The 72089-nt window shown below is 43.6% G+C and overlaps 1 protein-coding gene across 1 annotated transcript; it reads left to right on the forward strand.

The window, feature by feature from the left end:
- The first annotated feature begins 45750 nt into the window (after window positions 1-45750).
- On the forward strand, window positions 45751-50016 carry slitrk2 (SLIT and NTRK-like family, member 2). Its single transcript, XM_061788437.1, has 2 exons — window positions 45751-46271; window positions 46445-50016. Exon 2 carries the CDS (start codon window positions 46505-46507, stop codon window positions 49151-49153), a length of 2649 nt encoding a protein of 882 aa, XP_061644421.1. The 5' UTR covers window positions 45751-46271; window positions 46445-46504; the 3' UTR covers window positions 49154-50016.
- The last annotated feature ends 22073 nt before the right edge of the window (window positions 50017-72089 follow it).

Below are 72089 nucleotides of genomic sequence, written 5' to 3' on the forward strand. Positions count from 1 at the left end.
GTCCACGAGAATAATGAGGGGTGAGTCTGGGTGTTTTTTTTCAATTTCGTTGACTTGTTCGGCGAGCGTTAGCAATGCGGCGTTCGTGTTAGCTTGAGGCGTTATATAGACTCCAGCCAGTATGAATGAAGCGAACTCACGTGGCGAGTAGAATGGTTTACACTTTAAGAATAGCGACTCCAAATGCGGGCTGCAGTGTGTGCTGAGCACCGTGACGTCCGTACACCATTTTTCGTTGATATAGAGGCTTATCCCGCCGCCCTTTGTTTTCCCCGATGATTCCATGTCGCGGTCCGCTCGATGAATGTGGAAGCCGGGAAGCATTACGGCGCCATCGGGTACAGCGTCGCAAAGCCAGGTCTCCGTGAAGCACATGACCGCGGAACGTCCGAAGTCTTTACTGGTCTTTAACAGAAGATGAAGCTCCTCCATTTTGTTGTGAAGGGAGCGTACATTCGCGAGGTGGATCGACGGGAACGCCAATCCGTGTCCTCTTGCGGAGTTTCACCTGAATGGCGGCTCGCTTCCCTCTGTGGCGCCGCTTCCGTCTCCATGCGCCGAAAACCGCGGACGCCGCTCCGGTGAGTAACTCGGGGAAAAAACTGAGCGGATATTCAAAAGTTGGTGACAGAAAGTCCGGAGTAGCCTCCTTGATGGTTAGCAGGTCTCCCCTTGTGTAAGTGAGTCGTGTAAGGTCTCCAAAGACGGACGAAAAACACAAAAACAAAGATAATACTAGAGAGCGCGTTACCGAGGCGACCACACTGGTAGGCGCCATCTTCGAAGTGTAACGCTCTGTACGCCACCCGTCATTTGATTCACACTGGCCAACAGTCAGGGTGTTGGGGGGGAGACCGGCCCCCACACTATGCCCATATCAGAAACCGTCACTGCCCTGTGCTCACATTCCATTGATGGGAGTGAGGCATGGTCCATAAGCCCATGGATCATAACACAATGAATGAGCTATTCGACAGGCCATTGCTGATCTTAAGATACTAATATAATTTTCATCCATCCATCCATTTTCTGAGCCGCTTATCCTCACAAGGGTCTGCTGGAGCCTATCCCAGCTATCATCGAGCAGGAGGCGGGGTACACCCTGAACTGGTGGCCAGCCAATTGCAGGGCACATACAAACAAACAACCATTCGCACTCACATTCACACCTACGGGCAATTTAGAGTGTCCAATTAATGCATGTTTTGGGGATATGAGAGGAAACCGGAGTGCCCGGAGAAAACCCACGCAGGCACGGGGAGAACATGCAAACTCCACACAGGCGGGGTCGGGGATTGAACCCCGCTCCGCTCCTCAGAACTGTGAGGCCGACGCTCTAACCAGTCGTCCACCGTGCCGCCTAATATAATATTATACAATATTAATTGATTTATCAAATATTTGATTCCATTAAATTTATTCTCATACTATAAGTCTGTGTAAGAATTTCAGGACCTCTTGCAACAGAATTCTAAAGATCTGCCGCTATTTTAGTTACAGTATTTATATCCCCCCTTTGCCAAATATGTTTTTACCTGATGAGGAATAAAGAATTGCTTGACGCAGATGACAACAACAGTTTTAGGAAGTAACAAGGACACAGTATTTATCACCCTTTGTGGCAGAGCACAAATCCTTCACTTTTCCTCCTGACAGGAGTGTGTCTGTATTGGAGCCATATCATAAATTTATATTTCCCATTCTACATATTGAGATTGAGTGTTGTTGAGGCTTAAAATGTTTAATCCAGATAAAAAAAAAATACATGACTCAATGGTTCAGTTCAAGGTACTATCAGGGTTTTGTTTGCAGTATACGGCAAGTGCTTGAGGCACTTGATTATGAGCAGATCCATCATTCTGACAACTCTCCATTACTGCATGTCCATAAGATCCTGTATGGATATTTTTGTTGCTATATATGTATGTATGTATGTATGTATGTATGTATGTATGTATGTATGTATGTATGTATGTAATTATGTATGTGTGCATGTATGCATGTATGTAATAGGTTGTACTGTATATGTCTCAGTTGGGGGACATGGCCCCAGAAAGTCAGTACAGTAAGTTGTCCTTGATATGACTCACCACCTCCACTCATTTGACCGATCATGGCCGTGGTCCTGACTGATAGTGGTGCCGGTGGCTAACAAGTTAACGTTTCTTTTGTGTTACCAAACTTTAGGATCATGTCAACATGACCATCTACTCATTTTCCGTACTGCTTATCCTCACTAGGGTCACGGGCGTGCAGGAGCCTATCCCAGCTGACTCTGGGGCAGGGTACACCCTGACCTGTTCGCAAGCCAATCGCAGGGCACTTATAGACAACCATTCGCTCTCACATTCACACCTATGGACAATTTAGCGTCTTCAATTAACCTACCATGCATGTTTTTGGAATGCAGGAGGAAACCAGAGTACCCATACAAAATCCATGCAGGTACGGGGAGAACATGCAAAATCCACACAGGAGAGGCCGTATTTGAACCCGAGACCTCAGAACTGTGAGGCAGATGTGCTAACCAGTTCGTCACCGTGCCGCCAAGAGATCCATCCATCCATCCATTTTCTGTAATGCTTATCCTCACTAGGGTCACAAGCGTGCTGGACCCTATCCCAGCTGACTCTGGGCGAGAGGCAGGGTACACCCTAAACTGGTCGCCAGCCAATCGCAGGGCACATATTTCAATTCAGTATACTTGAACTAAGCCAAGTTGAAAAGTCAAAATCTGGCTGATGTTAGATTTAAAAAAAAAAATACAATCACTTTTCATTTGTTGATTACCAATAGAAAAAGGAAAAAAGAAATGATAACTGAATTGCCTCGTCAACGGTATCACGGCATTAGTGATAAAAAAAAATGTTGCTTCAACAGTTGGTTATACATCTCAAACAATGATACACATTTTAAAGTGGTTTTGTAAAAAAACAACCTGTGTTGTCAAACATGAATTACAAAACATCAAAATAAGTTATATAAACAGTGGAACCTCGATTTAACGGACTAATATCACTAATATGGGCGGGATGCTTGATGCACTTTTTCTGTGGCCATATGCACCCATATTACTGTACAGTACAAAATTATTGTTTTGAACTTTTTTTCATGACCTAAAACACCCAGTACAATACAATGTTTATGTAAATGAATACAAAACAACTTTTAAATGTATAAAAACTTTTGCATTTTATCCAAATTTACCAAGCTGGTGTGCTTGGTCATGGTGACAATCATTTGTTCTCGTATTGTGTTGCTTTCATGGGCCACGGGGAATTAGTATGCTTACTATTTCCAAATCCGTTAAGATTAGATACCATCAGTGAACAGCTTGACAAAAACCTTACTGTAGCAAATATAGCATGTTCCACAGTTCCAGAGATGTGTATCGCCAAGTAGTGTACGCCTATTAACGTTAACAGCCACTGTACCACGGCTGCGCTCTCTCTGCGCATGCTCTGTCTTGATGTAAATGTGAGGTAACATCGTTTACCAGAGCACGATGCGACAATAGAGAGAACTCCTGTCATCATGGCTGCCACGTTCAATGCATTGCCTGGAAATGTCGTCACATTTAATATGGCCGCCGCATAGGCACTGGCATGTCTGTTGGTTGGATATAGTCATATTGTATATCTATGAACCGGAAATACGTGTATCCCAGTCTCTGGCTATATTGCACCACAGCGCCAGTAAACAATTCTGGAACTAACATACTTTTTCAAGAGCGGTTTAAGTGACAACTGGAAACTATTTTTGGACACGTACTGTCCTGACGGTCTATTACTTACAATACCTGTTAAATCGGGGTCTGTTAAATCGAGGTTCCTCTGTATTACTGATCTAATGTATTTTTCAGACAGCAGCTTTATAAATCATGGACATACAGATTTGTTGTGTTTTACCTTTTAAAGGTGGCATTGCTGCAAGATGCCGACATTGCAGTATATTGCTCTTTGTGCTAGGATCATGGATAGACTATGTTCTCCAATTTTCCCAAATTCTCGAGTGAGCACAATTTCGTCCAAGTTCCTGAAGCTTTGGAGTTCCCTTCATATCTTATATCTTATCGGCCAGCATGGCAGGTTGAGTACCGGCAGCAGAATAAATCTGTCCCATCCATCAAATATTGATTTCATAGCCAGCGTTAAGGGGGAGTCTTGAATTATAGGCTGCCACATTGATCTGTGACCAAGCATCTTTGAGGCCTCATACGTCTCTTTCGTCTTGTGAAAAAGCCTCACAGCATGGTGCCATTGTGTGTTTTGATACAAACCACTAATAACTGCACTGTATTTTGGGTGGTTGCTTTTCATCTCTAATTTTCATATCCAAAGCAATCAGCCTTTGTTACCATTCTTTAATTTTCTTGTTGAACCAAATCCCATGGGACAATATATCAGTCCCTAAATGCTTCCCCTGTGACACTCAGCTAGAGCTCTGTTAATTGCTATTGAGGACATAATCGTTGGAAAGGAGTCTGTCTGAGCCATTCAATGATCTGAACTGCTGTTTTGCATGCCAAAGTGCTCTCTGATTTTGAACCTAGTCTTAGTAATGTCTGTGTGTTCCATAAAGTTAATGATTTGATCAGAACATTGAACCAGGGCTAACTGAACAGCCTGTAATTCTCTAATGCATTAAATATAAATGGTCCATTGTTATTATATTCAGAATTGCTTGAAGAAAACAACGTTCAAATGGTGACAAACCTTTATGCCATTTTGCAAGTAAAATGAATTGATGTCAAATGGGATCACAAATTGTCATTTGCATTTTTCCTGCTTCATGTGGTATTGTGCACATCATTGCTGAATAAGAATAACTATATATATATATATATATATATATATATATATATATATATATGCATAGTTTACATAGTTTGGATTGATCCAAAAGGGCTCAAGATGCCTCTATTTTCACTGGAGGGTGTGGTCATAATGACATTATGACAATTAGGTATTTTATATTCTGTAAGACTAGAGCAGTGTTTCCCAACCTTTAGTGACCAAAAGCATATATAGAATACATTGGAGATCATGTGTGGTGTCCCACAGGGGTCAGTGCTGGGACCAATGTGATTTAACATTACCATAAATGATATTTGCAATGTATCAAAATCCTTGAAATATATCTTCTTTACATGAATAAAATCTCACAGTGCAGCACCCAACAAAAACACTGAAATAATGATGAACTCTCCTTAATTTACTCACAATGTTACTTACTCAGTGTTAAGCATTTAAGTGTTGTGCCTTTCACGAGACATCACTGGCACAGATAGATGAACAAAGCGATATCTGTAATTATCCATCTATCCATTTTCTGAACTGCTTATCCTCACCAGGGTCGCGGGCGTGCTGGAGCCTATCCCAGCTATCCTCGGGCAAGAGGCAGGGTACTCCCTGAACTGGTCGCCAGCCAATGGCAGGGCAAATATAAATAAACGACCATTCACACTCACAGTCACACCTACGGGCAATTTAGAGTACTCAATTAGCCTACCATGCATGTTTTGGGGATGTGGGAGGAAACTGGAGTACCTGGAGAAAACCCACGCAGGCACAGGGAGAACATGCAAACTCAACACAGGCAAGGCTGGATTTGATCCCTGGTCCTCAGAACTGTAAGGCAGACATGCCAACCAGTCGCCCACCGTGCCGCCTAGCTGTAATGAATATTTTTTAAAAATCAGACATATGAAGTGAAATTAGATAATTTCCCATGGCACCCTTGATGGGAATCACTGGACTAGAGGGTCTAGCAATTTAGCCAGTTACATCTAAGACAGAAAAACAGAAGTAATCCAGGATTCCTAAATTTATTTTAACGGCACAATATGTGGATCGCCACTGTTTCATGGAGGTCGTCGACTTAAAATTTTGCTTACAGTGTCTGTCCCACAATACAGAGAGACTCATAAATGCTTAATGCTTTAAATATGATGGCTCAATGACACAGCTCTCGAAGGATAAAACACAACCTGCAGCATCGGTAATCTCAGCTGAGCCTTTCATCACATTCACACTCAAGCACCTCCTGAGCTGCTTCACTCTAATAACTCCCACATCCCTAGGCAATCTGTGTGGAATGTGTTTGACAGCAGTGTGCGCATGTGTTAGTGTGTGTACCTGAGAGATTTGATGTAAACACTGAAGGAAATGTAGATTGCCTTTAAGAACCACTCATGACCATTAATAAAATGTAATCTCCCGTCAGAAAGATATAATTATTATCAATACACACACACACACACGGACTCACACTCGCGCACACACGCACGCACGCACACACTTCTTAGTGTAGTAGGGTCCTGTAATACACTGGCCACTAGAGATGATAAATTGGGAGACACATGCTTGCCACCAAATATGTCAGTGGCTGTAGCAATGGAATTTAGAGGTGGAGTTGACTTGGTTGATGGATAGTGGCTCAGATGCTGTTTATGTGTGTGTGCGTGCATATGTGCCTGTGTGTGTATGTGCCCATGTGTGTGTCAGCTCTACATATGGCTTCTTCGGGATATTCCTATAGTGAGGTGATGTATAGTCAAGGGGGTGGCCAATCTGAAAAGTGCTGAGGTTCACAGCGTGGTGTTTGAGAGAGCCATATACCACAAGAAGAAGCAGGCAACATGAGTGATGGAAAAAAATCTTTGGTAAGATCAATCTACTGTATTTACTGTCTCTCGCCCTCTCTCTTTCTCTCTCACCCATGTGCGCACAGACACACACTAACTGAAATAATCAGCCTTCATACCTCACAGTGGGGCCCATTTTCGTAAATGGACTACATCCTGTGCGGCGTGCGGTGCAACTTGGAACCACAGGCAGGTTAGACTGGTGTTAGTAATTTCGTAGAGCGCAGCCCGACAGATCTGAGGGTGGGCGGCATGTGCCACTGTGGGAGTGTTTACAGCCGACTTAATTCGCCCCCAATCAAAGCAGCTCCTCTCATTCCCTTTAAATGTGGCGCAACTGAGAGTCTCAACTGAGACATCTCTGTGAGGAAGAGGACAACGTATAATCGCAGCGATTCATGCGTGAGTGGAGGATTGCCATTTTGCTGACCATGATGCGGCAATAGACACTGTGCACAGGGATACAGAATGAGCTGGTGATAACCATCCATCCATCCATGTTCTTCATCGCTTATCCTCACTAGGGTCGCGGGCGTGCTGGAACCTATCCCAACTATCTTCGGGCGTTGAGACGAGGTACACCCTGAAATAGTCGCCAGCCAATCGCAGGGCATGGTGATAACCAGTGGCGACCTAAATATTTCAGCAGAGCTTAGTATCTGCTTGCCTGTGTCCTGATTGAATTTCCCTATAGACCAGCAGTCTATCTTACGTCAGTATTTAGACGTGGTCTGAGCAGTCATAAGTTAAGACGACTTTCTGCCACCAAATTGTCACTCGGCCAGGCACATCTTTAAGGCTGCCGCACACCGAACGACGGGGCCGAACTGTTTTCATGAGTGGTCGATCAGTCGGCAACTAGTTTTCCCGCGATTCAAAATTTGAATCACAGATGCACACCGTCACAACGTCGCAGCTTACAGCCAAACAAAATGCACGCAAGCTTTCACTCATGCTAAAAATACATTTCTGGGTTTTTACGCAAGCAAGACACCCAACGACCGCTACAGCGCCCAAGTCAAATAATTTGTGTATATAATGCATCGGATATTGTATTTTACATCAATACTTAACTACAATATAGTCATAATGTCTCATGTGGCTCTGGATGCAAAAGCAAGGCTTGTTACCAAACTGTACACAAACACTGCATACCTCACTGGGTATGTTCAGATAATTGGAGTCAGCGAAACTGCTTCAAAGTACCCGTATTTTGGCTACCTCCATAGAGACTTAGTATAAAAGTGTTAATTTCATTAAAAATACACCTTGGTTTACGCCCAGAAAAGGCCCCTGTGACAGGACTTCTGTTTGACCCAATTTTGTATCCGCTTTGTCCATATTTGGCTAAGACCGGCCTCTGATTGGTTGCCTCTGTGGAGAAGACCCACTTCTGAGAGCACAGGTTTGTTATAATCAGAGAGGGGTACAGAGAGATCTTGATGGCAGTGTTCCATCTCGTCGGACACAAAATGGCTGCCGAGGGATTTTACTCCTGAGCAGCACTGGACAAAATAAGAAGCGGCATATTTGATAGAGAAAAGTAAAAGACGTGGATATGATGTGGCTGCAGTAACTCAAATAAGGACAAACGGGCTATTTTACTTTGCATAAAAAGGAACCTTACTGATCAATTACAACTCGCACATTTGCCAAGTTAGCAAGTTGCTTTGTAATGTAGTGAACATGACCAGAGTGCCGCTGTTTAACTCACAAGCCACAGCGAGAATATCATAAAATAAATTCACATATACCATCCTAGCCTGACATACAATGCAGCTAATGCACACACTCATAACAATATGGAACAAATGCAAGTAGAGCAATGTTTAGCTTGATTTTCTACAGTTAAAAAAAGCACCGTGAACAATTCTATGAAGCAGCAGGAAGCACCATAATGGTTCGCGCTGCCTACAATGCCAAGACAGTCACAGTGATGAATAGTGCCTAATGATTTAGCCAGCTAATTGCCCGTCTTGCACACGGCCGCATGGGTTGACTTTCATGTCACTAAATAAGGCAGACCCGCCTTTCATCGCCTTGCTCTTGTGTAGAGTGTTGATGGTGACCTCAAGTGAACAAATAGAATACATGAACCTCTAAAGAATCACATATTAACATTTATTTGCACATATGAAACTTCTAAATTTATATAAATAATACAGTCAATAGTTGCTCGATACTTCACAGATGTTTCTATTGCAGGGGTTTTCTTGAACATAACCCCTGTGCTAAATGAGGAATTACTGTATAGGTGCCATCCCTGACAAAAGCACTCTCCTTTCTGGCCCATATCAACAATGCATACCTCCACCTATTAAATGTTAATTGCATCCACCCCATGACATCCCCTAATCACTTAATTTCTGTAAAGTCTCACTCATAAGTCGCTCTAAAGCCCATGTCATAACCAACGCTCCCGCTACTCAGCGCATTAGCCTGTTCGTACAGCAGCTCCACTGGTTCTCCTTTACATTGAAAATCATGTTCCTCACATGAAAATAAGCCATCCATAACCTCATTCCACAATATAGCTGTACTCTCCCACACTCGCGAATCCTCTGCCTCCACTCCCGTCTCCCCATGATGGAGAGCAGAGTCCACTGTCTTTCAACAATTATATCATTTACTATTTTCAACTGTTGAGATGAGGATATTCCAATTAAATGTATTTGTTTATAGTATTTTAAATTGGATTGTCTGATGTTCATTGACTAATTTGATTGAACTTTTGTTTTACTTTGTTTTTATTGTTATTCCTTTGCTATTATACTATTTTTATAATGCCTGTGAGTGCCCAGAAAGGTGCCTAAAAGGAAAAATTATTATTATTGTTATTATCACTATTATTCATGCATTAATTTTCCATGCCGCTTATCCTCACTAGGGTCCTGGGTGTGTCTGGAGCCTGGCCCAGCTGACTCTGAGCCAATCGCAGGGCACATATAAACAAACAACCATTCACACTCACATTCACACCTATGGGCAATTTAAAGTCTTCCATCAACCAACCACGCATGTTTTTGGGATGTGGGAAGAAACCGGAGTACCAGGAGAAAACCCATGCAGGCACGGTGAGAACATGCCTACTCCACACACAGGCAAGGCTGGATTTGAACCCAGGTCTTCAGAACTGCAATTGTGCTAACCACCGTCCACAGTGCTGCCTTATTATTATTATTATTATTATTATTATTATTATTATTACTATCCACCCATCCATCAATCCATTCTCAATACCCCTTATCCCTATCCAGAGTCGAGGAATGCTGGAGCCTATCCTAGCTGACTTTGGGACAAGACCCTGAACTGGTAGCCAGTCAGTCGTAGGGACAACCGCTCACACTCACATTCACTGAGAGGGAACTGAACCCACGCTGCCTGCACCAAAGTCAGGAAAATGCGCTATTATTATTATTCATTCATTCATCTTCCGTACCGCTTATCCTCACTTGGGTCGCGGTCGTGCTGGAGCCTATCCCAGCTGACTCTGGGCGAGAGGCGGGGTACACCCTGAACTGCTCGCCAGCCAATCGCAGGGCGCATATAAACAAACAACCATTGACACTCAGTCGCCAATTGACCTACCAAGCATGTTTTTGGGATGTGGGAGGAAACTGCAGAACCCCGAGAAAATCCACGCAAACACGGGGAGAATGTGCAAACTCCACACAGGAGAGGCCGGATTTGAACCTGGGTCCTCAGAACTGTGAGGCAGATGTGCTAACCAGTCGTCCAACATTCCACCCTATTATTATTATTTTTATATTTTTATTACTATTATGATTATGATTGTTATTATTATTATTATTATTATTGCAGCAAAAACGTCACTTGGTCTTTAGGTCTGAATAATGTTACAGTTGCATTATTGCCAATGTTTTTGAATAATAATAATAATAATAAAACAAAACACCCTTCAACAGTATACAGGTATTAGATTATAAAGGCATAAAACAAGGACATTTTTAACAAGTTACTTTTTTGGTTCTATATTATCTGCTAATGTTGCGAGGGACTATCCTATCTGCTTCTTTTAGACTTAAGTTACATGGTTTATATACCATCAATGTGGTATTTATTTCCAAATATCGAGTCCATGATTGGATTTGAGCATATCTGATTACATGTAATAATTTCCCATCTTGGCCACATGGGTATTAGATGTTTAGTTGACTTTTTGATTTAAAGGGCATAAATACAGCTTTAATAGCCATGACATAAGGAGGTAAAATAGTTTGCGTGTATTTTGAATCTTTTTGTATACCAACCTTCTGCTTTTGTTTTGATACTAGTGCTCATGGGAAAGAAAATCAATAAGTCTGTTTTATATCCAAATTGAAGCAAGTAAATAGTCTGTGACTCTGGAATATAAATTTTAGGAGCAGTGCATTTTTCATCTACATTTAATTTATTTTTCCATTTAACAAAACTTAGTGAAAACAAGGCACAATCCCATCCAAATCCCTTTTATCTCTGTGGGATAAAAAAAAAACCAACATTAAATAATGCAATGCAAATTTTGTAATCCTGACCAACCCCCTGCTTCTTTCACTTTTCATTCTGCCGGTCACTTTCTTAACCTCTGTTTTGATGATTTTGCCTTCCCCCTTGTAAATAAATATTTCGTCCTAACATTTATTAATCTGGCACAAGAAGCACAGAACAACTAGAAATTAATGACAAATCAGGAAAGTTATTTTACCCTCACCTATGAGCTGTGGGTCGTGACCGAAAGAACAAGATCCCGGATACAAGCGGCCGAAATTAGTTTCCTCCGCAGGGTGTCCGGGCTCTCCCTTAGAGATAAGGTGAGAAGCTCAGTCATCCGGGATGGGCTCAGAGTAGAGCCGCTGCACCTCCGCATTGAGAGAAGCCAGATGAGGTGGCTCGGGCATCTGTTTTGGATGCCTCCTGGACGCCTCCCTGGTGAGGTGTTCCGGGCACGTGCCACTGGGAGGAGACCGCAGTGACAACCCAGGATACGCTGGAGAGACTACGTATCTCGGCTTGCCTGGGAACGCCTTGGGATCCCCTCGGAAGAGCTAGAGGAAGTGGCTGGGGAGAGGAAAGTCTGGGCTTCCCTGCTGAGGCTGCTGCCCCTGCGACCCGACCTCGGATAAGCGGAGGACAATGGATGGATGGATGGATAGTTATGGCAAAGTAAATTAAAGTTGAAGCGAGGACAAGTCCAGCGCAACATGGGTGTGTGGAAATGGAAAAGAGGGATGATCGTGCAGAAGCATACTGTGTCCGCCAAACACATACTGTATGTTAAGTTCATTAAAGACTCTAAAGTGTCCTTAGGTGTGAACAGTTGTTTGTCTATAGGTGCCCTGCGACTGGCTGGCAACCAGACCAGTACCCAATCTCTCACCCTTAGTCTGCTGGGATAGGCTCCAGCAGACCCTAGTGAGGAGAAGCAGTATAGAAAATGCATGGATGTAGAGTTAGTGATATTATTAGGCAGTATCTAAATTTGCACATTCCTATTTTATATTTGTGTCTATGCTCATTTAAACATAATTAAATCAGAACTATTTAACAAGTCCTATAACTAACTATACTAATATATATATATATATATATCCATCCATCCATCCATTTTCTGAGCCGCTTCTCCTCACTTGGGTCGCGGGCGTGCTGGAGCCCATCCCAGCTATCATCGGGCAGGAGGCGGGGTACACCCTTAACTGGTTGCCAGCCAATCGCAGGACACATACAAACAAACAACCTTTCGCACTCACATTCACACCTACGGCCAATTTAGAGTTTTCAATTAATTAATAAGGTTAATTGAAGACTCTAAATTGCCCGTAGGTGTGATATATATATATATATATACACACACACACAAGGTCACAACTCTATTATGACAAAAATACAACACATCTGGCGCCGGCTTCACTTTTTCTGTTAGTTCTTTTTGTCTCATTACCTTTGTTATTACAGTGGAGTAAGGGTATGGATGTTAACACTTAATGCAATTTGGAAGCATCTTGAAGGCGAGACCGTCCCATTTAACAAAGGTTGACACATGCTTTGGAAGCCCCACAGAAGGTGCTGCCTGTATTTCAACCACAATGTCCTTTGCAGGATGCAGACCTTGAATTGGGTGACAGCAAATACAACAACTCAGTGGGAAGCACACATTGATAGCCTTTCTAAATTGGAAGACTTTTGAGCCTGAACTAATCAACCTTCTTACTGACTCACACAGATATTGACTTTGTTTTAATGTTCCTAAATGTGTCCCTCAATGTTTTTCCAGCCCATTTTGTCACATTCCATTTCATCTTCACATCTGTTCCTTTCCTGACGCAACAGCAGCTCAATGTCCCGTACTCTGTTCTCATTTTTAAGTCCTCTTCTCCTTTCAAGGGCCACGCAGCATGCTGGCTATTCTCTCCTGTTGAGTGTCAGGTGACGTGTCAGGCATCCTCTCCGCTTCTTGCTGAGCGCCTGTGGCTGAGACATCCTCTCTGATTTAGTTGAGGATATCCAATTCCAAATAATGATGAAATTTCAAGAACTGATCAAAATTTGTAAGTTCTCCAAATGAAAAACAAAGCAGTGGTTTAAAATACAAAACAAAATTTTAAAAAAAGTTTTGTGGGAAGAACTTGTCCCTGATGTGTAATAATTCCCATTCTTTTCGTGCATTCCATTTGCACAGTTTATGATCGTCATTAAGCCAGATGTGTATAATATCAGCTTCAATATTGCCTCAGTGGGAGTGGTGACGAGCTGACATTTTAAGATGAGCACATGGGCCTCTGATTCTGCATTTTGATGACAGCAAAACTATAACTGTACAACTTGTGCAATTTACGCATGGAGACTATTTGTACTACTTAGTATTCTCACTTAGTAGGGATGTCACAATATTCTCGCTACCACATTATCGAGGTATTAAAAGTGGTTCGATATTGTCAGGGTCTTGTCTCGGTATAAAATAATGAGCCGTTGCGCGTAAGATTTAGTTGGCCACGTGACTGGCCTACATGACTGAAATGTGGCATTAAATGCGGAAGTAATATCTTCAAAGCTGGGGCTGCACCGGCTGTTACCGGGTCACATGAATTATTAAAAAAAAGGGGTGATAACTAATGTGAATTCCAGGACATCATTGTCACTTCGAACACACCACGCCTGTCTGAGTGTTGCTTTGCAACCGATCGGGCAAGATCGTCAGCACTTTGGCTGATATAATTAGTAAATATTCTTCAAAAAAGAGGCTTCAAGCTGTACATTGCCACTACCAAACCAAACATTAAAACATTTTGTTTTTTTATTTTAACATAAATTAAGAAATCTAGACTATGAAGAGTACAATAAGGCCAAATAAACACATTTTCTTCACATAGAAAAACCTCCTCCAGGAAAATATTAAGTACAATATTTTTCTGTCGTTATTGGCCATTTCTGAATTTGAAGTTAGTTCATTCTGTGTTGTGACATAGTCCCTAACATCGCTTCTTCGCTTAATTACATTTAACATTAACATCCATGAAACTAATTAGATAATGGTAGGCTCATTTCCTAATTAATACAAGATGTACTAGCGGATTAACTCTTGTCGCTGGTGTTACGTGTGCTTCGCGGTTCCGCTGGGACCACAACCAGGGCCACGACCCGCAGCATCTCAAGGCGAAAATACAGAAGACCAGTGCAACAAATATGACACTGGCTGATCTGATGAGAAAAAGTTGCTCAAACGTATGAGTAGCAAGAGAGGATGTCTGCTCCAGAGGTGGGTAGAGTAGCCAAACATTGCCCTCAAGTAAGAGTACTGTTACTTGACAATCATGTGACTCAAGTAAAAGTAAAAAGTAGTCTTCCAAAAAATTACTTGAGTAAGAGTAAAAAGTGCACAATGAAATAATTACTGTATTTTCACGACCATAAGCTGTATTAAAAGGCGCACTCAGTTACGGGGTTTATTTCTGTATTTAGCACATACATAAGCACATACACATACATCCATCCATCCATTTTCTGAGCCGCTTCTCCTCACTAGGGTCGCGGGCGTGCTGGAGCCTATCCCAGCTGTCATCGGGCAGGAGGCGGGGTACACCCTGAACTGGTTGCCAGCCAATCGCAGGGCACATAGAAACTAACAACCATTCGCACTCACAGTCATGCCTACGGGCAATTTAGAGTCTCCAATTAATGTTTTTGGGATGTGGGAGGAAACCGGAGTGCCCGGAGAAAACCCACGCAGGCACGGGGAGAACATGCAAACTCCACACAGGCGGGGACGGGGATTGAACCCCGCACCTCAGAACTGTGAGGCTGACGCTCTAACCAGTCGGCCACCGTGCCGCCCATACACATACATACATAACGTATTATTGGGGGCAGGCATGGTAAAACATACGGTAGCATGCATGCACGCTAAAACAATGTTTATAAAAAGGCAGCGGGAACAAAGCTGAGTTCGGTTGTACTTTATTGAGGTATTTAACAATGTACTCACGTTATTTTTTGATCAATCCTCATCCAAAAAAATCCATCAAAGTCCACATCTTCTGTATCCGAAATGAACAGCTGGACAAGTTCTCAATCAAACACACCAGGTTTGAGTCAGTCTCGTTGCCGTGCAAAAGCTCGAACCAGCATCCACAATCCATTCACAAATTGTGGCGTAACTCGCCCGGCGCTGCCTCCTAGTCTTAGTTAAGATGTGTTCGCCATCTGTCGTCCATGGCTGACCAGAAAAAACACTTCTGCCGCTTCTGCTGTTAAGAAGTAACGGTACTTTTACTCTGTAACAATTATTTACTTTTATATATCAATTATTGCTTATTTATCAACTATTTCGTGCGCGAGACTACAACTTCGACTTCCGCAATGGCCGCTGTTTGCGCCAATCCAATTTAAGCACTAGTGACGTTTAAGTCTAGTTCACCAATCAAGCGACACAAGAAAGTCACATGACCTCACACAACATTTTCTATTGGGCTTCCCGGGCATAGGTATTAGCATAATTTGTCGTGTATAATGCGCACCCCCAAAGTTGACCTCAAAATTCTGTAAAAACCTTCAACCTCTGTATAATGCATTTTTACAATGCATGATTTTGCTTCTACCCATATGATCAAAGCATGAGCTATTTTTTTCAAAGAATTATTCTGAAGTTAAGGACTTTATTTGAACATGTAATACTTTTTTATTTACTTGCTTTTATTTTGAAATTCACAGCCTTGCTTCTATGTAGTAAATGAGAAAACACACAGTTGTGCTCATATGTTTGATTACCCAGGCAGAATTTGTAAGATGGGTACAATTCTTTAAAGAAAACATGAAGGGTTCGGCGAAACACTTAATTTTATATTAATGGGATTCAAATTAAACTGTGAAGCCTTTCAGAAAAGCATTATCATTAAACAAAACATAACCATAAAGAAATGAATGATGGTTGTTGTTCAGTCATATTTACAAAAAATAAGAATATTTCACTAATTCTGCCAGGGTATGACCACGTAACGTATGACCACAACTGTACATACTGGATATGCAGTCATACGTACCCCTGTCATATTGGAATGAAAGTGTAGGCTACACCTTTTTCATAACCTCTAGGTGGCGGCATATTAAAATGAAAGTGTACACCTTTCTCATAACCTCTAGGTGGCGGTGACATTGGAATGAAAGTGTACAGCTTTTTCATAACCTCTAGATAGTGGCATATATTTATAAAATGTGAAAGCTTTTACATTTCCCCCCTATACCTATGTATAATGCGCACTATTGATTTTTTTGGGGGGGGAAATGCGCATTATACACGAGAAATTACGGTAACACTAGATACAGCAGCCCAGCTAATCGACGTGCATACGTGGTGGCTATGTTGGGAAGGTCGTCGTTACAATGAAGGCACTGGCGCACGACTGTGTTTACATTTCAAACGACAAAAACCACAGGTTTCATGTATTGTCGTATTTGTCTGGCACTGTCTGCCCACACGTGGATATTTCAGCTCACTTATAACACCTTGCAGTAAATTGCAGATGTTTTGTTGTAGTTTTGACTGTGCATGTACACACGCAGACACACAGCAACATCCGAATTTGCACATTCACATTTTATTTTGTCATTTTTTATTGATGTTCATGCTGTGGTTAAAAAATAATCAGAAGTTATTCACTGTTTACTCAGTACTTGAGTACCGTATTTTCACGACCATAAGGCGCATTTAAAAGTCTTAAATTTTCTCCAAAATGGACGGGGCGCCTTATAATGTGGGGAAAGCCACAATGATTATAGCCACAATTTTGTTGTTGGATGATAGGGGTTATGCGAAACTAACTTCTGCATTCCGTAAAACAGCATCTGGTACAGGTGACCGACGGACCCCTACGGCAGGAGACGAGGACACAATTTGTGTAAAAACTTTTGTTTTACACAAGATGTCTTCAAGTGCTACCGAAGATGACCATATCTGATGTTTAGGCTTCCTTAGTGTAAGCACAAGCACACACACACACACACACACACGCACACACACATATATAAATTGTGTGTGGAACAATTTATTTTGGCAGCCATTTGATTCATATTACAATTTGTGGTTGCTGATTCTATTCAAGTAGGATATTGGTTCATCTAGTACGATCTGAAATGATGCAGTGCTTGGAAATGGATTCAGTAACTTTGTAGCCAAAAATTCAACCAGTGTGCCTGTGAAAAACCAGCATATTAGACCGTACCGGTGAAAATTCCTAAATTCCCTTTGTTGCTTGTAAAGAAAGCTCTAGCATGCCCGCGACCCTAGTGAGGAGCAGCGGCTCAGAAAATGGATGGATGGATGTAATAACAATGGTAAATGCATTCACATTTTATTTGAATAAACTAAAGTGCATGTGATGTGATGTAATGGGAGATGTGGTTTGCTTTTCAGACTAGCCCACTCAGTAGCGCCAGAGAAAAACTACACTTATTGATACTCCCATAATAGTAAGACAGGAAACTTAATTTAGTAATGCTTAAGATCTTTATCATTAAAGGTGCTAAAACACACACACACACACACACACACGTGACGTGACCCGGATAGACCAACTCAACCTGGGGAGTTGAAAGAAATTACTGGCTGCACGCTTACACAACACTGCATACACTTTTGTTTGATACATCCCATTACAGATACAGACCCAGATATCCTTATAAACATAATTGCATTACACTTGGTCGCACCGACACAACAAACGCACAACTTATCAACATAGGGTACGTTGGGAAGTTCTTCGGTAACTCAGAGCGTTGTTAGTGTGTGTGTGCGTGTGTGGGTGTGTGATAAATTCAATCAATCATAATCTCAGATGGGCGGCACGGTGGCCGACTGGTTAGAGCGTCAGCCTCACAGTTCTGAGGTGCGGGGTTCAATCCTCGTCCCCGCCTGTGTGGAGTTTGCATGTTCTCCCCGTGCCTGCGTGGGTTTTCTCCGGGCACTCCGGTTTCCTCCCACATCCCAAAAACATGCATTAATTGGAGACTCTAAATTGCCCGTAGGTGTGACTGTGAGTGCGAATGGTTGTTAGTTTCTATGTGCCCTGCGATTGGCTGGCAACCAGTTCAGGGTGTACCCCGCCTCCTGCCCGATGACAGCTGGGATAGGCTCCAGCACGCCCGCGACCCTAGTGAGGAGAAGCGGCTCAGAAAATGGATGGATGGATGGATAATCTCAGATGTTTTTCATTTAACAAGGTGTGAATGCTTTTTTAGTGTTATGATTTGTGAAAAAACATTTTGTTACCACTCCACCATATGTTGCGACTGGAGCAAGATTGTATGACTTGACTTGTGACTTGCTTAAAGCAAGTAATGACTTGACTCGCCTTGCTTGAAATTTAGTGGCGACTTAACGTTTTTCCCAGAGTGACTTGGGACTTGCTTGAGACTTGAAGGTTATGACTTGAGACTTGCATGTGACTTGAACATATGTGACTTACTCCCACCTCTGGATATTGCCACGTGGGCTCAGGAACATTGAAGAAACCCATTGTCAGTTAACACAGTCCGTTGCTACATCTACAAATGCAAGTTAAAACTCGACCATGTAAAATTAAAGCCATATATCAACAACACCCAAGAAACGCCACTGGCTTCGCTGGGCCAGAGGTCATCTGAGATGGACTAACGCAAAGTGTGCTGTGACTGATGAGCCCACATTTCAAATTGAAATCATCTGGATGTCGTGTCCTCCGGGCCAAAGAGGAAAAGGATTGGACATCCGGATTGTTATCAGCACCAAGTTCAAATGCCAGCATCTGTGATGGTATGGGGGTGGGTTACTGCCATCAAAGCAACGTCTTTTTCAGGCACGTTCCTGCTTATTTCAGCAAGACAATGCCAAGCCACATTCTCCACGGTTGACAACAGCATGGCTGGGTAGTAAAAGAATGCATGTAATAGACTGGCTTGCCAGCAGTCCAGACCTGTCTCCCATTGAAAATGTGTGGCACATTATCAAGTCCAAAATACGACAATGGAGACCCCAACTGTTGAGCAACTGAAGTTTTAACAATATCAAGAAAGAATGGGAAAGAAGTCCACCTACAAAGCTTCAACAGCGTCCTCAGTTTCCAAATGTGAGATTTGTTAAAAGGAAAGGTGATCCAACACAATGGTAAACATGCCCCTGTCCCAGCTTTTTTGGAACATGTTACAGGCATAATTTAAAATGAGTGCATACTAGCAGTTTGAACATTAAATGTACTGTCTTTGTAGTGTATTCAATTGAATATAGGTTGAAAAGGATTTGCAAATTATTGTAATCTGGTTTTATTAAAATTTTACAGAACGTCCCAACTTCATTGGAATTGGGGTTTGTATATCACGATAACGATATACCACGATATAGTAGGTTTGTACTTTTTCTATGAAAAATTATACAACATACTATGGCTGCTTACTTTTTCTCACTTTATTCAGTGACACTAAACAGACCTGTCACAAATGAGAAATTGATCCAGTAGTGCTGCATACTAATCAAGTATCCAACAGTATTTGGATACAATATATTTTTGCTTGGTTAAAGATAAATTATGAATACACAAAGAAATTGAGACATTTCACTCAATAATTAACAACCATCCATCCATTTTCTGAGCCGCTTATCCTCACAAGGGTCACGGGAGTGCTGGAGCCTATCCCAGCTATCATCGGGCAGAAGGCGGGGTACACCCTGAATCTGGTTGCCAGCCAATCGCAGGGCATAATGAACAACCACTTGATTTCTGTTTAGATAACAGTTTTTAGTCTTTTTTCTTGTCTACAAACATTTCCAGTGAAGCAATTTAAAACAAAAAATAAAAATAAATAAAACACAAATATCAATAGATTTCAGGTTAAACTTCTCATTTCTTGTGAGTGTCAAAAATGAGGCATTAAGAATAAAGAAGGAATAATTTTGTCATCTTGTTCGACAGGCACCACTTTATCCAACTGTGCTCTCTCAGTTGGAACACGATGGGTCACCAGGTAAAACTGTTACGTCGATAAGAGATGAAGACACAAAGAAGAATGTGGCCTCATGTCGAATGGATGCTATTGTAGCTGTTTGCTGATCTTTAAATAAAGCTGATTTAAAAAAAAAATAAAGAAATACTAGACTGATTCCTGAGAATACCACATTGACTAAAACAGACTGTAAGAAACAGGATTCATCCATCCATCCATTTTCTTCCACTTATCTGTGGTTGGGTCGCGGGGGCAATAGCTTTAGCAGGGATGCCCAGACTTCCCTCTCACAGCCACTTCATCCAGCTCTTTAAGGGGGATTCCGAGGTGTTCCCAGGCCAGCCAGGATATGTAGTCTCTCCAGTGTGTCCTGGGTCTTCCCCGGGGTCTCCTCCCAGTGGGACATGCCCAGAACACCTCACCTGGGAGGCATCCAGGCCACCACATCTGTCTCCTCTCAAAGTGGAGGAGCAGCGGCTCTACTCTGAGCCCACAGCTCGTGACCATATGTGAGGGTAGGAACATAGATCGACCGGAAAATTGAAAGCTTCGCCTTTCGGCTTAGCTCCTTCTTCACCACAGTGGACCGATACAAAGTCCGCATCACTGCAGACGCTGCAACGATCCTCCTGTTTATCTCCCGTTCCATTCTTCCCTCACTCGTGAACAAGACCCCAAGATACTTGAACCCCTCCCCTTTGGGCAGGATCTCATCCCCTACCTGGAGAGGGCACTCCACCCTTTTCCGACTGAGGACCATGGTTTCAGATTTGGAGGTGCTGATTTTCATCCCAGCTGCTTCACACTCACCTGGAAACCACTCCAGTGAGAGTTGGAGATCACGGCTCGATGAAGCCAACAGAACCATATCATCTGGAAACAGCAGAGAAGCAATACTGAGACCACCAAACCGGACCCCCTCTAGGCCTCGGCTGCACCAAGAAATTCTGTCCATAAAGGTTATGAACAGAATCTGTGACAAAGGGCAGCCTTGCTTGAGTCCAACCCTCACCGGAAACGAGTCTGACTTACTGCGAGCAATGCGGACCAAACTCTGACACTGGTCGTACAGGGACCAAACAGCCCGTATCAGGGGGTTCGGTAACCCGTACTCCCGAAGCACTCCCCACAGGACTGCCCAAGGGACATGGTTGAACTCCTTCTCCAAGTCCACAAAACACATGGAGACTGGCTGGGCGAACTCCCATTCACCCTCATGGACCTTGCCGAGGTTGTAGAGCTGGTCCACTGTTCCATGGCCAGGACCAAAACCACACTGTTCCTCCTGAATCTGATATTCGACTTCCTGATGGACCTTCCTCTCCAGCACCCCTGAATAGACCTTATCAGGGAGGCTGAGGAGTGTGATACCCTGTAGTTGGAATAGATCCTCCGCCACCCCAGTTTGCCAATCCAGAGGCACTGTCCCAGATGTCCATGCGATGTTTCATAGGTGTGTCAACCAGGACAGCCCCACAACATCCAGAGCCTTTAGGAACTGCGGGCGAAGCTCATGCACCCATAGGCCCTGCCACCGAGGAGCTTTTTAACCACCTCGGTGACCTCAACCGCTGAGATAGGAGAGCCCATCTCAGAGACTGCTGACTGACTCCAGACTCGTGGGAAGACGTGTCGGTGGAATTGAGGAGGTCTTCGAAGTATTCTCCCCACCGAATCACAACGTCCCGAGTCGAGGTCAGCAGTCCCCCATCCCCACTATACACAGTGCTGATGGTGCACTGCTTCCCCCTCCGGAGACACCGGATGGTGTCAGACCTGGAGGTGGGGATTGACGGGGAGCGCCTGGTGACCGGGCCTGCACCCATGGCGCAGCCTGAAAGGGTAACTTCCCATGGGCTCACAACCTATGGGAGGGGCCATAGGGGTCGGGTGCAGTGTAAGATGGGCGGTGGCTGAAGGCAGGATTCTAAAGGAAAATGTGCTTGTTGAATCACTGTGTACTTTTTCAAGAAACTTCAGACTCCATATGTTACATTTAAAATACATTGAATAGACTACTGGCTCCAGCACTCCCGCAACCCTTGTGAGGATAAGCAGCTCAGAAAATGGATGGATGGATAGACTACTGGAATAGAGCTCACTGATATCTGACAGAAGAATAAAATAATCGAATTGTTAATCCAATCATTCAAAGTATTTTTATCATTATTTGTACATCCACGAAAAGACAGAACAAAATAGAATTTACAGTAAAGAGCACAGAAAATACAATCTTAGACCATGCCTACATTTCACACGGGTTGGAAGCATTGATCCCTGTTTTGTTATTTTTGGGGTTGATCCATTGAGTAGGTAAAGTAGGACCAAGAACAACACACAAAAACTGTAGTCAAAGAAATGAGCACTGAACTTGAATCATTTATATTTCCATCCGGCACGGTGTCGACTGTTTAGAGCGTCAGACTCACAGTTCTGAGGACCGGTGTTCAATCCCTGGCCCCGCCTGTGTGGAGTTTGCATTTCTCCCCGTGCCTGCGTGGGTTTTCTCCGGGCACTCCGGTTTCCTCCCTCATCCCAAGAACATGCATTAATTGGAGATTCTAAATTGTCCGTAGGTGTGAATGTGAGTGCGAATGGTTGTTTGTTTGTATGTGCCCTGCGATTGGCTGGCAACCAGTTCAGGGTGTACCCCGCTTCCTACCCGAGGGGAAACTGTCCATTTGTTTTGGAGTCGTGCATTTTTGGGTCCTATCCTCTGTTCCGTTCATGACAGAACGAACTGGCCAGAACATGGACCCAGCAGACTCAGACCCGGTGCGCAAAGCCCTTCAAGCGCAGGGTCAACGCCTCGCGAAGCAGGATGAGCAGATTGCCGCCCTCCACCTTCATCTAGAGCAGGGGTGGCCAAATAGTCAGAGACTAAGAGCCACTTTTTTTTCTGTGTTACTGCAAAGAGCCACATACACGGGTACACATGAACATCATCTTTTAATCATGTATGCACGCATACACAGACCTCTGCTCAGCCAGATCTAATGAAAATAACCACACCAACATGATAATATCAGTAATTTTCAACAGTTAACATTGTGTGCACTGTCTCACACACACAAACTCTCAGTTCAAGCAAGTCCACAAACAATAATAGAATAATTTTCAATAACATCTTTCTCTTACTATGCTGCTTAGTGAGACTTCTGGCATTCCTTATCTTGAACAATCCTCTTCAAATCTGGCTTGTATTCTGTTGTTGCCACTCTAAGCAATTATTTCAAATGAGTGTCAGTCAGAACAGATCGATGCTTTGATTTCACATGTTTCAGGGTAGAAAACACAGACTCGCAGACGTACGTTGACCCAAACATGGACAGTATCTTAAGCGCAGCTCGTTTGATGTTGGGGTATTTTTCAATTGGCACACTTTTCCAGAACTCAACGGTCCCTTCCCTTAAAACAGCTTTCAGTTGATCCTCCTCACAAAGGTCGATCATCTCCAACTCAGCCGCAGCCTCATCTGTGACGAGCGGGGCTTTCAAACAGTCTGGCTTCCAAGCCAGCTGATATGATGCAAGCGTTACGGTCTCCGAGTGTTTTGTAATTTTTTTGAAAAACTGCACCTGCTTTTCTGCCTTGCTTTTCAAAGCGACCAACTTGTTCTTGCGAAGTTCAGTCCCTTTTGGAAATTCCTGTTCGATGTTAGGGTGGAGTGAGCTGAAGTGACGCTGAAGATTTGAAGCTTTGAAATGCGCTAATGCTGCGTGACATATAAGGCAGATCGGCTTGCCATTACGTTTAACAAAAAAAAAATAAACTCTCCCACTCTGGCAAAAACGTCCTGTGTTCTTCTTCATATTTTCGTTTCGCTGTGCTTTTTTTCCCTGCCATTTCAAGAGGTAACTTGACGGAAATTGTTTACAACACAAATGATGTCACACCAAAGATTCTCTCGTCGCTCGTTTGACGTCACTCAAACAGGCTTACATGGTCAGTGTGCCATCTAGCTGTAGGAGGAGTGAATGACAGCGCCAGCCAAGCATTTTTGACGCATGTCATGTGACAGCTCCTGAAGAGCCGCATGAAACTAGTTAAAGAGCCGCATGAGGCTTGCGAGCCGCGGGTTGGCCAGGGCAGATCTAGAGGGACTGTCAAGGAATCAGGACAATATGATGAGACAGGTGGCCTCGCAGTTTGAACTTCTTTTGAATTTTTTTCAAGAGAAGGAACCAGTTGGCACCACACCCAGTACTGCCACGGTATTTCCATGTGAAGTAGTCACCATGCAGCCACCTGCCACCTCCGCTGCTGTCTACCCACAGCTCTCTCGACCGGAGAGGTTCTCTGGAGAATCTGGGAACATTAAGCCATTCATCATGCAGTGCGAACTCCACTTTGAACTGCAGGCAGCCGCCTTCCCCACCGAGCGGGCAAAGATCGCATTCGTCATTTCCCACCTGACTGGTCGTGCGGAGGCGTGGGCTACTGCTGAATGGAGCCGCAATTCCGCCGCGTGTCATTCATGGGCTTTTTTCGTCAAGACTATGGAGCAAATTTTTCAATTTTCCACTCCTGATCGTGAGGCAGCTCGCTCCCTTGTCACCTTACAACAAGGCAAGCGCCGGGTGTCAGATTACGCGATTGAGTTTCGCATTCTAGCAGCTGAGAGTCATTGGAATAATCGGGCGCTACTCGATGCCTTTTTTCAAGGACTATCCCCCGCCGTCAAGGATCATTTAGTCCCGCTAGACCTGCCGACCGACTTGGACACTCTCATTGCTCTCGCCGTAAAGATCGACAAGAGGCTTTTGGATCGCGAGCTAGATGGAGATCGGCGGAGGACTGCGTCAACGCGCACTTGGAGGACGAGCCTCGGTGACCAGCCAAACCAAGGCAGATCCCCTGGTTCCGGTCTCAAACCACTGGCTAGTGTCCCCACGCATGAACCCATGTAACTGGGCAGGTTCCGTCTCTCCCCTGAGGAACGTCAACGCCGGCTGAGGAAAGGGCGGTGCTTCTACTGCGGTCAGTTGGGTCATTCCGTGAGCAACTGTCATGTCAAAGGTGCCGGTGCCGGTAGCCAGGGCACGGGAGAGCTGAGTCTGAATTTCATTAAGGAAGACCCTACACGGGTTCTTCCTAAAGTGACACTATGCTCTCCTGATCAAGAAATTCATACACCTGTATTAATTGACTCTGGTTCTGATGCAAACTTACTTAACTCCATCCTTGTTAGACGTATGCACCTTAGAACCTTTGGAATAAAACGCCACCGCAACACCTATGCTGCAGACGTCACTTTTATGGGCAAGATCACTCACCGCACCCAAACACTCACATTGACATTCCCTGATTCTCACTCGGAACGCATTAGTTTTCATGTTTTTGACGCCATGAATCATGACCGTATCTTAGGGAACCCATGGTTGAAATTACATAACGCCCACATTGACTGGTCCTCTGGGCAGGTTATGTCATGGGGCAGCGATTGCGCCCGGAACTGTTTCAAGCCGCCATGTGATGTTCAGGGTCATGTTTCTAAGGACAATCCACAGACCCCATCTGGGGATCCTGATTTATCTCAAGTGCCCACCTGTTATCAGGATATTAAAGATGTTTTTTCCAAGTCCAAGGCCAAATCCCTTCCACCCCACAGACCTTATGACTGTGCTATTGACTTGCTGCCTGGAACCACACCCCCCACGAGGGAGGTTGTTCTCGAGGGGGATGAATGGAAAACAGCATTCAACACACCAACGGGACATTATGAATATTTGGTAATGCCTTTTGGGCTTACTAACGCTCCAGCTGTTTTCCAGAACCTTGTCAACGATGTCCTGCGCGACATGTTGAATGTTTATGTTTTTGTTTATTTAGATGACATTCTGATATTCTCCCCGGATGAGGAGACTCACATTATTCATGTCCGCTCTGTTTTGCAGCAGTTACTGCAGAATCAACTCTATGTCAAGGCTGAGAAATGTGAGTTCCACCAGGCGTCCGTTTCTTTTCTGGGTTTCGTCCTGGCTCAAGGTGAAGTCAAGATGGACCCTTGCAAAGTCGATGCCATTATTAATTGGCCTACTCCCACGTCACGCAAAGATGTACAAAGGTTCTTAGGGTTCGCAAACTTCTACAGGAAATTCATCAGGAATTTCAGTTCTATAGCCTCTCCTTTGCATGATCTTACCTCGCCACACAAACCTTTTTTGTATGGAACCCGCTTTGTCATGCAGCTTTTCAAAAACTTAAGTCGAGCTTTACCTCCGCTCCCATCCTTACTTTGCCAGATCTCAAACAGCAGTTTGTGGTAGAAGTCGATGCGTCTGATGCCGGAATAGGAGCAGTGCTCTCCCAGAAATCTCTCAAGGATGAGAAGTTACATCCTTGTGCGTTTCTCTCCAAAAAATTGACCCCAGCTGAAAAAAAATTATGACATTGGTGACCGTGAACTGTTGGCAGTCAAGGTGGCTTTGATGGAGTGGAGGCACTGGCTAGAGGGGGCACAGACTCCGTTTTTAGTATGGACAGATCACAAGAACCTTGAATATATTAAAACTGCCAAAAGATTAAATGCGAGGCAGGCTAGATGGGCTCTGTTCGTCTCTAGATTTAATTTTACGTTATCATACCGACCGGGTTCTAAAAATGGTAAGCCAGATGCTTTGTCACGCATTTTCTCCGAGGAGAGTTCTTTGTCCGACCCTAAGACTATTTTGCCTAAGTCATGCTTCATTTCCGCTTTTGTTTGGGACATTGAGACTGCGGTTGAAGGGGGTCTGAAAGACACTCCTAGCCCTGAAGATTGCCCCGAGAACAGGCTTTATGTGGTTCCGACCTTAAGGGGAAAAGTCATCCACTGGGCTCACACGAACCGAACTGTGTCACCCAGGCATTGCCAAGACGCTATCAGCGGTCGAACAGCGCTTTTGGTGGCCTAATGTTAGGAGGGATGTTAGCGATTACGTCAATGCTTGCCAGGTATGTGCTGCTAACAAGGCCACTCATCAACGTCCTTCTGGGGAGTTGCGACCCCTGCCAATACCACAACGTCCTTGGTCAGACATTTCCGTAGACTTTGTTAGAGGATTACCGGCCTCTAAAGGCAATACCACCATTCTTACAGTTGTTGACAGGTTCTCTAAGATGGCGCACTTCATTGCACTTCCAAAACTCCCCTCAGCTAAAGACACTGCCGAGCTAATGATTAATCAGGTTTTTAAGTTCCATGGTTTCCCCAAGAATGTGGTGTCTGATAGGGGTCCCCAATTCATTTCGCAATTTTGGAAGGAGTTTTGTAATCTCATAGGTGCTACCGTCAGTCTGTCATCCGGGTTTCATCCTGAAACCAACGGCCAAACCGAGACGCTGAACCAGGACCTGGAGACGGGGCTCCGATGTCTCGCTTCACAGGAGCCGCGATCCTGGTCTCAGAAACTGGTTTGGGTCGAATTCTCCCACAATTCCCTCCCCTCTGCATCCACTGGTCTATCGCCTTTTCACGTTGTGCATGGTTACCAACCATCTCTGTTTCCTGCCATAGCCCCAGAATCCACAGTTCCAGCGGCATTAACCTTGGTGTGACGCTGCAGGAGGACCTGGGAGCGAGCCCGCCAGATGCTGCTGCGCCAGGGACGGTCCTACAAAGCCGCTGCTACAAAGTGGGTCAGCGAGTTTGGCTTTCAACCAAACATATTCCACTCCGGGTGGAGTCCAAGAAGCTCGCTCCCAGGTTCGTTGGGCCCTTCCCCATCAGAAAAATCATCAACCCTGTCACCGTGAAGCTGAGGCTCTCAAGGTCTATGCGGGTCCACCCTACTTTTCACGTCAGCCTACTCAAGCCAGCCCGGGAGTCCCCCTCTGGTCCCGCCTTTTGTTTGATACATCCCATTACAGATACAGACTCAGATATCCTTATAAACATAATTGCTTTACACTTGGTCGCACCGACACAACAAACGCACAACATATCAACATAGGGTACGTTGGGAAGTTCACTCAGTGCGCGCTCTCCGCACCCCGGAACCTTCAGTAACTCAGAGCGTTGTTAGTGTGTGTGTGTGCGTGTGTGGGTGTGTGTGTGTCTGCCACTCGATACAAGTAAAACTGACATATTCAATATGGCGGATGTACTGACCTATTCCTAACAATAGCCAACATGTTCATTAGGAAAGTTATAGAAAGTGGAGCATGCTCTGTCTCTGGGTGCCGCAATCTCGGGGCGTGATGGGAGCATCAGACTGAATTTCCGAACGGACCTCAAACACCGAGGCGAAGTTAGGATTGGTCCGAGACTACATGACATAACGACGGGAAGCAGTTTTGGCCATAAAACAATCAGGCTGAAGCCTGGATGGTCTCTTCCACATGGGCATTATTCTGATTTAAGTGTGGAACAGCCGAGCGCTGAACCTTCACCAACCTTATTGTTTGACTTTGTATTTTCAAATAAATTTTTTAACTTTTCATTCCCCCTCATCATTGAAGTATTACTTCAACCAGAATAAAAGAACAGGGTAACAGAGGTTTGCACGGTCGGCAGGTTATACCCGGACCGCACATTTTCTTTGTTCTCTTTTCCTAACTTTTAACACCGGCCACATAAATTGATGTGGCGGGCCGAATGTGGCCCCAGGACTATAGTTAGATATAGCTTCTTTTTTGGTTTTATTACATGCACTTGTCACTATTTTCATCTGAGAAGTGTTGCTTGATGATTAAAATAAATTTTTCGTCCAACCATCCATCCATGTACTGAGCCGCTTCTGCTCACTCGGATCGCAGGCGTGCTGGAGCCTATCCCAGCTATCATCGGGCAGGAGGCGGGGTACACGCTGAACCAGTTGCCTTCCTATCGCGGGGCACATATAAACAAACAACCATTCGCACTCACATTCACACCTTCGGGCAATTTAGAGTTGTCAATCAACCTACCATGCATGTTTTTGGGATGTGGGAGGAAACTGGAGTGCCCGGAGAAAACCCACGCAGGCACGGGGGAGAACATGCAAACTCCACACAGGCGGGGCCGGGGATTGAACCACGGTCATCCACCGTGCCGCTAATTTGATAAGATATGAAATAAAAAATACTTTTAAAATGAAAAATGTAGGCGGCACGGTGGAGACTGGTGAGAGCCTCTGCCTCACAGTTCTGATGTTCCTGGTTCAAATCCGGCCTACCTTGTTTGAATGTTCTCCGCACGCCTGCGGGGATTTTCCCCAGGTACTTCGGTTTCCTTCCACATTCCAAAAAACAAAGACTCTAAACTGTCTGTAGGTGTGAATGTGAGTGCGAATGGTTGTCTGTCAGTATGTGCCCTATGATTGGCTGGTGACTAATTCTGGGTGTACCCGTTACATCGTTGCCACCACACCCGCGACCCTAGTGAGGATAAGCGGTTCAGAAAATGGATGAATGGTTTGATCTCATCAAATTATGAATTGGTATCTTTTATGTTAATGTTATTTATGATGTATTATGCGCTGTAGTAATCTATTATTTGCACCAAAAATAGTCCCTATCCAAAGTAGTTTAGCATATTATCGCCAGCACTTGCTGAAATTGCGATGTGAGTTGAAAATGTGAGTGCGAATGGTTGTTTGTTTGTATGTGCCCTGCAATTGGCTGGCAACCAGTTCAGGGTGTACCCCACCTCCTGCCCGATGATAGCTGGGATGGGCTCCAGCACGCCCGTAACCCTAGTGAGGAGAAGCGGCTCAGAAAATGGATGGATGGATGGATATATTTCCATCCATCGATCATCCGCCAACATCCGGACTCACGGCTGTGGTGTCCTTGAGCAAGACACTAATACCCTGAAATGCTCCCCGGGCGCTTCAGCTGCCCCCTGCTCCAGTGTGTTTCACTAACATGTGTATGTGTTCACTGTGATGGGTTAAATGCAGAAAAAAAATTTCATGTACATGCATGCATGTTCATGACAATAAAAGGTGATTCTTTTTCTTGCAGTGTTAATTGAGGAATATACTGTCTTCTTCTTCTTTGGCGGTCCATCGTAGTTAATATTGACAAAGCTTATGTTTTCCAGTGGAGAACTTGGTTTTGGTTATCATTGCTGGCGACGATGCCACTGTACGTAACTATGAAGCCCAATCCGGAAACCGCATATCTTGCCGCAGTAAGGCCATATGAGGCTTGGGTCAGGTGCCTGTGATGGTTATGGGTGTTGCTTTTGCTGTTGCTGATCCATCCGTTTCTGGGTGCGATTTTCCCTACACAAACATGAATACCAAAGTGTTCGGTTAACTGCTGATGACCTCCAGAATAGCTGTTGGAGTTGTTACATCTCTTTAGAGTCCCTGTAAGATGTTCTTTGTATCTCAGCCTTTTTCCTCCAAGTTTTTTGGCTGGCTGACAGGAGCTGGCCATAAATCACATGGCAGGGAAGAAAATATGCTGGCAGCTGGATTGTGTGGCCAACCCACTACATTCGTCTGTGTGCTAGGGTTGCCTCAATGCTAATGGACTCAGTAAATTGCAAGATATCCATTTATGGGACATGGTCCTGCCAGGTGGATGATGTTGAAAGCCTCAAATCGACAAATGTGAAAAAAGTACGCCATCCAGGCTTCAGCTCAATAAGTCTCAATGTTAAGATATACATTGCACTGTAAACTCTTCGAAAATTCAAAGATTGTTATTTTCAAACACACAGAAGTTTAGTCTACCAAAGGTGGAGGCAGGCAGGTTGATTAGATCCTGGATGTCTTTGTCAATCTGTCATGTTAGAGTTAGGATAATGCCAAGGTAGCAGAACTACTCAACTTCAGAGAGAGAGCGATAACTTAATTTTTTTGTATGTTGATCACTAATTTAGTGACGGCATAGTGTCTTTGTCTGTAGGCATCAGATGTTAAATGGGCTCGCTTCAAGGTGGAACAGGACTGAAACACCACTATGTGTGGTAGAGAAGGTATGAATGTGAGTGTCAATGGTTGTTTGTCTATGCTTGTCTAAATGTGCACCATATTTATCGAGGATGCTACAGAGGATGCCTTGGTCAACTGTGTCAAAGGCTTTTGTTAGGTCTATGAAAGGGAAGGTAGAGGTCCCTGTTTTGTTCCCTGCATTTCTTCTGAATTTGACGGGCGGTGAAAATTATGTCCAGCATGCTTTGGTTCTTTTTAAAGATATCTTGTGTCTCTGGGGAAATGTCCACAGTTAGAGAGGTGAGGCAAGTCAATATGATCTTCGCAAGTAAGCACCTTTCCGGCAACCGAGACGAAAGAGATTCCTTGACTTTTTTCTACCAGTTATAATACTTTTGGATTTTCAATTATAAATAGTTTTCATTTCGTTTTGACTTTTATTTTTTTAGATTCAGTTAGTTTTAATTAGTTTTTAGAGCAGGTTTGTTAGTTTTTATTGCTCTTTATTTTTTCAAAAACGTTTGAATTTTAGTTATTTTTTTCAGAATTTTTGTCAAGTGTGAGATAAAAAAAGATCACAATAATAAATAAAAAGTCAACCAAAAATACCAAAATGTATTCACTTACTAACAGATGAACAGCCATCCACAAATCAAATACAGGCACTGTATAACAGTATACAGAATTTAAAGTGCAATAAGTACAGTGCATAATACTGCTTCCAAGTTTGTCTTAGATGTGTCACATTGTACAGTAAAACCATTCACATGCTATAGGGCTTTTCAAAAATACGTGTTTATGTTTAACTTAGACAAAAAAAATCAAGTTCTTATGTATATTTTCCTTCCCTTGTTGCCAAATTGCAAACTTCTCAAGTGAACTTGACAGATTTGTGACTGTTAGCTACAGATAGAAAGTAAGTTTGCTTTTACCTCCTGTATCTCCAGTGAAAGTGCATCCAGTCTGTTTTTTGTTGTTGTTGAGTCCATCATTATTGTGACAAGGCTTTTCAAGTTTTCCTGCTGTTGCTGAAGTGGTGCTATGAAAATGTCCTGTTGTTGCGGTAGTTCAATCACCTCCTGTGTCAGCGAGAAAAACTCCTTGTTTGCTTTCACATCTGCCTTTCGTGGCAGGAAACAGTGGCATTTTGAGACTCTCGACAGTTATCTGTTTCTCTGAGTTTCCCCCAAAGGACGAATAACTGACGTGGAGATTCCGTGATGGCGCTAGCTGGTCAGTAGCCGTCTTAGCCATTTATGTTAGCAACATAGCAACAAGAACAGCTTTTACGTAAAACTTAGATTCGCAGCAAAACTTGCGCTTGGTCTGGCGAGCAGTCAATACGACAGTGCTGCCATATAACGTCACTTCTTGTCGACACACAGTAAGTGAACTAGAATTCCCAAAGTATTGTTTGACCTTCCTTCCATATCCGTTTGTATGTATGTATTTATCCGAACAAAATACATTTAAAATCAACGGCAAAAGCTCATGTATGAAATTAACTGACAAAGATGAAGACAAAGGACATTTTTGCTATAATTATGTATAGTGTTAATTATGTATTAGTTTTGCAAACGTAGAATAATGTTTTAGTTAGTTAAGGGTTTTTAACACTCATTTTAATATTATTTCATTCATGAAAATGTTTTTTCAACTTTAGTTTTAGATATTTCATTTGTTTCTGTTGACTATAATAACCTTGTTTTCTATAGGACACCTTGTCACCCTTCTTTTTATTGATGTGGCGATGTTACAGTCCTCTCACTCTTGTGGCTCAGGTTCTTACTTTGCCAGATGTTGTGGATGAAGTGGAATAACTGCCTTGTCACTAGGGTTGGGCATTTATTGAATCTCAACAAGTCCCGTCCTGATTCCGGTTCCTCATTTTGATTCCAGTTCCAAACGATTCTCGATTCCAATTCTTTTAGGGGGCTGGGTCAAAAAAGTTTGCATGGTTTATACAAGGGGTGTCCAAATTATGAACATCCATTTTCTTAGCAGCCCGCAGCATGGACTAAAATTAACATTTAACTCAGGGTTCTTTATAACGAGTATCAATATCAAACCTATGAACTAAAAGGCAATGTCTGTGTAACTAACCAAGTTGACTTACAGTAATATTCATTAATTAATATTTCAGCTAAAACTTAAATGTAGCATTGTTAAAACAGTTATTTGCGACTGTTTTATCACATCAAAAGTTTTATATGTGCACATTTTAATTTGACTTCCTGTTTTAAGCATGTGACATTTTATTTTGAAGGGAACGCACCGGAACCCAGTATGTTGGCACGAAAGGTAAGGTCTCACACACACACACATACACAAACACACACACACACACACAATCATTGTGTTGTAAAATTGCTAGTTCGACCTTTTGTGAGGTTTTAGCTCAGTGTTAACCTTGTAATGCGACTGTTTCTACTTTCTTTCTTATGGTAAAATAATTTGTTTTATTTTTGTGTCTGTCATCAGCTCTTACGTTGGTTTGAAGACTAAAATAAACGCTAAAACCCATCAGACAAACTTAATATTGAACTAAACCCCAAGATTATACAAAGGAAAACTGTCTTTATCTGTAATTATTTTCTTCAGGTCAACACCGAGTAAGAAAGACTGACTAACTTTAAACGTAGATATTTTATATAATAAACCATTTGTAGTTATTATTTGTTATTTCGAATTTGTGCTTCCCTTTAATTGTAAGTCTGTCTTTAAGCCGTACTGGTTATAAGTGGCACGGTGGACGACTGGTTAGAGCGTCAGCCTCACAGTTCTGAGGACCCGGGTTCAATCCCCGGCCCCGCCTGTGTGGAGTTTGCATGTTCTCCCCGTGCCTGCGTGGGTTTTCTCCGGGTACTCCGGTTTCCTCCCACATCCCAAAAACATGCATGAATTGGAGACTCTAAATTGCCCGTAGGCATGACTGTGAGTGCGAATGATTGTTTGTTCCTATGTGCCCTGCGATTGGCTGGCAACCAGTTCAGGGTGTACCCCGCCTCCTGCCCGATGACAGCTGGGATAGGCTCCAGCACGCCCGCGACCCTAGTGAGGAGAAGCGGCTCAGAAAATGGATGGATGGATGGTTATAAGTGTTTCGCTTTATTCAGTTATGTAATTCTCAGGTCATAATAAATTGATAAAGAAATGTGGCCAATGGCCATATATGTCATGAACAGAACAGCGGATAGGACCCAAAAATGCACGACTCCAAAACAGATGGAAAGTTTCCAAAAAGAGAGGTTTAATAGACGGGCATAGGTCGGTACACAGCCAGGCAATCCAAGAAAGGCAACAGTATCCAAAAACATGAGGCAAAGAGGCAAGGTCGATAATCGGAACAGGGTCAAGCCTTACTGTGAGTCTATGACGTGGAAACAAGGAATGCTGGAACGCGACAACAAGGTACAACGAACTGGCAACGAAAGGGAATGAGACACGAGGTTAAATACAATACGTAATTAGGGTGAACGAGGCACAGGTGGTGAAGATGCTCACAGGAGCAGGTGTGTGTGAAACAGGGAGGGGGCGACAAAACCCGGAACACACACACACATGACAGTACCCCCCCCCCCCCCTTAACGGCCGACCCCAGACGGCCCTGGGGCCCCTGGATGCGCAACGTGGAAGTCCCGAATGAGCGAATTATCCATGATAAACGCAGATGGTACCCATGAACGTTCCTCAGGCCCATAGCCCTCCCAGTCCACCAGATATTGAAAGCCCCTCCCCCTCCGACGAGACGAAAACAGCCGCTTCACAGAGAAGACAGGGCCCCCATCCACAAACCGGGGGGGAGGAGGGGGCCTGACGTGAAAAGCAGGGTGGACCCGCATCGACCTTGGGAGCCTCAGCGTCACGGTGACAGGGTTGATGATTTTTGTGATGGGGAAGGGCCCAACGAACCTGGGAGCGATCTTCTTGGACTCCACCCGGAGTGGAATATGCTTGGTCGAGAGCCAAACTCGCTGACCCACTTTGTAGTTCGGGGCCGGTGTCCTCCGACGGTCAGCAGCAACCTTGTAGGACCTTCCCTGGCGCAGCAGCATCTGGCGGGCTCGCTCCCAGGTCCTCCTGCAGCGTCTCACCAAGGTTAATGCCGCTGGAACTGTGGATTCTGGGGCTATGGCAGGAAACAGAGATGGTTGGTAACCATGCACAACGTGAAAAGGTGATAGACCAGTGGATGCAGAGGGGAGGGAATTGTGGGAGATTTCGACCCAAACCAGTTTCTGAGACCAGGATCGCGGCTCCTGTGAAGCGAGACATCGGAGCCCCGTCTCCAGGTCCTGGTTCAGCCTCTCGGTTTGGCCGTTGGTTTCAGGATGAAACCCAGATGACAGACTGACGGTAGCACCTATGAGATTGCAAAACTCCTTCCAAAATTGCGAAATGAATTGGGGACCCCTATCAGACACCACATTCTTTGGGAAACCATGGAACTTAAAAACCTGATTAATCATTAGCTCTGCAGTGTCCTTAGCTGAGGGGAGTTTTGGAAGGACAACAGGACTCCCCAGAAGGACGTTGATGAGAGGGCTTGTTAGCAGCACATACCTGGCAAGCATTGACGTAATCGATAACATCCCTCCTAACTTTAGGCCACCAAAAGCGCTGTTCGACCACTGATTGCGTCTTGGCAATGCCTGGGTGACATACAGTTCGGTTCGTGTGAGCCCAGTGGATGACTCTTTCCCTTAAGGTCGGAACCACATAAAGCCTGTTCTCAGGGCAATCTTCAGGGCTATGAGTGTCTTTCAGAGCCCCTTTGACCGCATTTTCAATGTCCCACACAAACGCGGAAATGAAACATGATTTAGGCAAAATAGTCTTAGGGTCGGACAAAGAATTTTCTTCGGAGAAAATGCGTGACAAAGCATCTGGCTTACCATTTTTAGAACCCGGTCGGTAGGATAACATAAAATTAAATCTAGTGAAGAACAGAGCCCATCTAGCCTGCCTCGCATTTAATCTTTTAGCAGTCTTGATATATTCAAGGTTCTTGTGATCTGTCCATACTAAAAACGGAGTCTGTCCCCCCTCTAGCCAGTGCCTCCACTCCATCAAAGCCACCTTGACTGCCAACAGTTCACGGTCACCAATGTCATAATTTCTCTCAGCTGGGGTAAATTTTTTGGAGAAGAAAGCACAAGGATGTAACTTATCATCCTTGAGAGATTTCTGGGAGAGCACTGCTCCTATTCCGGCATCAGACGCATCGACTTCCACCACAAACTGCTGTTTGAGATCTGGCAAAGTAAGGATGGGAGCGGAGGTAAAGCTCGACTTAAGTTTTTGAAAAGCTGCCTGACAAAGCGGGTTCCATACAAAAGGTTGGTGTGGCGAGGTAAGATCATGCAAAGGAGAGGCTATTGAACTGAAATTTCTAATGAATTTTCTGTAGAAGTTTGCGAACCCTAAGAACCTTTGTATATCTTTGCGTTACGTGGGAGTAGGCCAATTAATAACTGCATCGACTTTGCAAGGGTCCATCTTGACTTCACCTTGAGCCAGGACGAAACCCAGAAAAGAAACGGACGCCTTGTGGAACTCACATTTCTCAGCCTTGACATAGAGTTGATTCTGCAGTAACTGCTGCAAAACAGAGCGGACATGAATAATGTGAGTCTCCTCATCCGGGAGAATATCAAAATGTCATCTAGATAAACAAAAACATAAACATTCAACATGTCACGCAGGACATCGTTGACAAGGTTCTGGAAAACAGCTGGAGCGTAAGTAAGCCCAAAAGGCATTACCAAATATTCATAATGTCCCGTTGCTGTGTTGAATGCTGTTTTCCATTCACCCCCCTCCCTTATCCTGACTAGATGATATGCATTTCTTAAGTCCAGTTTGGTGAAAATCTTGGCTCCCTCCAGGAACTCAAAGGCGGTGGAGATGAGAGGAAGAGGGTACCTGTTATTTACCGTGATCTCGTTGAGACCCCGGTAATCGATACAGGGTCGCAGGGTCTTGTCTTTCTTGTTCACAAAGAAAAATCCTGCTCCTGCAGGGGATGAAGATGGGCGAATGATCCCGGCTGCCAGTGATTCTTCCACGTACTCCTTCATGGCCTTGTGTTCCGGCCCTGAAAGAGAGAACAACCTCCCTCGTGGGGGTGTGGTTCCAGGCAGCAAGTCAACAGCACAGTCATAAGGTCTGTGGGGTGGAAGGGATTTGGCCTTGGACTTGGAAAAAACATCTTTAATATCCTGATAACAGGTGGGCACTTGAGATAAATCAGGATCCCCAGATGGAGTCTGTGGAGTGTCCTTAGAAACATGACCCTGAACATCACATGGCGGCTTGAAACAGTTGGGTCAGCAATTGCTGCCCCATGACCTAACCTGCCCAGAGGACAAGTCAATGTGGGGATTATGTAATTTCAACCATGGGTTCCCTAAGATAACGTCATGATTCATGGCGTCAAAAACATGAAAACTAATACGTTCCGAGTGAGAATCAGGGAATGTCAATGTGAGTGTTTGGGTGCGGTGAGTGATCTTGCCCATAAAACCGCCGTCTGCAGCATAGGTGTTGCGGTGGCGTTTTATTCCAAAGGTTCTAAGGTGCATACGTCTAACAAGGATGGAGTTGAGTAAGTTTGCATCAGAACCAGAGTCAATTAATACAGGTGTATGAATTTCTTGATCAGGAGAGCATAGTGTCACTTTAGGAAGAACCCGTGTAGGGTCTTCCTTAATGAAATTCAGACTCACCTCTCCCGTGCCCTGGCTACCGGCACCGGCAACTTTGACGTGACAGTTGCTCACGGAATGACCCAACTGACCGCAGTAGAAGCACCGCCATTCCCTCAGCCGGCGTTGACGTTCCTCAGGGGAGAGACGGAACCTGCCCAGTTGCATGGGTTCATCCGTGGGGACGCTAGCCAGTGGGTTGAGACCGGAACCAGGGGATTAGCCTTGGTTTGGCTGGTCACCGAGGCTCGTCCTCCAAGTGCGCGTTGACGCAGCCCTCCGCCGATCTCCATCTAGCTCGCGATCCAAAAGCCTCTTGTCGATTTTTACGGCGAGAGCAATGAGAGTGTCCAAGTCGGTCGGCAGGTCTAGCGGGACTAAATGATCCTTGACGGCGGGGGATAGTCCTTGAAAAAAGGCATCGAGTAGCGCCCGATTATTCCAATGACTCTCAGCTGCTAGAATGCGAAACTCAATCGCGTAATCTGACACCCGGCGCTTGCCTTGTTGTAAGGTGACAAGGGAGCGAGCTGCCTCACGATCAGGAGTGGAAAATTGAAAAATTTGCTCCATAGTCTTTACGAAAAAAGCCCATGAATGACACGCGGCGGAATTGCGGCTCCATTCAGCAGTAGCCCACGCCTCCGCACGACCAGTCAGGTGGGAAATGACGAATGCGATTTTTGCCCGCTCGGTGGGGAAGGCAGCTGCCTGCAGCTTAAAGTCTAGTTCGCACTGCGTGATGAACGGCTCAATGTTCCCAGAATTTCCAGAGAACCTCTCCGGTCGAGAGAGCTGTGGGCAGACAGCAGCGGAGGTGGCAGGTGGCTGCATGGTGACTAATTCACATGGAAATACCGTGGCGGTACTGGGTTTGGTGCCAACTGGTTCCTTCTCTTGAAAAAATTTCACAAGAAGTTCAAACTGCGAGGCCACCTGTCTCATCATATTGTCCTGATAACTTGACAGTCCCTCTAGATGAAGGTGTAGGGCAGCAATCTGCTCATCCTGCTTCATGAGGCGTTGGCCCTGCGCTTGAAGGGCTTTGCGCACCGGGTCTGAGTCTGCTGGGTCCATGTTATGACCAGTTCGTTCTGTCATGAACGGAACAGCGGATAGGACCCAAAAATGCACGACTCCAAAACAGATGGACAGTTTCCAAAAAGAGAGGTTTAATAGACGGGCATAGGTCGGTACACAGGCAGGCAATCCAAGAAAGGCAACAGTATCCAAAAACATGAGGCAAAGAGGCAAGGTCGATAATCGGAACAGGGTCAAGCCTTACTGTGAGTCTCTGACGTGGAAACAAGGAATGCTGGAACGCCACAACAAGGTACAACGAACTGGCAACAAGAGGGAATGAGACACGAGGTTAAATACAATAGGTAATTAGGGTGAACGAGGCACAGGTGGTGAAGATGCTCACAGGAGCAGGTGTGTGTGAAACAGGGAGGGGGTGACAAAACCCGGAACACACACACACATGACAATATAGTATCCAGTACAGACGAATCAGTATGGTAGCTAACGTTAACAATGTAGCTAATGGTTATTAGCTGCTATATTGTTGATAAACTGGGGCTGTGCGCTTCTAACATACTGACATAATGTTACAACATCACTTCTTCCTAGTACATCATTGAAAACCTCTGATAGATACACTTCCTTAAGGTGATTGAAAATTGAATATTTCATTCTTGTTGCTGGCTCTGCTCAGTGTGATATGGAAAAAAAAAAAAATAAATCACATCCACGGGCATTAGCTGTCACTCAAAATAAATTAGCCAATGAGGGCACATTCCTCATAAAGCCCACCAACCCGAGAGGTTTCTGCCAAAAAGAAAACGCAAGGCAGCGCACGCACAACAATTGAAAGTGAGCACAAATACAGGGACGTGCACACGGGAATATCGTCATTGCAAGTAATAATAAGTAAATATATATAAAATATTTCTTGAGTTAGATTATATCTCTCAATGTCTTATTTTTTGCTTGCAATTCAATAAGTTTTGTTTGATAAACTTGTTTTTTGTTTGCTATTTAATAAGCTTTATGTGACTCTTTTTGGCACAAATCCGATTCCATAAGTTTTGGTGCCCTGCTCCTTCTCTAGCACATTGGCTGTTGTGGTGGCCTTCTGTTTGTATTTCTGTTGCAGTGACTTTAAGTTGTGGCTATTTCCAGTTGTGCTTTTGCTTTTTTACTTTGAGCCTTCTTGGCCATCGTGTAGGATGCACTTATGGTGTTATTTCATCTAAGACTATTGGCCACCATTAAAGGTCAAATAATAACATCGGTCAAAATTACTTTGGCATTAGGTTTGACCTTTATGTGGTTTGTCATTTGAATGTAAAATCAAAACATAAAAAGTCACTGTTAGTGTAGTGGTACACTCGCATGACTTTAGTGCGGGCAGCGTTGGTTCAGTTACCACTCAGTCCGTGTCGCTATGTGCCATGTGACTGACTGGCGACTAGTTCAGGGTGTAGTCCGCCTTTTGCCCGAAGTCAGCTGGGATAGGCTCCAGTGCCCCGCGACCCTAACCAGGATAAGCGGTGTTGAAAATTGATGGATTTCCATGTGTTGGTGACATAGTTACTAATTATTCATTTACTGTACCTGCCCAGGCACCACGGTGGGCGACTGGTTAGAGCGTCTGCCTCTCACAGTTCTGAGGACCGGGGTTCAATCCCCGGCCCCGCTGTGGGTTTTCTCTGGGCACTCCGGTTTCTTTCCACATCCCAAGAACATGCATGGTAGGTTAATTGAAGACTCTAAATTGACCGTAGGTGTGAATGTGAGGGCGAATGGTTGTTTGTTTATATGTGCCTTGCGATTGACTGGAAACCAGTTCAGGGTGTACCCCGCAAAATGTGCAATGTCACGTGCCGGTTATGTTCAAGTGACTGGAAGCAGAGGATGAGGATCTTTTTATTTAACCCACGTCCCCTTTCAGCTCACATTCCCCATGAGTATGCCAACAACCCAACGCTTGGTGAATTTTCCTTCACAATGATAGTGAGACCCCAAATCGAAGGATTCAAATGAGTTGTCGCTCTGAGGCTTTGCCACCAAAAGCCACATGACACCATGTTATCGCCGAAGACCAATCAAAGCAAAGCGGATTTCCATCTTTAAATTAAGAATAGCAGTGATCTAGTCAGAGCAAAGCTTATTTACATATCAAACATGAATGAGAAATCCAGCCATCTCAACTGCCAGGTGACGCAGACCAAGAATAGCTTGAAAAGGGGCATCCTGGTCATTTTCAACCCAAATTATCTTGCAAACCCGATAAAAGGGCATAAAAAATTATGGAAAAAAATATGGAATGGATGTCACGAGTGGATTCAGACTGGACCCAAGAGCAGGCGGAGGCTGAGAGGTTGTGATGAAAAGTTTATTGAAAAAGGGGAATGGAGATGGTCCTTGAGATGTGCTGGCGGGTTGTTGAGGCAGAGAACGTGTGGCAGGCGGTGACGATGACAGGCGGCTGGCTTGGCGGCGTGTAGGCAGAAATCCATTTTGGCAAGGAACACGGAGGGAACACTGAGGACAAGGAAAAATGCGGAGGTCAGAACAATGATGAGGGATTACGTAGCTTACTTGTTAACTAGGGAGCCGTTGTACTGCAGAAGCTTCAATACTCTGTCGAGGATTTCCGGGGTCAGGCAGGCTTAAATGCAGGTGGTATCAAGGGCTGATTGGTGACAGGTGCGCGGCCGAAGAAGTGCTGGAAAGAGAGAGGCGAGGGGACAGAGAGAGGACGTAAAGTGCCACCCAAGCTCCACCAACAGTACTGCATGGCAGCTCATGACAGTAGCCCCCTCTCAACGGACGCCTCCCGGCATCCTGCCCGGCTTCCCTGGGTGAGCCGCGTAAAAGTCCAACAGAAGGGAGTCATCGAGGATCAGCTTTTGGGAAATCCAGGAACGCTCCTCTGGACCATTGCCTTCCCAGTCCACCAGGTACTGGTAATCCTTTGCCCTGGGCCTCATATCGAGGATGCGCGAAACCGTGAAGGCCGGATTGTTGTCGATAACACGGGTGGGGCGGAGGGGGCACAGCCGGAGGGCTCAGAGCGCAGCTGGAGACAGGCTTGAGCAATGACACGTGGAATGTAGGATGAATTTTTAGAGACTGCGGAAGTTTCAGTTGGACAGACGTGGGATTGATAATTTTTGTGATAGGAAAAGCACCAATGAAGCGCGGAGTGAATTTGCGGGATTTCGTCTGAAGTGGAAGGTCATGGGAAGAAAGCCAAACGGACTAACCCACCTTGTAATCAGGCGTAGGAGAGCGATGAAGGTCCGCGAGCCATTTGTTTCTGTCTGTGGACCGGGTTAAGGCCGCCCGGATGTCTTTCCACATGGCCTGGACCCATTTGAGATGATCCTAAACCGCGGGAACCGCCACCGCCTGTTCCTGTTCCCTAAATAATGGAGGTTGAAAACCGTAGCAAGCCATGAACGGGGACGTACCGGTAGCGGAGCTGGTGAGGGAGTTGTGAGCGTATTCAATCCACGGGAGGAATGAGCTCCAGGAGGGGGGGCCGATTCCAGGGACTGATTCACCCGCTCCGTCTGGCCGTCACTCTGTGGATGATATCCCTAAGACACGCTGGCTGCTGCGCCCACCGCTTTACAGGATTCCTTCTAGACAAGGCAGGAGAACTGAGGTCCTCGGTCAGAGACGATATCGATGGGGATTCCATGGAGTTTAAAGACATGTTGGAAAAGGAGGTTAGCCGTTTCAAAGGCAGATAGTAGTTTGGGGAGGGTTACGGAATGGACATATTTAGAAAAGCGATCGACAATAGTGAAAATGATCGCGTTACCTTCAGAGGTGGGTAAGCCGGTAATGAAGTGCAGTCTGGGACCAAGGGCGGCTTGGGATAGGCAATGGACACAGCAGACCAGCTGGTGGCAGGTGTGAAGACTTCCCTCGGGCACAGACGAACTCCCGGGTGTCTTTAACAAGGCTGGGCCATCAGAAATGCTGCTGGATGAACTGAATGGTGTGGGTGATGCCGGGAAGACAGGTGAGCTTGGAGTTGTGGGCCCACTGAAGGACGTCAGAGTGTGCGGAATCGGGTACGAACAGACACTTCTGAGGTCCGGTCTTGGGATCCGGGTGAGTCTTTTGAGCCTCTATAACCACCTGTTCGATCTTTCTTCGTGCTCCAATGAAGCACGAAGAAGGGAGGATGGATTCTGGTTCTGCAGGGCTGGAGGGGGGTGAGTAAATCCGAGACAGGGCGTCAGGTTTCCTGTTGCGGGATCCAGGATGGAAGGAGAGACTGAAATTGAATCTGCTCAAGAAGAGGGTCCAGGTTTTTGAGTTTTGAGCCGAAAGCTTGGGATGCTGCCGGGGTCCTGGTGGATGTAAGGCTGGTGAGGGGGGGATTGCAACCTTGCTGTAATTGCAGATGAAGCGGGGGTAGAAGTTGGAGCTGATGTGCTATTTCTTCATGATTAAAAGTATCATCTGCACCAGAATCAATTCGGGCAACTATGGGTGTGTTGTGAGCGGAACCTAGAATGCAAGCAGGAACGGTCGTAGGGGCGGGAGGGCTAGAGGAAATTGAGGTTTGGCTCACCACGGCGCTCTCGGATCGTAGTGAGCCTGGCCTTTTGGTCGCAGGGAGGATGTGGAAAGGAAGTGACCTGATTGACCGCAATAAATGCACAGCCGCTGGGTGACGCGACGCTGACGTTCCTGGGGGTCTAGTCGTGTGTTACCTAGTTTAATGGGCTCATCTGGTGCAGTGGGGGTGACGAAGGGGCAGTAGGAGGTGCAGAAGGAGGGTGAGATGCTGACGGCGCGGTGCTCACGGTGGAAGTGATTTTACACACCTCTCTCGTGCTCTTTCCTGTAGTCGGTTGTCAAGGCGAATGGCGAGTGCAATGAGAGAAGAGGGCTCGTCCTGGGCGGCGAGCTTGTCTGTAAGCTGCTCCGAAAGCCTGTTTAAAAAAATCCCCCTATTTGCAACGTCATCCCACCCGCATTCACCCACAATTATCCTGAATTCAATTGAATAGGCAGCTACGGAACTAGCGCCCTGAGTGAGCGTGAGGAGGTGGCGGGTGGCATCTCTGCCCTGACCGGAGTGTTCAAAGACCTTCTTTAGTTCGCCGGAAAAGGAATTGAATGACTGGAGTACCAGGGAGGAGTTGTCCCATAACACGTTAGGCCATTTGGCTGCTTTGCCACGGAGGAGGTTAGTGACAAACACGACCTTGGATTGTTTGGAGGGATAACTATATGGTTGTAGGTTAAAAACTCGGAGGAATTAAGGAGGAATTGGCTACATGCATCTAGGACCCCAGAGTTTGGCTCGGGTGGAGGGACATGAGGTTCTTTGTATGGGAGGTGGGGTGGCTCGGAGGCTGCGGGCTCGGAAAGAATACTTACGGAAAGGTGGTCGAATTGCATTTTCGAAGAAAGGATGGAGACTTTTTGTGTGAGGGCTTGTAAGAATTCCATGATCTCTTGAAGAGCTTTGTCCTGTCGCCCTGGGTATACGCCTTGGATGGTGAGTGCATCTTTTAATGCCTCCGGGGTTGCTGGGTCCATGGGTGGCCAGAGTATTCCGTCACGAGTGGATTTAGACTAGACCCAAGAGTAGGTTGTGATGAAAAGTTTATTGAAAATAGGAAAAGGAGATGTGTCCTTGAGATGTGCTGGCGAGTTGTTGAGGCAGAGAACGTGTGGCAGGCGCTGACGAGGACAGGCAGCTAGCTTAGTGGCGTGGTGGCAGAAATCCACTTGGCGAGGAACACGGAGGGAACACTGAGGACAAGGATTTCCCCGGAAATCCTCGCCAGAGCATTCAAGTCAGGCAGACTTGAATGCAAGTGGTAACAAGGGCTGATTGGTGACATGCTTGCGGCCGAAGAAGTGCTGGAAAGAGAGAGGGGTGGGGAGAGAGAGAGGGCGCGAGGGCGCAAAAGCGCCACCCAAGCTCCAACAACAGTAATGCAGGGTAGCTCATGACAACGGGACCTTCAAGAATGCAGAATACTACAAAAAAATAAAAAAGTGGTTTTGAATAATCAGAATATTTGAATTTGTATCTTGTGTTTGACAAATAAAATGGGGTAAATTAGAGCTACACTAAGGGTGGGAAACGCAGCCTTTCCTGCCTCCTGGTGGCTTGAGAGACAAAAGACTGAATGGAAAATAGCATGAACAAATATCTATATAAAAGCAATATGATTAAAGACAATGCGGTGTTTGACTGTCAGTGTTAAAAGTTGATTGTGTTGAGTTTATTGACAATTACATTTGCATAGTAATTTGGTATCCTCAACTTAATGAGTTTAAAAACATTGGTGTAATTGATCTCAGTGGTTCATGTTTAGATCAGATGTTTATATATGTTTAATATGACTAAGCAATCGTATAAGTAGTATTATTGCAGAAAAAGTCACATGAATACAAGCTATCCCCTCAAAACGTATGCGAACTTCAATGGCTGATAACTTAACAAAATAACTCTCTTCTTTTGACCTATTTAATCCATTAAAATCAATAGGCCAGACAAAGCTTTGCTCAAGTTGCTGAACTCAGAGTAGACATTGAATTTGAATGCACTCAATTACTTCATCAAATCTTTCTTGATGTTTGCGATACTGATGATATACTGTATGTTAGTAGCTTATCACTTTGAAAACAGGCATTATTAATAAAAAAAAATTGTGGAATTGCAATTGTTACATTTTAAAATATGACTCTATTTGTATTTTTCATACTTTTCTATTATAATAATAATTTGTGCATCGTTATTTTTCTTGTCACTGTTATACCTGTGTTTAGTTAAGGATTTTCCTGGATGTTATCAGTGGCACTTTTCAAAAGAATAACCTTCATGCTAGTCTTTTTTTTTTTTTTTTGCAAAATAGAGAGAGATGGAGAGAGAGAGAGAGAGAGAGAATCCATAGGGATTTGCCTCACTCGCTCTCTTTGTCTCTCTCTCTCATTCACTCACGCATATACTCACACACACACACACACACGCGCACACGCGCACACACGCACACATGCACACACACACACACACACACACACAGAGTCAGCAGTCGCAGCAGCAGACGCTCAATATCGCTCTCATTGTGTGGAATGCAGAAGCAGGACCAGGAGCATAGGCTCCAGTTATGCTTCAGCTCGGGGAAGATAAATCTCTGTGTGCCGCTTCTTGCTGATTTCCTCCCCAAGAGTTCATTTTTATTCCCCTTCTTTGTTTTTCAAGACGGTAAAGGACATCTAGTCCTGCACAGGTTTTTTCTCCTGGGACTTTAAAAGATGGCTTTTATAGACTAAAATGACATGCTTTTTTTGGTTTTGAGATGAGGAGAGAGAGGGAGCGTATGGCCGTGTCACCCCGTGAATATTTGCTGCAGCTGCTGGTGAGCTGCTCGCCAAGGAGCCACTGAATATGTGGTCACTCTGAGCTGAACGGGGAGGCAGTGAATGGATTTTCTTACGATGATTCTCTGCTTCTGACAATGTTCCAAATCCATGTTCCGCACCGGATCCCGTTCATTAACAGGATTGTCCTTTTTTATGCTGAGGGATTTTGGAATTGTTTTTGCTCCCGAAGTGGAGGTCAGTCGACATCCTTTGTGTCAAGATCTCATCTTAATACTAAATAAGCTTATTATCCTTGATTTTTTTTAGGTTTGTTTGTATTTTGAGTATCATATGTGCACGACATCTTGTATGTGAGTCATTTTTCTAATCTGTCAACTCTCTCCTTGACTTTTTCTATTCAACCCAAGGCTCACAGTGCATACTTAAATGACGGATCCATGTATTAACAAGCACTTTTGGCTGTAAAAATGCTGAGCGGTGTCCTCTTTCTGAGCGTCCTCACGGTCACCAGCCTGTCGCCATCTGAGACGGAGAGCCGCAAAACTTCAGTCTCCAAAGATATCTGCAAGGTCCGGTGCGCCTGCGACGAGAGAGAGAACGTTTTGAATATTAACTGTGAGAATAAAGGATTTACCACTGTCAGCCAGTTCCAGGCACCCCCAAATAAGATCTCACATCTTTTTCTAAATGGGAACTTCCTGTCTCGTATTAGTGCGAATGAATTTGTCAATTATGGCAATGTCACCTCTCTGCATCTAGGTAATAATGGATTACAGGAGATCAGAAACAACGCTTTTCAGGGTCTCCGCTTATTGAAGAGGTTGCACTTGAACAACAACAACCTGGAGGGGATAAAGGAGGACACATTCGCAGGACTTGAGAGTATGGAGTATTTACAGGCAGATTATAATTATATCAGCACCATTGAACCGGGCGCTTTTAGTAAACTGAACAAGCTTAAAGTGTTGATCCTCAATGATAACCTCCTGTTGTCTTTGCCTCCCAACATTTTCCGCTTTGTGCTCCTTACCCATTTGGATTTACGTGGCAACAGGCTCAAGACTTTGCCCTTTGCAGGGGTATTGGAGCACATTGGCGGAATCATGGAGATCCAGCTGGAAGAAAACCCATGGAATTGTACTTGTGATCTGATTCCTCTAAAGTCCTGGTTGGACACTATTTCTGTCTTTGTGGGGGACATAGTATGTGAGACGCCATTCAGGCTGCACGGTAAAGACATCACCCAGCTCATAAAGCAAGATCTGTGCCCGCGCAGAAATGCTGGTGAGCGTGCACAACCTGCCTCTGACTCTCACTTTCATGGGGCGCTGCCTGCAACACACCTCCCTGGCATGATCGCCCCAACCCGCATCCCTAAAGCATCACGGCCACCTAAAATGCGATACAGACCCACTCCTCGCATCACAAAGGACAAACATGTCTTTGGGCCTATCATGGTTTACCAGACACGCTCCCCTGTGCCTATTTTGTGTCCTAGTGTGTGTGTGTGCACATCACAAAACCCAGACAGTGGTCTTAACATCAACTGTCAAGAGCGGAAGTTGCATAACATAAGTGAGTTGAGCCCCAAGCCCTCCTACCCAAAGAAACTGTACCTGACCGGTAATTACCTTCAAGTGATCTACAAAACTGATCTAACGGAGTACAGTCTTCTGGAACTGCTTCATTTAGGAAATAACAGGATTGCAGTGATTCAGGATGGTGCATTTGAGAATCTGACAAATCTGAGGCGTCTCTATCTGAATGGGAATTACATTGAGTCACTTTCACAATCACTTTTTGCTGGCCTGCAATCACTCCAGTATCTCTATTTGGAATATAATGTAATCAAAGACATTTTACCACAGACATTCAACGCTTTACATAACCTTCAGCTGCTTTTCCTCAACAATAATCTGCTAAAATCACTGCCTGACAATGTTTTCGGGGGCACCATGCTAACGAGACTCAATTTACGGAATAATCATTTCTCATATCTCCCAGTTAAGGGTGTACTTGACCAGTTATCTGCATTTATCCAGATTGACCTACAGGAGAACCCCTGGGACTGCACCTGTCATATTGTGGCACTCAAAAACTGGATGGAGCTGTCCAGTACCAGTGTAGTGGTTAATGAAATCACTTGTGACTCACCCTCTAAGCATGCGGGTCGCCTGCTGCGCTCACTGCGCAATGAGGCCATCTGTCCTGAGCCAAGCGAGGAGCCCCCGCCTCAAAATGCCCCCCCAACCAAAGCCCCTACATTAGTGAGTTCTAGCACTGAGTCACCAACACCTTCTTCTTCGTCTTCTTTCAGCTCAGTCAGCCCCACTGAATCCCGAATCCAAACCCCTGAGTTACATCCAGAAGTCCCACTTTCAGTTCTAATTCTAGGGCTTCTTATTGTTTTCATTCTGTCTGTCTGTTTTGGAGCAGGGCTCTTTGTTTTTGTTCTAAAACGACGCAAAGGGGTGGAACATGTCCCAACAGGCTCTAACAATATAGATCTTAACTCGTTCCAAGTGCAGTATGGCTCCTACAATCCTGAACCAACCCAAGATAAAAATTCTGAAACTCATGTATATAACTACACCCCCCCACCTGTGGGTACAATGTGCCAAAACCCAATTTACATACAGAAAGATGGCGAGCAGGTGGCGTATTACCGAAACCTAAAGGAGCTAAGCTTTGGGCCACTGAATGCAAAGAAGGATGATATTTTCACACGTACCCCAGGAGCTTATACCATCAGTGCAGTGGATTTTATGGATAAATCGCCAACATCGCCTCCTGAGATGTTATATCAAAATATAGGGGAGAGGCCCAACAAGGAGCTTCCCACAGCTGCTGGCACCTCTCCTTTCAGTTACAATTTCTGCACTTTACCCAAAAGACCTTGCATCGTGCCCCCTTACGAGGCTGCCACAGCCCCGCGACATGTCACCAACCAGGACAGGTCGAACAAAACTGTGCTGTATGGAACCCCTAGGAAATGCTTTGGGGTGGAGCTCCCTTCCAAAAACAGTGAGCACCAATTTCTTCTTCACGCAAAGCTAAAAACTGAACCGGACTATCTGGAAGTTCTGGAGAAACAGACTGCTATGAGCCAGCTGTAAGATAATGATGAGCTATTATCGTCCCAACCTCCAGCCCCCTCTGCTCCCAAGGTTCTTTGCAGCATTCAAAATGACTATAAAGTGTCAAACAGTAACTGTTGTAATAGCTCACTATATTGCTATCTTATTTCTGTGTGAAGATGATTGACAGAAAAAACAAATTTTTTTATCTCTTACATTTCTTCTATTTTCTTTCCAATATGTATACAAGGATTATGAGAAGTATATTATAATGCTGTTTTATTTTTTTCTTCTTCCTAGAAAGTATAAATTATTCCATCTATTTCCCAAAAGAAAATCCCTATAGCCATGGATGATGGCAAGACTGTGTATAAATATGACCATGTGTGTTTCTTTGATAAAATTGAATTTTATTTTCTTGAGACAAAGAAAAATATGAATTGATGGGTGTTTGCAGATGAGGGAAAGCTCCAGAATGACATTCCAGTATATACATACAGTCCACATATAAATGGTGAGTGTAAAACCATCACAAATAACCTCCTGAAATGTACTGAGCAAACTCTTACTACATTTACTCCATGAAGTGCCTTTGCACTCAGTTGTTTTGTCATTGATGCTTTCTGCAGATTGATTTTTATCTGGGAATTGTATTTTAAGGAATCAAATCGTTATGTAAATTAAAAAATATATATATATTTGTCAGTGGAAAAAAAAGCAAAGATAAATGTACTTGAAAATGGGTGTGGCATTCTAGCACTTTTGATGGAAAGAAATGTGTTTTGCTTTCAGTATTGTCTTTGGCAATGTACAACTTTGAAAGAAACATTGTGTGCTATAAGGGAGCATCATAGAGCGGTACAGTTGCACCATTAAATTTTCACTGAGGCACTTTGTCAAGATCCTGAGCTTGAGGTGAATTTTGTTTAGACTGTGCATGATTATTTTTGGACGAGGCACGTGCTGTGACTTGCTTTAATGAGGGTGTGTGTGTAGTGGGAGGCAGAGAAATAGAAAGTAGAGCTTGCCTGCAGCTCTTGCTTCTCTGTTTCTCAAGTGAAATGAAATGACACTTTCCTCTAGTTCAATTAAGTCTTCTGTTTCCCCTCTTTTTAAACCTTAGTCACTCTTTCGGGGAACCAACTGTATCATACATCAAAGATGGAATCTACAGTAAACCCTCATTTATCGTAGTGCTTATGTTCCAGAAAATCCCTGCAGTAAATGAAATACGCAAACTAGGGACACATTTTGTATTATATCATAGAAATGTATGAATTTCATATATGCAAAATACGTAATATTTTAGAGAGGTGCATGTATTTTATTTGTCCACTTGAGGTCACCATCCACACACTTTACACAAGCACATACTTATTATAGGCTGGTATGGTCAGCTTGAATAACGTGATCAACAGCACATGCAAACATGGTGTTAACTGGCTAGTTCCTGCCTTAAGCACTGGCACCGTTCCTCACACTGATGGTCCTGGCAATGGAGTCGGCGAAAAGCATTATGGGTACCCAGAATTCATTGTGGTGATGTTTTTAACTACAGTACAGTAGTAGTAGTGGTTGTAGAAAACCAAGCTAAACATTGCTCTTTACTTGCATTTGTTCCTGTGGATATTGTTATGAGTGTGTGCATTAGCTATTCATCGGGCTAAGGTTGGTATTTGTGAATTTATTTCATGAAACTCTTTCCGGTCATGTTCTTTGTATCCTCAAGCAATTTGGTGTCTTACCAAATGTACGATTTGAGATTAATCAGTAAGGTTTCTTTGTCCGCTAAGAATAAGAACCCAATTGACCTTATATGAGTCATTGCTGCAACGTTAAAGTCATATAGCCAATAAAGCTAACTGTATCACAGATGTGCAGGTGGGTAACTGCAATTCACTGACCTATAAAAAAAAATAACCTGCGATGCACTTAATCCATATTAAGTGATATATATATATACCGCGATATAGCGAGCGATTCCTGTTGTGCAATTTAATATTGATCATAATATTGATACAACTTATGGGGGACAAAAACTGTTTAAGATTTGTAGATGCATGGTATATATTCAAGTGTTGATTTGTGGATCCTAAAATTTTTTTTTAGGAGCACAATAATTTACCTGTGCTTGAGAAGTAAAAGAATATTTGAGTTTCAAGTGTGCACTGGAATGCATTAGAAAGAGATCTCACTCGGCAGGAATCTGTCATAAATATGTTCTCCACATGAGGGTGATAAAATATTACTTTGTGTGAAAACCATCCCGATGTGATTGATTTTAAGCCTGCTGTCGTCTAATGTGACATGGATGAACCGTTTTCCCGCATGAGGTCTTTTTGCTCTGTCATTGCCCTTCAAATCGTATCCCACCCTTCATATTTTCCACCAAAAACTCACCCCCGCCTTCTCCTCAGTCTTTTGTCCTCATGTTTTTATCTTCCCTGCTGGATCTGTGCTGTCCATTGTGTATCTGTCCAAGGTGCTGAAATGTTGTGCTACAGTGCCACACACCAATCTGATGGCTGAGCCAAATTGCTGTCTTGTGCGTGGGAGGCAAGTAAGGTTTCGTGTGTTTCAGATACAGGTAGCAAAAAAAAAATAATAAATAATAATAATACGAGTCACTGATGGTGTAGTGGTACACTCGCCTGACTTTGGTACAGGCAGCGTGGGTTCAGTTCCCACTCAGTGACGGTGTGAATGTGAGTGCGAATGGTTGTCCGTGTCTATATGTGCCCTGCGACTGACTGGCGACCAGTTCAGGGTGTAGTCCGCCTTTCGCCCGAAGTCAGCTGGGATAGGCTCCAGCGTCCCGCGACCCTAACAAGGATAAGCGGTGTTGAAAATGGATGGATGGATGGATAATAATACGGTGATGCTTTAAGGTGTCCTGATAAGTGTGTCTGTGAAGGAACTAATCCCTGAAAATATCTGTGGCTCACCTTGAGGACATTCTGAGAGTGAGAAAGAATGTTGCATGTAAATTGGCTGTTGTCATGAGTTTCTGTATTTTGTTGTTGTTGCATGAGGCAATCTGTGCTGTGTTTTAGCTTACTTTGAATAGCCCAATATGAGTATGCCCCAACTTGCTGTACTTTCAGAATATAAAAATAATTGTATTATTTTTGGAATGCAGGTTAGCATATTTTAAAGCAATGTAGTGAACTCGTCATGTCACATTCCTATTTTTAGACCCCACCAATTGTACTGCATCATAGTTTTCTACTTTTGGCCAATTTATTAGTTTTGACAGCATTAAATGACTTACGGCGTCCAGATGGCCTATATTCACGAGCAAGTTCTCTTTGTGTTTTTTGCTCAAGAAAATGAAAGTGGCAGTCATTTCCAATAATAATATGTTTTGGCGCAATCGGTAAATAACTAATTACGCTGCGAACATGGCCACAATCGATACGTCACGCTCACATCAACACAACAGCACCCCAAAATTATGTTCAATTGCTAATCTAATATATTTTAAAAATGCTAATCTATTATGGTGTCATTGATTAAGATGATAGGAACACGTTGCCAACCAGCTGTGCCCATCAAAGTCAACCACCATCATACACACAGTCTTTAAAAGCAACGGCCAAGTTCACATCATCTTCCCAAACTCTTTTTCAAAGGTCAGCCAAAAAATCTAACATTGGGCTGACAAAACCCACGGATATAGGTGGGAATAAATGTGCACGCATTTATCGCATGCACTGCCTTCCTTCTGCAACAAAGCATTACAGCGATCAACTTTTCAAAACAAGCCCACTCAAATGTATCTAACCTCACTATTTTCACTCATTATTGTAAAAAAAAAAAGATACATCCAGACCTTCAATACAGGCAATAATTACACTGCAGAACACATACTAGTAAGTCCAGAACTATGGACTAACTGCCAATGTTCACAGCATTAGAGAGGTCCTTAGTTTAAAGGCTCAACGCAGATGGCAGCTGTACTGTGTTGCCTGTTGAGGATCATTTATTAATTTGCAATTATATTGCTGTAATATTTCAAGGTCTGCATGTGTATGCAAAAGGTGCATCTTTTGGTGGGGGGAATTGGACTATATTTATGTAACACTTGCTTTTTGTGGTTTTTAATCAACATCTAATCTATTATCAAATTAATCGACAACTAATGGTTTAGAGACATTGTTTAACTTAAATTGTTAAAATCCTCTAAATTTCAGCCTTAACCGTAACTATTCTCGGATTTCTGTAGTCCTCCATGAAAGCGGACTGATTATCTTTGAGTCCATCCATCCATTTTCTGAGCCGCTTCTCCTAGCTAGGGTCGCGGGCGTGCTGGAGCCTATCCCAGCTGTCATCGGGCAGGAGGCGGGGTACACCCTGAACTGGTTGCCAGCCAATCGCAGGGCACATAGGAACAAACAACCATTCGCACTCACAGTCATGCCTACGGGCAATTTAGAGTCTCCAATTCATGCATGTTTTTGGGATGTGGGAGGAAACTGTTACAACAATAACTTAGTTGTAGTTGTAGTCCTAGTTGTTTTAATTTGATACTTTGCAGGTCTATTGCTCCGACCAATGAGACCAAAAATGGACCAGTGTATTCTATACCCAATAGTAGGCAATGATTGATGAGTTGTTTCAATAAACAAGCATAGTATCACAGTTTCTCTTCGTAAGCAGAGTTCTGTACGACGTTGTTTGAGAAGGAGCAAGCTGAAAAAGCAATCTCTTCTAATGCTGCATTTAATCTTGCTGCTGCTTGCAATATCTTAGTTTCTCTAAACCCTTTTCTACCTGTACGCTGTATTCTTTCGAACATTTCCGCTCCTGAGTGTGTAACTTTTTTATGCAGAATTGCTTTCATTTGTGGTTTCTGGTGCAGCAGCAGAGGAGATGCTGCTGCAGGCAAAGCTGTGAACGCTGTCATGTGGGCTTCCTTTTTTTATCCCCCTCCTCTTTTTAACAAGCATTGCCATTTCAGCTGCTTGGTGAATGGGATGGAGAAGAAAGAGAGAGCAGGAGGGCGAAGGAAAGAGGTTAGGGGACATGAACAGAAAGAGAGAGAGAGAGTGAGAAAGTGTGTCGTTCATTCCTCTCCACTGAAAATGGAGTGATTTTCCTTCCTTGAGCACAATTGCTCCTCTGTGTCTTTTTAGTGGCAGTGAAGGAAAGGGTGAAAAAATGCTCTCTTTCTGTAGGACACACTCACACAGCAGACACACAGACACACAAGGGATATATGGGAGGCTTAGAACATGCAGCCCTGCACACCAATGAGGAGTCTTTCTTCATCAGAACACTTCCTTCTCTTATCTTGAAGCCCTGTGACTCCGGTGTATAAGTATGAGAGTGAATGAATGAGTGACTGAGTGGGTGAGGATGCATTTATATATTTATACAGTGAATGTGTGACGGACGCTATCGGTCTCAGCACTACTCTCAGATAAAATGAAAATGGATGAATAGGAATGTTGTGTCTAATCTGTTCTGCCGCTTTCTTTTATTTTTCTTGCTCTCCATCTCTATATATCTCAGAGTGATATGATAGTAAACTATAAATTGGTATTCTTGTTGAGTGGCTCAATTTGTGGCTAAGTGATTCAGAGATGACTTTGAAGCATAAGGGCTGTTGCTTTGAAGCATGGGGGCTGTTGCTTTGAGTTGATTTATAGAGGCCATTTCCGTGTACTTTCCACTGGATATGACTGCGTATGTTGCCATTTTTCTTGTGGTGCGTGATTGTGTTGGTTATATTGTGTGTGAAAGGTGATATTTTTTTTTCACCTGCAATTTAAATAATTTTTTTCATAACTGACTGCGCCATGCGTTTTCCACTCCGTCCGATGAGGATGTGCGTCTTTCAGGGTGCCTGTAAAATGATTTATTTTACCAAGGCACCACTACCGGTGTTGGGTTATTTTGAAAATAAAGGTACAGTGGAATCTCCATAGAACGGACTAATAGAGGCAAGGGGGGTGGCATCGGAGTGATCCAATATAGCCGTTTGTCATTACATTACATTGAAGCACTTTTTTTTTTTTTAGGCTATATGCACTCATATACAGTACAAAATTAGTGTTTTTTTAGGTTTTTTCATGGCCTAAAAGACCCAGTACAGTACAAAGTTATTGTAAATAGATACTAAAAAATGCTTGTAAATATTCACATTCACGTTTCACATTTGATCCAATCTTACCACCGCTTGGTTGTGGTGACATTGATGACATTTAATACCTCATCAAAGGCGAGTCGGTTTCATGACTCATGAGGAATTAATGTCCTTCCTAATTCCAAATCTGTTGCCAAAGGCAAACGGCTTGACAAAGAAACTGTTACTGAACCAAAAATAGCATATTTCAGACTCTATAGACTTGTTTTATATTCCTCAGAGTTAACGCCGCAGCCATGCCGCTCTCTCTGTCTGCCAACGCCGCACTCTGCATACAATAGACAATAGATAGAAACATCACATGGCCGCCACGTCAATGCCCCACATTTCACATTTCACGTAGGCATGGGAGGTGCGTCTTTTGGAATTTGATAAATTTTTATTTATTTTTTTAATCTATATCTGTGACCCGGAAATCTGTCAGTCCCATTTTCTGCCAGCATTGTGCCACAGTGCCAATAAACAACACCAACCAATTCTGGAACGAACAGACTTTGTCAATGGCATTTTAAGTGACAAATGGGAACTATTTTCGGACACATTGTCCAGACGGTCCATTTTATCTGATATCCGTTATATCGAGGTCCATTTTATCAAGGTTACACTGTATAATAAATTTTATATAACTTGTTACTGTCATTAAAAATTATATATATATATATATATATATATATATATATATATATAAAATTATGATCAGTTTGAAATAGCAGTTTTAGCAGAAGTCCTTCAGGCACCTGCTCGAAAGGAAAAAAAATATGTTATGACAAGCCTACTAGAACATCTGAATCTTATTTAGGGTTAATCAGAGGCACTTTAAATGGTGGCAGGTACAGCGGCTGAAATAAGTATTTAACACGTTATAATATTTCTCACTAAATGGACTTCCAAAGGCACTATTGACCTGAAAATTTCTCCAGATGTTGGGAACAAACCAACCAAGTCATCCAGACATACAAAGAAAGTAGAACAAATAAGCTCAGAAATTAAGTTGTGTGTAAAAATGTGAAATGACACAGGCAAAAAGTATTGAACACATGAAGAAAGGGAGGTGCGAAAAGACGTGGAAAGCCAAGACAACACCTAAAATCTATTAATAATCAATCAAGCAATTCAGCCCCTTGTCAGTGCAAATGAATATCAGCTGGTTCAGTCCTAATTGATAGCCTACAAAAAGGTCTCATCGCCAAGGTGGGAGTCAAGACACATCTCATGATGGGTAAGAGCAAAGAGCTGTCTCAAGACCATCGCAAAGTAATTGTTGCAAAACATAACATGGAATTGGTTACAGGCGCATATCTAAGCTTCTGAATGTTCCAGTGAGCATGGTTGGGGTCATAATACGCAAGTAGAAAGCCAATCATACCACCATGAATTTGCCTCCATCAGGTGCTCCTTGCAAGATTTCTGACAGAGGATTGCAAAGAATAATCAGAAGAATTGTTCAAGAGCCAAGGACCACCTGTGGAGAGCTTCAAAAAGACCTGCAATTAGCTAGCACTGTTGTCACAAGGAAAACAGTGAGTAATGCACTTCTCCGTCATGGTCTGTATGCACGCTCATCACGCAAGAACCCATTGCTGAAAAATAAAAGCATGTCAAAGCTTGTTTAAAGTTCGAAGAACAACATTTGGACAAGCCAGTTAAATACTGGGAGAATATAGTCTGGTCTGATGAGAGCAAAATTGAACTCTTTGGATGCCATAATGCACACCACGTTTGGAGGAGAAATGGCACTGCACATCATCCTAAAAACACCATACCAACAGTGAAATTTGGAGGTGGGAACATGATGGTGTGGGGTGACCTTTCAGGAAATGGTACTGGTAACTTCACATTATTGAAGGAAGGATGAATGGGCAAGTGTACCGAGACATTCTTGACAAAAATCTGCTGCCATCTCCGAGGGGCAGGATAATTATCCATAACATACTGCCAAGGAAACTCTCAATTGGTTTCAAAGAAAAAAACTAAAGCTGCTACAATGGCCCAGCCAATCACCTGACTTGAATCCAATCAAAAATCTATGGAAAGAACTGAAACTCAAGATGCATAAAAGTAGCCTACAGAACCTTCAAGATTTGAAGACTGCTTGTGTGCAGGAATGGGCCAAAATCACAGCAGAGCAATGCATGAGACTAGTTTCTCCATACAGGAGGTGTTTTGAAGCTGTCATTGGAAACAAAGGCTTTTGTACAAAGTATTAAATAAATACCAGTTGGCGTGTTCAGTACTTTTTCCCTGTATCAGTTCACATTTTTACACACAACTTAATTTTTGAGCTTATTTGTTCTACTTTCTTTGTATGTATGGATTACCCGCTGAATACACACACACACACACCTGGCAATTTAAACAGGGCTATATCGACTTTTTTATCCACCGTGCAGTTAATTCGATAACAATACCAAAAAAGACTAACAAAAAAAACAAAACAAACCTTGAATGGATAGAATTTTGTTAGGCAAATTTTCTGTTTGATTTGTTTGAGTTACAATTTGTCTTCATAGCCACCGATTCTTGCACAAGTTATATTTTTGCCAAATAATAATGAATTCATTTCGATTCTCTATCAAAAAAACCTGAACATGTCTGGAGATTGGTGTCAACTTCCCGACGGACCCTCCTTTCCATCACCCCTGAATAGACCTTACCAGGGAAGATGAGGAGTGTGATCCCCCTGTAGTTGGAACACACCCTCCGGTCTCCCTTCTTAAAAAGGGGGACCACCACCCCAGTCTGCCAATCCAGAAGCACTGTCCCCGATGTCCACGCGATGTTGCAGAGACGTGTCAACCAGGACAGCCCTACATCCAGAGCCTTGAGGAACTCCGGGCGAATCTCATCCACCCCCGGGGCCTTGCCACCGAGGAGCTTTTTAACCACCTCGGTGACCTCAACCCCAGAGATAGGAGAGCCCGCCTCAGGAGAACCCAGACTCTGCTCCCTCATGGGAAGGGCTGTCGGTGGAATTGAGGAGGTCTTCGAAGTATTCTCCCCACCGGCTCACAACGTCCCGAGTCGAGGTTAGCAGCGCCCCATCCCCACTATACACAGTGTTGATGGTGCGCTGCTTCCCCCTCCTGAGACGCCGGATGGTGGACCAGAATTTCCTCGAAGCCGTCCGGAAGTCTTTCTCCATGGCCTCACCGAATTCCTCCCATGCCCGAGGTTTTGCTTCAGCGACCACCAAAGCTGCATTCTGCTTGGCCAGCCGGTATCCATCAGCTGCCTCAGGAGGCCAAAAAGACTCCTTCAGCTTGACCGCCTCAGCAATGGAGGCGCGGAACATGGTCCACTCGGACACGATGTCCCCCGCCTCCCCTGGAACATGAGCAAAGTTCTGTCGGCGGTGGGAGTTGAAACTCCTTCTGACAGGGGATTCCGCCAGACGTTTCCAGCAGACCCACACAATACGTTTGGGCCTGCCAGGTCAGACCGGCATCATCCCCCACCATCGGAGCCAGCTCACCACCAGGTGGTGATCAGTTGACAGCTCCGCCCCTCTCTTTACCCGAGTGTCCAAGACATGCGGCCGCAAGTCCGATGACACGACCACAAAGTCGATCATCGAATTGCGACCTGGGGTGTCCTGCTGCCAAGTGAACGTGTTGACACCCTTATGCTTGAACATGGTGTTCGTTATGGACAATCCGTGATGAGCAGAGAAGTCCAATAACAGAACACCGCTCGGGTTCTGATCGGGGGGGTCGTTCCTCCCAATCACGCCCTTTCAGGTCTCACTGTCATTGCCCACTTGAGCATTGAAGTCCCCCAGCAGAATGATGGAGTCCCCAGCGGGAGCGCTCTCCAGCATCCTCTCTCAGGACTCCAAAAAGGGTGGGTACTCTGTACTGCTGTTTGGTGCATAGGGACAAACAACAGTAAGGACCCATCCCCCCACCCGAAGGCGGAGGGAGGCTACCCTCTCGTCCACCGGGTGAACCCCAACGTACAGGCGCTGAGACGGGGAGCAATAAGTATACCCACACCTGCTCGGCACCTCCAACCCCTCTCGAGTCCAACCCCTCTCAAGAGGACTGGTACCAGAGCCCAAGCTGTGCGTGGAGGCGAGTCCGACTATATCTAGTCGGAACTTCTCGACCTCACACAGCAGCTCGGGCTCCTTCCCTGCCAGAGAGGTGACATTCCACGTCCCTAGAGCCAGCTTCTGTTGCCGGGGATCGGATCGCCAAGGTCCCCGCCTTCGACCACCGCCCAGCTCGCACTGCACCCGACCCCTATGGCCCCTCCCACAGGTGGTGAGCCCATGGGAAGGGGGACCCACGTTACCCTTTCGGGCTGTGCCCGGCCGGGCCCCATGGGTGCAGGCCCGGCCACCATAATGTATTAACAGCTTGTCTGAAGCATATAGAAATCAGTCTATAAACATTGCACATAACAGTTAACATTTACTGAGTAGTAGGACAGTTATATTGTTAAGAACTAGAGGTGAAATGGTATGCCAAAAATCTTGGTTTGGTGCTTATCTTGGTTTTAGGGTAACAAAATGCAAAACATAAACCGCTTATGTTTTGTGTAGACAGGATGAGACTTAGTGACATTTAAAATAAAACAAATAAACTACAAACAGCTTGTAGTAAATGATCCAATAAATACAAAATGATCAAATAAAGTAATGTGTACAAGAAAATTTTAATTAATATAAAATGATAGACAGAAGCTAAAATCTTTTCTTTTTAGGAACATGCAGGCTCCATAGCTAGTCTGTCATTTTTTAAAGAAAAGAATGATGCAGACAACAGTAACAGTTTGAACAGCCTGTAATTATTCCACTATAAAAACAGCAATGGCATTTGTTATTGCTGTGCCTCGTTTGGAAAAGCCCGAGAGAGGTTGTTTAAATGCCTCGTTTGCACGGTGCTAGCTGTTTTTCCGTGCTGCACTGACATCACGTTCATGACGTACTGCCAAAAGCATAACGCTCGCCATGACGTCTACAGGCTAGAGGCTGAGCTGCAGTGTATTTTTTTTTTTACGAGCTAGATGTATTGCTAGAATGTAAAGCAATTCCACTTACTGTCCCTTAGCGAACATGTTCCTTGTGGGAACTCAGTACACCTGTGTACCTCACCCAATGTTCCATTCTGTGCGAAGCACTGTTAAGGTTAAAGATGACCAAAGTTTCTCTTGATAAAATAGCACACAGACTGAACCTTTGTTGGGGTGCTGAAATCAGTCTGTTTAGCTGATTGCACTGCATGTAGTAAGGCTTCCAGACCCTCGATCAGATTTGGATAAAACTTTGGGCAACAAATCTTACTTAATTCAGAACGCAAACAAACAGAACTCGAAAAGTCTTGCACAGACTTGCCTGAGGGTCATGACATCTTTTTTTATACATAATGTATGTTCTTCATTTAGCATAGGAAATGGCAATTCAGTCGAAAACAATGACAGCATGTACACTGTTGTACACAGTACTTGACAGTTCCCCTTCCATCATTGTTTTTCTATTTAATTTTGATAATCTTTGATGTCCTTTTATCTGGTTTGCATGATTAGTTTGGGTGGAAATACCCAAATGTCCCTTTTCAAGCTATTCGAGTTAGTTTTTTCCACCTGGCATTTGAGACGGTAGGATTTCTCATTATGCGACATGTAAATGAGCTATGCACTAATTGGATTCCTCATCTTCCCTAATCTAAATATGGAAAATAGCTTGGCTCTGATTGGTCCATACTACAATAGATTGCAATGTCATGTCCTTCGACGCCTAGTTCAGACACGGATCCCTTGCAGGAGTTTAATCTCGGGAGATATTTATACACACTGAACTTGGATTTGTGCCACACTGACATGCTTCTCCCACCTCGGTCCTCTTCAGTGGCGTGTCGGTGCGCTGACTCTAGCGAGAGGGTGCTGTGAGCAGCCACGTGGGACAGGCGTCGCTTTCTAGCCAGACAACAGCGCGCTGACAACCTGCTGAAGAGGACCGAGGAGTGAGAAGCTCGTCATTGTGGCACAAATAAAGGGAATGCGCGTTTAATGTGTATAAATCATTGTAAAGCACAATTCACCAAGCATGGGATTGTTGACCCATTAGCTAAGAGGGGACGTGGGTGAAAATAAAAAGAATATAAGAATATAAAGAAGTATATTTTGAGCTTGTCATCTGCTCCCATTCATGTGACTTGAACTTGTCATGACAATCATCACTGGCGAAAATGAATGCAAGCTTTGTTATTTCATCCACTACAGTTACATTAAATTTTAGAAATATAGTATTGTCATGAAACACAACCTTTATATAGTTATAGACTGTATTTGTATGGCTGAGACGCGCTTGCTTACAACCCGGAAATGCCGTTTTGCCGTTCACCTGAGTTGAGTGGGTGGGTAGCAACCACTAAGTGGGCAGGTCCTCCAATATTAATTGACAAAACTACATCACACAGTCAGTGATTTAAAATCCTTTGGTTTTCAAGTGGTTTTGGTGGCCAAAGTCTATTGCATTCAATTGACAAACCGCATAGATGTCAACCTTAAACCATGTCACATGTCATTTTGACCTACGTTATGCATTAAACAGTAGAACAAAATGGATTCTGATGGAAGTGGACCTTTAAAGGATTTTCAATTTCATGGCCCTAATGTGCAGTGATACACAATTAGCTAATGGCTAATTAGCCACAAAAGAAAATTGAAAATTACGTAGCTTTAAGATTTAAATGGCGGCACGGTGGCTGACTGGTTAGAGCGTCAGCCTCACAGTTCTGAGGACCCGGGTTCAATCCCTGGCCCCACCTGTGTGGAGTTTGCATGTTCTCCCTGTGCCTGCGTGGGTTTTCTCCGGGTACTCCGGTTTCCTCCCACATCCCAAAAACATGCATTAATTGGAGACTCTAAATTGCCCGTAGGCATGACTGTGAGTGCGAATGGTTGTTTGTTCGTATGTGCCCTGCGATTGGCTGGCAACCAGTTCAGGGTGTACCCCGCCTCCTGCCCGATGACAGCTGGGATAGGCTCCAGCACGCCCGCGACCCTAGTGAGGAGAAGCGGCTCAGAAAATGGATGGATGGATTAAGATTTAAATGACACCCTCAGTCCTCAGTTGTATAACAGAGATTGGCAAATATGATGATTGCACAGGTCACAAATGTTTTATCCATATCCCATGAAAGCCAGACTGAAAACATGCACCAATTACCATCTCCTACTGCCTTAGGAGGGTTAAGACTTTTTTTGCTTTTTAAGGGAATGGAAGCTCCACCTAGCACATCTGCCTCACAGTTCTGAGGACTAGGGTTCAAATCCCGGCCTCGGCTCTTTGGAGTTTGCATGTTCCCCACGTGCCTGCGTGGGTTTTCTCCAGGCACTCCGGTTTCCTCCCACATCCCAAAAACATGCATGGTAGGTTAATTGAAGACCCTAAATTGCCCATAGGTATGACTGTGAGTGCGAATTGTTGTTTGTTTACATGTGCCCTGCAATTCAGGGTGTACCCTGCCTCTTGCCCAAGGATAGCTTGGCTAGGCTCCAGCATGCCCACGACCCTAGTGAGGATAGGCAGTGAAGAAAATGTATGTATGTATGGATGGATGGATAGAAGCTCCACCAGATGGTGAGCAACTAAATCGCAAGGGCACCATTGCTGTGGAGCGTGAGGACCTGCCACTGTGCAACCATGCCCTGTCCGGCCAACCGACTTTTATGCATGGTCAATGCACACTGGCCCACAGATCAGACAACTCTCTCCTAAAAAAGGTATTCTTGCTCATTGGTTTTAATTGGCAGCTTCTAAGAAGAAGATGAAGAAGCTAGAGTGAGGCTAAATTGCTGGTGTCTTTGCAACCATTGTTCATGTACCAGCTCAGAGGAGGTGTATTTGTCTCAAGAGTGAGCATACCCTTTATCTATCCTTTGTTGTGGAATTGACAGGTGACTCGCCCAGAATTTATCTTGCCTTATGCCCAAAGTCACCTGACATAGGCTCCAGTTACCAGTAACCCTAATCAGGACAGGTGGTATGGATTGATGGATGGATAAATGGACTACAATGATAGTTATATCACATTATAGCAATGGCCAGATATACCGATACTGTAAGTGCTGTAGAGGCTGTCAGCAGAATGTTTTTTTTTTTTAAATGTATTATAAATTACTTGCTTGTAAATGATTGTCTCAACACTGATGTGTGTGGTTTATGATAGTCAAATATTACTGGAGTACAGTTTTATCTGTATGTATGGCTGCTCAACTAAATTCACTGGGATGCTGCTGTCTTGGCCACGATTCTCAGAAAAATATACATACTGTATATTTTTTAATCTGGGTAAATAAAGGTTTGTTGTGAAAATTAAGGACATCAAATTTCAGAGCAATGGGATTGAATGCATATTCGTTGCGCTGTTCTTCTAGCAATGCCATGACAATTAGGCTATTTTAGTGTCATAACTTGTGTTCGGAGATATTCTTCTTTATTTACTTAAATAGTTTGATTGTTGATTGATGAGCAATGCGGGTTTCCTAGGATTCATGTTATAATACCAGGGCAATAAGTAATAATAAATACAGTCATTTAACAATACGTTGAGTTATAGTTACATTTATTTTACATTACATTCAGTTACAGTTACTGTCTTCTAACTGGCCCTTCGATGGCATCGATAATGCCAATATGGCCCTTGGAGAAAAGGAGTTTGACACCCCTGTCAAAGTAAGTAAGATTAAAGTTGCTTGGACCTTGGTTACACATAAGTTGAGAGTCATTTCTTCTATATGATTCAAATTCTTAATGCATAATACATGTTTAAAGTTACTACATTTCTGAAAGCTATTAATGTTGACGTAGGTTTTGCTTGGCAAACATTAAAATCTTATTGAAGCTAGTCGAAGATGCAAGTCCTTCCTGTGGTTTTCTCTGTGTACACTGGCTTCCTCCCACATTCTCAAAACATGCATGTTAGGTTATTATCTGGTATCTGAAATATCTGGTCTAAATTCTCCATAGGTGTGAATGTGTAAAAAAAAAAATCCCTCCGATTTGCTGGCCACAAGTCCAGGATTTACCCCATCAGTTCACCCACAACCTTAAACTGGACAAGCAATATAGGAAATATTAGCGCATTAATCTACTATTAGTGAGGATCAAGGCAAATTACTTCAAAGTTTATGAATTCAATTATTAAGTTAAGTATTTCAGGCAACAGTTATAACAGGCACACGCATCAATATTTAGGGGGGCAGGTGCTCAAACCAAAAAAGGGCACCTGTCACCAAAATTATTCATACAAGAAAATAAAACGGCAGTATCTGGATTATGTATTAATTTCTGTTAACACAATCCATCTATCCATCCATTTTCTGCACTGCCCATCCTCACAATGGTCACGGGAGCGCTGGAGCCTATCCCACCTATCTTTGGGCAGGAGGCGGGGTACACCCTGAACTGGTCGCCAGCCAATCGCAGGGCACATATAAACAAACAACCATTTGCACTCACATTCACACCTACGGGCAATTTAGAGTATTCAATTAACCTACCATGCATGTCTTTGGGATGTGGGAGGTGCAAATTCCACACAGGTGGGACCGGGATTTGAACCCCGGGCCCCAGAACTGTGAGGCAGACACTCTAACTGTGAGGCAGACGCTCGAACCAGAAGGCCACTGTGCCGCCGTTAACACCATCAACACATTCAATAATACAACTACTGTATTAACTAGATCGGTATCGATCCATAATTAGCATTTTATGCTGAATGGCTTTCATGTCATAATTCGCCGAGCCGATCAATGACGTCATCAATCGGCTCCGCACAAGACATTTAACCCCGCGTCTTCGTCGCGTATGAATCCACAAGCTGGTTTATTTTTCGCCTTTTCACGTGTCTTGTGGCGCAGTACTGTAACTATCTGACGGCCAATAAAGTTTTTTCAATCGTATTGGTGAAAAAACCCGTCGTTGGTGTGGGACTATTTTGCAGAGTCTCAGACAAACAGCATATAAGTTATTTGCAGTCTGTTCACAACTGAAGTACGTTGTGGGGAACGTCATCTAAATGCTTCAACAACAAATTTTATCGGGCACCTGAAGAATGTACACGAGGGGCATGCCGCGTTCAAGCAATGCAGCGCGGGGATAAAAACAAAACAAAACAAAGGAAAGAAAAGTCAAACAGACGCAAACTCTGGACAACACCCGTCCATAGAGCCGGGACAGTGAGAAAGTTAGAGTAAGCATGTTATTAACAGTATTTATTAAAGTAATTTAATTACAGTAAGTTAGCACCCATTATTTCTGTCATGTTGTAATGTTGATTTGGCCTAAACTTACGTCAGTGGCCAATCCTTGAATGCCCCCTAGAGGTCATTGATGTTTTAACTTTTGTCTAAAATGCTAGAGAATAATTTTGAAGACAACAGTACTCAGTATACAGTACACAAGTATATACAATAAATGAACAAGTCATGTAAATAGACATATTGCTTCATCTTGTGATCGGATTGTTGATCGGTTATCGTTTTTTTTTTAATTTGCTGATTGGTAATCGGCCCTGAAAATCCTGATTGTGTAAAGCCTAGTATTAACAAAGGACTTGAAGGGGAGCTACAGTGAATATAAAACGTCTATATACCCTGTTCAAATGGCCGTTTTTTGTGATATAAAAAAATTGAGATCTAGATACCTCCACCATTAGTTTACTTATAACGTGTACAACTCAATAAAAATAAAAAATAAACACCCAAATATTTTACAGAGTGGAAGTAAAAAATAACCGTGGTTGCACAAGTACACATGGAATGATGTGTTCAAAATTAAGCCATCACATACAAACTCATGGTAAATGGGAGTCAACACACAACTGCCACATTTCAAAGTGCCTCTGATTAACCCCAAATAAATCTCAGCTGTTCTAGTAGGCTTATCCTGACACTTTTGTAGTGACATCTCACAACACAAGCCATGGTCCACAGAAAGCTTCTGCAGCCTCAGTGGGGTCTCATTGTGCAAAGGTATTAGACAAGGGTACTAAAAAAAATTCCAAAGCATTAATGACGTAAAATTCTCACAAGGACTCAAATACCAAAACACTTTGGGTGGTAGTGATGAGTAATTTTAATTTTATTTTTTAAATATTGATGAATGAAGACAAAAATGGGCAAAAAAAAAAGTAATTTTCATCCAGGGCAAAAAGGGCAAGTGCTTCAGCCCCCCTTGGGGTCAATCGGTGCACGTGCTTGAGTAATACTATAGAATCACAAATATTTTACAAATGTTTGTAATTCACAGTGATTTATTATTTTGGCAATCTGGACCTATGAGAAAATGTATTTACTTGTTGTTTATGAGCATGTATTATACATGAATGAATAAATAAATAAATACATAAATAAAATACACAGCATAAATAAAATAAATTTAAGCATTTATTAAAGGATTTTTGCCATCTTAATCAATATATGGAGAAACTTTGCTATACTTTTAATAAATGAAAAGTATTGTGTAATGATTGAATAATGATGCACGTGTCAATTTTCCCTAAAACATTTACTGTAAATACGATACGACATACATAGTGAATCCTGAACATAAATTAAATTGGCCAATTTTAATTTAATTGCTTCATTGTCTAATGAACACCACCAACATTGAACATAATTATTTTGCAGCAATTTCATCATCAGCAATATTTGCTAAATATAAACCAGTGTTCAAAAGTAAAATTACAAATTATGGCCAACAAGTAAGATCCACACCGGTCTTTCCAGTTCTCTTGCTGGCCACTGTCTTATTTTCCTACACAGTCTAGCAAAGGTAGAAAATATGTTTGCCTTTGTTTGAATGTAGTTATTCTTAAATTCTTTATATTCAGTGGTATGCCATTCTTTAAATGGCATTTAAGTAGAAGATTAGCTCAGCAACTGCTGGGATTAGATTGATCTCTGTCTCCAATTTTAGGTTTGCCTCAGTGTTGAAAAAGCTTGACCAGAAGACACATCCTGTAACAGGAGACTGAAAAGAGAGAGGAATCAATTACAGAGTGGGAAAGAGGAAAAACATGTTAAGATGTACAGTTGAGAGAGAAGGAAAGTGTAGGCAGAGATGGAGGAGGGATAGGGAAAAAAGGCATACAGAATCAATCAGACTCTGCTCAATAGATCCCCCCCCCCTTTTCTTTTATTTTCTTTTTTTAAGGAATGCACAGTGTTTCGGTGAGCATTAAAGGCCAAAGCTTTGTCATCGCCTTGAGGGTCTCACAGCACTAATTTTGTCTGTATCAGATACAGCAGGCGTATGGGCCATAACATTCTGAAAGACGTAAATCAATGCAAGGCACTCATAACCGTAAGAGAGTTGTATGTACAACCAGGGCAAATGTTTTTGTTTATAACTGACGAGCCATGATCCTTTCCTATTTTTTTGTTGTCTTGACCTAACTAGAGTGATTCAATCTGTATCAGATTTCAGAACATACATTCTGTATGTATAGCAAATATAATGTCTATTGTGAATGTCACGTACGTGGTTAGAGCGAAGGCGAGTAACGCAAGGCAAGAACATGGTGGACCCAATTGCAGGGAAGCAGGGAGGCAAGGCAGGAGCGTGGGAGTCTCAAAATAATAATATTTAATCTTCAAAAAGGGAAAACTGAACGAAGTCCCACAACAGATAAAAATCAAATCAAAGTAACAAAGAAACACTCGAATATCTAAAACTGGAAACAAACTATGACCTGTGAGTAAGACGTGGAATAGAAAGGGAAAATGACACCTGACAATGACATACCACAATGATAAAGACAACTGGCGACTATGACATGGCAAAGACATGTGACAACGACAATGAACCGACAAGAACTGAAAGAAACCAGGGAACTAAATACAAACAAATTGACGAGACAACGAGGAACACCTGGACAAGACACGAGTGGCTGGAGAGAGCTGATTGGTCGACACAAAGTAGACGAGAACAGGTGGACACAACAACCTAATGAGCACACGACAAACATGGAACACAGGAAAACATGGAACAAAAATAAACACAACCCAAACCAAAACACAGACCATGACAGTGAATGTAAGTGGGAATCGATATTTGTCTATACGTGACTCGTGATAGAATGGCAACCAGTCCAGGGTATACATCGCCTTTGGCCCAAAGTCAGCTGAGATCGGCTGCAGTTCATCCATAACGCTGAACAGGATAAGCGGATATTGGAAGAACATCTGGATAGTGATTTGTTACAGAAATGAAGTGACTGAAGATTCCTTGGTAGAAAGAGAGAGGTGGAAAGATTTTTTTACTACAGCTTCATGTATGCAAAGGAATAATTTGAAAAGGAAACTGAGGGGGGAAAAACTGCCTCAAGCCAGTTTAGTCATAGACATAGTAATTATCTATTATCTATTTTTTAATGGACCTTATTCACATAAAGTGACTCAGAATTAGTGGATATCTAAGTGTTGCTGTTGGCTGTTTAACACAAGTACACTGTGCATACACTTATACTGCACTACCCTTATCCAAGTGTCTTAAAGGCATACTTTGATTTCTCCTTTAAAGGACGAAATGAATCAGAATCATCTTTATTTGCCATGCATGTCAAAAACAGACAAGGAATTTGTCACCGGTAGTTGTAGCTGCTCTACTATGACAACAGATTTATTTTGATAACTGTGCAAATAATGCACAGTCCTCTAGCAATTTAGAGCAGTTTGAAATGACTAATAGACCGATAATCTGGTGCAGTGACCATTGTGCAAATGGCGCAGAGACTTCAAAAAATTTAAGCAGTTCAAAGTGACTAGTAGTGCGATAATCTGGAACAGTGTCAATTGAGCAAATGGTACAGATACTTTACAAGCATATAACAGATATGCAAATAGTGAAGAGTGGCAAGACTACTACAGTGAGTGCACGAATAATATATAATTAGCCCGACAGAGATGTGACAACAATCTCAAGACAAAATTGGCAGCATGTTACAATGGAATTGTAAGTTAACTGCTTAAGAAGTTAATGGCAAGAGGGAAGAAGCTGTTGGAATGTCTGCTTGTTTTAGTTTGCATTGCTCAATAGCGCCTACCTGAGGGAAGGAGCTGGAAAAGGTGGTGACCAAGATGTGGAGGGTCCAAGAGGATTTTCCATGCTCTTGTCTTAGTTCTGGCAGTGGTCAAGTCCTCAAGGGTGAGTAGGGGGCTACCAACGATTTTTCCGGCAGTCCTGATCGTCCGTTGCAGTCGGAGTTTGTCCTTTTTCTCGTGGCAGCACCAGACTCAGTGGCAGACTCTGACTCAGCTCCTGTGGCAGGCCGTGCTTCCTCAGAAGCCTGAGGGACTACATCTTCGGCTGGGCCTTTTTGAGGATGGAGTTGATGTTGGTCTCCCACTTCAGGTCCTGAGAGACTAATTCCCAGGAACTTGACACAGGGCAGTTGGACAGCATGAGGGGCAGCTGTGGCGAAGGGTGCCTCCTGGAGTATACAATCACCTCTACAGTCTTGAGCTTGTTCAGCTCCAGGTTGTGTCGGCCACACCACAGCTCCAACCACTCCACTTCCTGTCGATTTGCAGACTCGTGACCATCTTTGATGAGGCCGATGACTGTGGTATCGTCTGCAATCTTCAGGAGTTTGACAGCAGGGTGCTTTGAGCGCCGTGACGGTACAGCATTTTTTGTTGATATAGTAGCATATTCCGATGCCTTTTGTCTTCCCCGATAACTGTGACGCGGTCTGCCCTATGTAGTTCGAAGCCTGCATCCGCCCCACCGGTGAGTAACTCAGAGAAAAAGCTGGGCGGATTTGTGAAAGTTAGTGAAAGAAAGTCTGGGTTAGACTCCCTAATGTTTAGCAAGTCTTCCCTTGTGTAAGTGAGTCAGGTAATGTCTCCAAAGACGAATGAAGAACACAAAAACATAGACAGTACTAGAGACCACGTGACGAAGGGGACCACATGGTTAGGCGCTACCTTTTCAAATCTGATTCTGCAAGGGTTCTATGGAAAGAGTGAGCTGTCATCAAGAAAATAAATTGCTAAAAATGTCAAAATAAGTGGGGACTGAAGAAACCAAATGAAGCACTTAACACAAAATACAATGCGATGAAAGCTAGATGTAGTTGTGACAAGAAAAAGCAAAGGTTGTTTCCATTGAATTAATGAAGAGCAGCACTTAAAATCTGACTACCTGTAACTCAACCTTGCTGCTACATAATGAAATACACTTACGACTTTACATCACTACCTTTTTTTGTATTTTAATTCATCACGTACAGCTTTAATATAGTTATTACTTTGAGTGACATGCACCATCGCCACATGCAAGACTTTTAGACGAAAAGTGAAATAAGGAAGGGTTGCAGTAATCAGGGAATGTGAGGAAGGAAGGAAGGTGTAAGAGTAAAATGTATTCATGAAATACATTTAATTTTTGGTCTAGCAAAGTTGTTTAAGGACTACAAACGTGCAATGCAAGCAGGATATGGAAACAACCAAGCTTTGATTTTGAATAAAACAGACACATATATCACAGTGAAAGCTCCAAAGTAAAACATTTAATAAAAAAATATCCCAGAAATCTTGGAACGCAAACGCTTATCAAGCGTAACAGCTGCATATCACGTAACTTCTGCTCAGCACAAGCATCTTAAACATTCATAACTGTGGCTTTTATTTTTCTTTGCAAGTCCACCGCAAAGGGTACTAGGTAATAGCGTAAGGGTAATAGCGAAGAGGAAAATATGTGTGTGCGGGTAAAGTGGTACACACATCTCTGTCCTGGTTGCTCCTTACAGTATGGCAAAAAATGGAATGTACAACAAATTATTCAGCACTGTCTAGTGTGAATGTGAAGAAATTCACCACCCTGGCACATGTACACGCCATGGAAGTTGTTTGTACATTTGACTTTTAAGCAGTTAATTTAACGTAATTTTACACCTAAAAAACTTCTTCAAGGTCAAGGTGCTTTTATTGTCAATTCTTCAATATGCGTGACACATAGAGAGGGTTGAAATTACGGTACTCAAGGGCTTGAAGGATTACTCGCAGATTACTTGTCATGATGGGACATTTATATACATCAAGACATTTTTTACACATGAAGACTTTTTTTATACAGGAACATGGTTGCACAAATCAAGAATTTTTCCATAATCCCTCCCTTCAAACGTTACCCCAATTAGGCATTCTTTTGACATTTGATTCTATATGATGGTGCTGATACTGGGCTCTGTGACGCTTGTGTGATGAGTGTTGTATCTGGTCTTATAGTACTTGTGTGTTTCAATGTGATACTTGTGTCACGAAAACATTGTTTAAGATACAGTAATGTCAGTTAACAATGTTGAAGAAAAACTAAAGTCCCCCATTTTTTAAAAAGAATACATTGTATGTAGCCCCACTAGTTTTAAGGTCAGAGGCGAAAGATGTTATGGGGTCAGTTAAAATTCATATTTGGATTGTTTATGTTATGTAATACATGCACGTCACTTCCAGCAAGTTGTCAACCATAGTTTAGCTAAAAATTTGGTTTTTATTACGTGTACTGAGCACTCCCCGAACATACCCGCTCAATACACCGGGGTATGGTTACTCTATCCACCGCAAGGGCTACGGTGATGTTGCAATCGCCTAACACAGGGCGTTACACTCTTTACGCAATGGCGAGCAACGTGTTGGAATATGAGGAGGAGGAGGATTTCGACCCAACTGTACTTGGCATCGTCAAACCGTACATGTTTGAGCCGATCAGGAGGTCGCAACCTGACGGTGACGACGACGAGCAGCCAAGTAGCAGCTGTACAACAGAAAAAGAGAGTGGCCACTGGCTCGATGTGACGGCATGTCAAAAACCATGTC

This window comes from Phyllopteryx taeniolatus, chromosome 10 (assembly GCF_024500385.1).
Source record: "Phyllopteryx taeniolatus isolate TA_2022b chromosome 10, UOR_Ptae_1.2, whole genome shotgun sequence".
Classification (NCBI taxonomy): Eukaryota; Metazoa; Chordata; class Actinopteri; order Syngnathiformes; family Syngnathidae; genus Phyllopteryx; species Phyllopteryx taeniolatus.

Excerpts from the sequence above, each read along its gene's own strand:
- slitrk2 (XM_061788437.1), top strand. The coding sequence starts at position 46,505 with ATGCTGAGCGGTGTCCTCTTTCTGAGCGTCCTCACGGTCACCAGCCTG.